Consider the following 72,089-nt stretch of genomic DNA (forward strand, 5'->3'; position numbering starts at 1 on the left):
TGTTCAGGTATATCTAAATGAGATAGTGTTGTTACTGCTAAAAAATTTGGGGGTTTTGATGCCTAAAATTATAATTTGTAAATGTTTTATATATTGTGTGTATGCAGGATGGCATAGATGCCATTGAGGATGTGATCTATCACATTGAAACATATGATGTGACAACAATTAGAGCAAGCATTCCCATGTTTCTTATGTCTCGTAAGATCAAGTCATTGGGAGTCAAATGGGTTATATCTGGAGAAGGATCTGATGAGATCTTTGGAGGGTATCTATATTTCCACAAGGCACCAAACAAAGAAGAGTTTCATCAAGAAACATGCCGCAAGGTCTTTAGAGTTATCATGCTTCTTGTCAAAACAAAATATAAATATGGTTGGATTATTCAAGTAAAAGTGTTATCAGATGATTTACTTTTTCTCTTTAATGCAGATTAAAGCACTCCACAAATATGATTGCTTGCGAGCCAATAAATCGACCTTTGCCTGGGGTCTAGAAGCCAGAGTGCCATTTTTGGACAAAGATTTTATCAGAGTTGCAATGAACATTGATCCTGAGTATAAAATGGTATGGATACAGAATAGTACAATGCACCATCACTTAAAAAATGTTATATTTTATTAAAGTGGTTTACTACATAATCTGTTCAGATTAAAAAGGAAGAAGGGCGAATTGAGAAATGGGTACTGAGGAGGGCCTTTGATGATGAAGAACATCCTTATCTGCCAAAGGTACTACTATGTGATTTGCAGCAATGTTGTATAACTTTGCAAAATTAATTTGTTAAACTAACATGTTAGAATTTAATTTTATGCAGCACATTTTATACAGGCAGAAAGAACAATTCAGTGATGGAGTTGGCTATGGTTGGATTGATGGCCTTAAAGCTCATGCTGAGAAACATGTAAAACATGATAGAAACCTTTTATTCTCTAATCCCATTTTTTCTCTTGTTGTCAATTATCATGGAAGACATCTCATATTTTTAATTATTGGCTTATGAAATTTTCCTATAGGTGACTGATAGAATGATGCTCAATGCTGCTAACATTTTCCCCTTCAACACACCAACCACCAAAGAAGCATACTACTATAGAATGATATTTGAGAGGTTCTTCCCTCAGGTAAATTTAATCAACCATGCCTAGATATGAAAAAATAATTCATGTTGATTTAACAAGAGCTAATCAAAATCTGTGTCCCTTAATTTGGTTTTGTAGAACTCAGCCAGGCTGAGTGTTCCTGGAGGACCAAGTGTTGCATGTAGCACAGCCAAAGCTGTTGAGTGGGATGCTGCTTGGTCTAACAACCTTGATCCATCTGGTAGAGCAGCACTTGGAGTGCATGCATCAGCTTATGGAAATCAGGTCAAAGCTGTAGAACCAGAGAAGATCATACCAAAGATGGAAGTTTCCCCACTAGGAGTTGCCATATAGAGCTAGTATGAGCCATAGCAAAAACTAGTAGTTGCCCTAGAACCAAAATATATTATTATACTAGTCATCAATCACTCATTAATCATCATAAATGAAAATTTGGCCTGCTGTGTAGTTTATTCAGGCAAGGCTATATATAAATAGATAAGGCTCTCTATCTAGCTGTCTTAAGTGTTGTTCCATCCACATCTTGTCTTCGTTTTCTATTTATGTCATCTGAGCACTATCATAATGTACTGGATTTCCAAGAAAATGTTCAGTTAAATTTGAATGCAAAGTTCACTATTTCAGACTTTCAATACCTGTGTATTACCAAAATTTTTAACTAGCTGAACTGAAAGCGTATTATTATTCATGTCATAACCAGACAAAAATAAAAAGGCAAGTGACATAGCAGTGTGTTTGGGTTGCCCGCAACCCAACTTACGTTTTCAAAAGCAAGGAAAGACATACTTTTGGATCCAACTTACATTCCGGGCCTTGGCACCGGTTTTCCAAACACATAGCAAGTATGAAGATTTGTATGCTAACTTCTACAAGGTATTTGAATTCTACACTCCCTTATTTGAACCTGCACCTTTCATTGTATTTGTATTCTGAAATGTCCATTTCATGATGTAAATTTGTATTCTGGAATAAATTTTTCAAAATACAATAAAAAAGAATACAAGATTCAATAGTAGAAGTGCATGAAACAAATGGCCTTCAACAAATGATTGTAAAACTTCTTATAAACTTATAGCCCAACACAAAGAACTTATGTTCAAAATAGGCCTTATGTATAAGCAGATATTAGGGAATGATTGGTTGATAAAGAGACTAACCAAGCCACTCAATAGTACGAAACACTTTTGATGTGTATCTCTCAAATTTATAATTCTGATTATACTGTTTATAGTGATTTTTTTTCGTCAAAAATATTAACCTTTTATTTGGTCGAGGGAAAAGAAAATGAAATGATAAACAATTTTAAAATTTGAATAAAAATCAAATGAAGAAAAAATTGAAACTTATTTTATGAAATGATTTTCTTTCTTTGTTTAAATTTTTTTTATTCCTTCTTATTTGCTTTCCTTTATGCAAATGTTGGATACAAGAGCAATGGTTACGGACATAATTTCAAATATTTAGGATAAATAATTATTTTTGTTTATGAAAGTGGATATTACTAACAAATTCGTCATTGAAAGGTGAAAAAGTAAAATTTAATCTCCGAAAATATAAAAAACGAGACAAATTTGTTCCACCGTTAACTTTCATCTGTTAATCTTAGGGAACTTGCCTACGTGGTACTCAAGAAAAAAAATGTCACAAAATTAATGCTCATGTGAACATAAAAACTAAAGATAACAAATATTTCCCTAGATTTAACAACTTCTTAATATTTTCGTCCTTCAAAAGCACAACTTATTGATAGGTATATCCACTAAATATATAAACCTAATTAGTTAAGATCAATAACAAGATACATTTAAGGGCTTGGAGAAGCTACAAAAGCATTGTAGTTCTGGTTACTTGACCTCTCATGTTTGTTTTATTTTGCATGTGGATGACTCATTTAAGATTTGGCAAATTGATTTTTTATTTGAGAATCTACCCATCTTGTCTCCTCTTGAGTCTTGATTTCTATGTAATAAGTTGACATTATAAATATAATTATGATTATAATATACTATAATAAATATATGCAATAAAAAAATCAAAAACTTCTAAGTCTAATGGGTTGTTGGTGTATGTATCTTATTCTAATATCTACTAATTAAGTTTATCTATTTTCTGGATATATTTGCCAATAAGTTGTATCTTTGAAGGATGAAAATATCATTGAGTTGTTAACTTAGGAACGTATTTGTCAGTGACTTTAGTTCTTATTTCCACGTTACCATTAATTTCGTGACATTATCATCCTTGCGTGTCATGTAGGCGAGTTCTCTAACATTAATGAACAAAAATTAATTGAGACAAATTTGTCTAACTTTTTACAATTTTGGGGATTAAATTTTGTTTTTTCTTCTTTAAGGGATAGATTTGTCAGCGCTACATTCTTTAAGGACAAAAATGACTATTTATCGAAGTACATATCAAAACATAGGATGCGTGTAAATGGCGTATTGGTGTTGCAACTAGGTTAGTGCTTTCTGCATGGTCTGTGACCTATTTGGATATTGCGACATTTTGTATCTATTATATATATACTAACCCTTGCCCAGTGACAAGAAATTTCTCAAGTAGGAAAGGATGTGAGACTAATGTCGGGAGATTTTTTCATTGGACCTTGGAGTCTTTGGATCTATATATTTGCTTTGCTTGTCTTATGTGGGGCAATTGTTTTATGCATCACAAGTTTTTGCTTGCACTCCATAAAAAATAATAGCGATTCCAAATGGACTAAGATGCCCTTTTAATAGTCTTACTCAAGCACTCATTGCCTGTCTTCATTCCTTTTGCGTTGCACCCCACTCTCTTCCTATTGTGATAGACCAAGTGGGTCACAAGCAGTCCATACCGAGAGGCCCAAAAGAAGGATCACAACAACTCGAAGGTTCTAGGACTTCGTGTGAATGATGTTGATAAGAGTAAAATAAAATAAAGGATTTTCACAAATCCTGTAGTGTGTGTCTGTGAGTGCACGTCCTTTAGTGCATACGTGTCCTTTAGTAGTGCGTTTTGTTGCATGTCCTTTAATATTGTTGGGAATATCCCAACATTTTGGTTAGGGAGGTATGACACCTTTTGTGTGTATTCTTATGCAGTTGTGCATGCGAGTGCCTATTTGTAGAGGTGCACAGTAGGAATGAGACAAGCAGAAATATAATATGATTCCCTTCTCTATTAGTGTTCTCTTCCCTTATTTGCATTTCATAACAATTGGTTCTCTTGTTCTTGAGCCATGGTGGAGTATACAAGAGCCAAGACCAACCTCGACCATTTGGAGGACGCCATTGCCAAGCTTACCACCAACCAATTATCCTTGTCAGCCAAAATCGATGACCTCGTGCAGCGGTTTGCGATAATGGAATCCAGTCAACACTCTCCTGCATCTTCATCGGCACATCCTCCTTCTTCTTCTCCACATACTCCTCCATATCGGCTGAAGCTTGAGGTCCCTCATTTTGAAGGTACAGATCTCGTGGGGTGGATCTTTAAGATAAATCAATTTTTCAATTATCATGCTACATCGGAGCCGGAACGATTGACGATAGCTTCGTTCTACATAGACGGCCCTACACTCATGTGGTTTCAATGGATGATGCGCAATGGTTAGATTCCTTCATGGCAAGGGTTCCTTCAAGCGCTGGAGGCACGTTTTTCTTCTTCACACTATGAAGATCCTACGAGGTCTTTATTCAAGTTAACACAACAAGGCACCGTCAACGACTATCTAACAAAATTCGAAGCCTTGGCAACCCCTCCTCCAGGCATTGCAATCCCTCTCCATATCCATGCCACCGCCCTTGCTCGATTACAAGAAGACAAGTTTTGTGAATTGCGGTGTTCCTTCCGTCCTCGACAAAACCAGCAAAATCTTTACCCACCATGCACCACCCCACCTCCACCCGTTCCACCACCTTCTTTGCTTCCTCCTCCATCCTTATTACCAATGCCGCCAACGACAGTTTCGTACAAACGCCTATCATCGGAGGAATCGTCCATGCGTCATGAGAAGGGCCTATGTTTTAACTGTGATGAGAGATTCACACGTGGCCATCATTGTGCTTCCAAGCTGTTTATCTTCATTGCTGGTGATGATGAGCTTGACCCCGAGATACCTCTTCTAGAGGACTCTCCTTCCTTGCCACATGATCAAGATGAGCTACCACATCCTCCAATTAGCCTTCATGCTATTTCGGGTCACCTCGCACCCGAAACTGCATATGGAGGGATATATCTCAACCAGGAAGGTCATTATTTTGATTGAAGGCGACAACACACACAATTTCATTCATGAGAGTTTGGTCTCAACTTTAGGCTTCCGGCATAGTCCACGCGAATCCTACGTGTTATCGTAGGTAATGTTAGCGAGATCAAATGTTCCCAGGTTTGTCACAATGTCATTATCCAGGTTCAAGGGCACCAGTTCTCGGTAGAGTTTCATGTCTTACCTCTTGGGGGTGTGGACTTGGTTCTGGGAGTGCAATGGCTCAAGTCTCTGGGCCCAGTTTTGAAGGATTATATGGACTTAACTATGAAGTTCATGAACCAAGGTCGTATTGTTGAACTCTGGGGAGATCGCGAGGATGTCATTCACGATGTAACACACCACCAGCTATGGCACGTAGTTCAATCTATTGAGTGGCCTCAGAATAATTAAGAAGGGGGGGGGGGTTGAATTAATTATTCCTAAACCTTTACCAATTAAAAAATTACTCTTTTAAGGCTTTTACTAAATTATTAAGAGAATGAGGAGTAGAAGAGAAACTTAACAGAAAGTAAAAGCGGAAATTAAATGCACAGCGGAAAGTAAAAGAGTAGGGAAGAAGGAAACAAACACACAAGATTTTTTATACTGGTTCGGCAACAACCCGTGCCTACATCCAGTCCCCAAGCGACCTGCGGTCCTTGAGACTTCTTTCAACCTTGTAAAAATCCATTTACAAGCAAAGATCCACAAGGGATGTACCCTCCCTTGTTCTCTTTGAACCTAGTGGATGTACCCTCCACTAGAACTGATCCACAAGAGATGTACCCTCTCTTGTTCTCAGTCAAATCCAAGTAGATGTACCCTCTACTTGTACCACAAAGGATGTACCCTCCAATGTGTTAAGACAAAGATCTCAGGCTGTTAAACCTTTGATACTTTGTGAATGGGGATACAAAAGAATTCTCAGGCGGTTAGTCCTTTGAACACTTTTGTATTAGGGAAAGGGAAAAATCAAAAGAATTTTCAGACTGTGTCGTTTTGAATTCTTTGACAAGAGAGAAGGGAGACACAAAAGAATTCAAGCGGTTAGTCCTTTGTTCTTTTGGAAAAGGGAGAAGAGAGACACAAAAAGAATTCAGGCGGTTAGTCCTTGGCGAATTCTTTTTGGCAAAGGGAGAAGAGAATGAAAAAGATGAATAGCACAAGTTTTCAAGGTTTAGAAAAACCAGAAAACTTTGGAAAGCTTTTGGCAAAAGGAAGAAGAAGAAGAAGTTCAAAGAGACTCAGAAATCAATGTGGAAAACTTGCTTGTGTAAAGAATGAATTGGAAAAGATTGATTGATAGAATGAATGAATTGAAAATGCAAAACAAAGCCTTGCTTTTATAGACTCTTCATGTCTGGTCAAGAAGACCATTTAGAAGAGTTATAACTTTTAGAAAAACTTAAAACCAATTTGAAAAAATCAAAAACCTTTTTGAAGAGTTACATCTTTTGATTTATTCAGAAACAACCACTGGTAATCGATTACCAAATAAGTGTAATCGATTACACAAAGCTTTTGAGTGAAAGGATGTGACTCTTCACATTTAAATTTGAATTTCAATGTTCAAGGGCACTGGTAATCAATTACCAAAACTTTGTAATCGATTACAGCCTTTTGAAAATAATTGGAACGTTGTAAATTCAGTTTGAAAACTTTTTCAAACTCATTTTGTTACTGGTAATTGATTACCAGAGAGTAAAAAACTCTTTGGTAAAGGTTTTGTCAAAAACTCATGTGCTATTCAAAGTTTTGAAAAAACTTTTTAATACTTATCTTGATTGGGTCTTTTCTTCATTCTTGAATCTTGAGTCTTGAATGTTGATCTTGATTCTTGATTCTAGGCTTTCTTCTTGAGTTTTGAATTGTTCTTGATTCTTGAACTCTTGACTTGTTCTTGATTCACTTGAGATGTTCTTTGATTCACTTGAGTTGTTCTTTGATCTTTGAGCTTTTTGTTCATCACCTTTGTCATTATCTTTTGTTGTCATCATTGTTATCATCAAAACAACTTTGAATCACATTCACCATGAAGCCTTGCTTCTACATCTGGGCCCAGTTTTGACTGATTATATGGACTTAACTATGAAGTTCATGAACCAAGGTCGTATTGTTGAACTCCGGGGAGATCGCGAGGATGTCATTCACGATGTAACACACCACCAGCTATGGCGCGTAGTTCAATCTAACGGTGTCAATGCCCTTCTTCACATTATACTCACAGAAACTAAGCTCCCTTCCAACCAAATCACCCGAACCTCTACCCAGTGCCCTGACATCAACATTCTTCTTCAACAATACGCTTGTTTGTTTCAAAACCCATCCACTCTACCTCCAACCAAACAGATTAATCATACCATTAACCTCCTACTGAACTCTGCGCTGCTATGGTTACGCCCCTACAGGTATCCACACTTTCATAAACAAGAAATTAAGTTGCAAGTTACCAACATGTTGTGTAATTGCATAATTCGGCCAAGCCAAAGCCCATTCTCATCCCAGTTCTTCTGGTAAAGAAACGAGATGGTTCATGGTGATTTTGCATCGACTATAGGGCATTGAATGCGATAACAGTAAAGGATCACTTTCCGATACCTACCATTGATGAGTTGCTTGATGAACTTGGCGAAGCTTGCTGGTTTACAAAGTTAGACTTACTTCAAGGGTACCATCAGATCTTAATGCAGGAGAAAGATGTGTATAAGATAGCTTTTCACACTCATGAAGGGCATTATGAGTTTCATGTTATGCCTTATGGCCTCTGCAATGCTCCCTCTTCATTTCAGACATTAATGAATACCACGTTCCGGCCACACTTGCGTAAATTCATTATCATTTTTTTTATGATATTTTGATTTTCAACAAAACATTCGAGGCTCATGTACATCATGTGGAGTACACATTTCAGTTGCTTAAGAAGGGCCAATTCTTTCTGAAATTATCCAAAGGTGCCTTTGCTCAATGCCAAATTAAGTATTTAGGACATATGGTTTCAGGTACAGGTGTGAAACCAGTGTAGGAGAAGATTCTCGCCATACAACAATAGCCGTCACCCACTTCTCTTCATACTCTTCGAGGATTTCTAAGCCTTACTGGGTTTTATAGACGTTTCATTAGAGGATACGCAGCGATAGCGGCACCCTTAGTTCATCTCCTCACTAAGGATACCTTCGAATGGTCCACCCACCATAGTGCAGGATGCCTTCTAGGCTTTAAAAACTTCCGTCGGCACTACTCCGGTACTTCCCTTACCTGATTTCTCCTTACCATTTACCTTAGAAACGGATGCTTCGGGACTGGGCATGGGTGTTGTGTTATCCCAACAACACCACCCTATAGCATTTTTCAGCAAACAATTTTGCCCAAGGTTACAACAAGCTTCGACATATGTTCGTGAGTTGTGCACAATAACTTCGTCCGTTAAGAAGTGGCGGTAGTATTTGTTGGGTCACCCATTTATGATACTCACTGATCACCGGAGCCTTAAAGAATTGATGAGTCAAAATGTGCAAATGCTTGAACAACACAAGTACCTTACCAAACTCATGGGGTATGACTTCCCCATACAATATCGTTCAAGCCTTTCGAATCGTATCGCTGATGCTCTCTCTCAGGTTTCTGAGGTGGACAAGGGCATGGTGTTTTGGTTATCAGTCCCTGATTTCACCATCATGGATGACCTTAAGCGAGAACTGGCAGCCAATCAGGAGTTCTTGAACCTTCGAAAAGAGTTGCAGGAACAACCATCTCAACATCCTGACTTTTTGTACTCAGATGGTTTAATATTGCAGAGTGGTCGAATATGGCTTCCCAATGACCTAAAGTTCATTCCAGTCTTGTTACATGAATTCCATTCCATACCTACGGGCACCAAGACTTTAGCTCAAATTCAGGCTAATTTTACGTGGCGTTCGATACGCGAAGATGTTTGCCATTTTGTGGGTAGATGTCCGGACTGTCAAGCCACTAAATACGAAACCCAAAAATCAGCTGGGCTTCTGGTGCCATTATCTCTTCCCCATAGACCGTTGGAAGACTTTCCACTCGACTTCATTGTGGGTTTACCACCATATCGAGGGCACACAATGATATTGGTGGTTGTGGATCGCCTTTCAAAGGGTATCCATTTGGGTCTCTTGCCTGCGCAATTCTCGGCTTATCAGGTGGCCAGTGTCTTCCTGGATATAGTAGCAAAACACCATGGCATGCCAAAGAGCTTGGTGTCTGATCGTGATCCTCTTTTCATTTGTAAATTTTGGCTGGAACTCTTTAAAATTTCAGGGACCAAGTTACGCTTCAGCTCTGCTTATCACCCCCAGTTCGATGGACAAACGGAGGTAATGAACCGCATCATCAATCAATATCTATGAGCATTTTTCCATAACAAACCAGCTACATGGGGAAAATTTCTACCATGGGTAGAGTGGTCCTACAATACCTCGAGGAATACGAGTACTGACAGTTCCCCATTTGAGGTAACCTTTGGCAAGGAACCACTTACGGTTCTTCAGTATATTCAAGGATCATTATCAGTGGATGCGGTTGACACACTGTTGACTTCTCGGGAAACCTTGTTTGCTAGCCTGAGAAAGAAGTTGCTTAAAGCGCAGGAATGCATGAAGCACTTTGCGGATAAGTATCGTCGAGAGGTGTGTTTTGAGGTGGGGGATAGTGTGATGGTCAAACTATGACCATATCGACAATCTCCAGTCACTGGAACAACTCACCACAAGCTTGCCCAGCGTTATTATGGACCTTTTAAGATTATCAAACACATAGGTCCGGTGGTCTATAGACTTCTGTTGCCAGCAGGGTCTCGCATTCACCCGGTCTTTCATTGCTCACTACTCAAGCCATTTCTTCAAGATGTTGACAATCAACTCACGCCACTTCCACTCCCACCAACGACCTTGGATAGCCAACTTGTGATCACACCGTTAGCTATTCTTAGCTCGCGTCGGGAAGGTCCAGATGAAGACATGCATCTCCAAGTTCTAGTGCAGTGGAAGGGTCTCCACGTAGACGACACCTCGTGGGAGGACTGGGTCACATTGAAGGGCACCTATCACCTTAAGGACAATGTGATTTTTGATGAGGTTGGGAGTGATAGACCAAGCGGGTCACAAGCAGTCTATACCGAGAGGCCCAAAAGAAGGATCACAACACCTCGAAGGTTCCAAGACTTCGTGTGAATGGTGCAGATAGGAGTAGAATAAAATAAAGGATTTTTGCAAATCCTGTATTGCGTGTTTGTGAGTGCGTATCCTTTAATGCGTATGTGTCCTTTAGTAGTGTGTTTTGTTAGTGTGTGCCCTTTAATATTGTCGAGAATATCCCAACATGTTGGTTAGGGAGGTATGGTACCTTTTTGCATGTATTCTTATCCAGTTGTGCCTGCGAGTGCCTATTTGTAGAGGTGCACCGTAGGAATAAGATAGGTAGAAATATAATTTCCTTTCTCTATTAGTGTTCTCTTCCTTTATCCGTATTTCATAACATATTGCATCGCTCCTTGTTCATAGTAGCAGTTGTCACACCTTTGCCATCCGCCATTCAACAAAAATAGTCACTCCAAAATCATCGATGAAGGCATCGCACCACCATCGTTGAAGCCACTTCGCAGGGCTATTTGTGGTGCTTTTTTTTTTCAACATCCATTTGTGTTAAGTGTTTCCCAAAATCATTGATCCATAATTTATAAGTATTTCAAAAATGTATTCTAAAATGTCTATTCTATAATATATGTATTATGAAACATGCAATTTAGAATACCAACATATTACAAATTCATTGATCTAAAATGATGCATGTATTCTTAAAATGTATTCTAAAATGTTTATTCTATAATAATCAACATATATTACAAAATATGCATTTTGGAATACCTGTTTATTATGAATTTATAGATCTAGAATGATACAAATATTCTAGAAATGTACTCCAAAATGCTTGGTTAGTAATATATCAACATATATTACATAATAATCATTTTGGAATACATTTCCAAAATACCTATATATTATGGATCAACGATTCCATTATGTCAAGAATTTTGTAATGCGCTAGTGAGAGCTAGGGATCTTTGGACCTTCACTTCGACGACCTTGGCACCGTCACTAGTGAAAGCAGAGAGGTGGAGGGAGCTATCACAAGCCCGGGAGATGGAGAGGTAATGAAACGAAGGGCCAAGGCTGTGGTTAAGGGTAATGTGCGGATATAAAAAGTGAGGTGCATCAAGCAAAAACTAAGTGCATATAAATTGCCCTTATTGGGCTGTCGGGGTCAAAGTAGACTTAATAGTGGTCCACAAGTCAAACGTATTTTAAAGTACATATCCATGAAATTAATTTCCAAAACAAATGCACAAGTGTACTTAAACTTTTTCTTTTACTTAGGAAATGTATACTAAAATTGTTTGCTTACATTAATAGGAAAAAGAAAACTCCTTTTCTAATCTCTAGGGATTGCCCAAGTGGAGCTTTCATAATTAATAGGTTGCATTTGATAAGGTAGATTTCTCATACCTTGAACCGGAAACTATCCTAATCCTCCTTTTCAAAATAAATAAAAAATTCTTCCATCTCATTAGTACATCTCTACATATGAATCACTTGCTGCTATATCATGCAACCCTCTCATTCTCTCAATAAATGCATTACCTACTAATACTCATAAAAAACAGTGAAGAGGAAATGTGTTAATTAGTTAGCAAACCACAAAATTTAATAGAACAAGGTAGTATAGAATAGTTCATTCCAAGTATCTGGCAATCCAGGAAGACACCAGTGGCTACAATCAGCTGAGTAGGTAGGGTTAACTCTTTGTTGAGGATTCAAATCACCACTATAAATGGAGGGACGTGCATCCTTCCTAAATGCTGACAGCATTGTGATGTCAAGAAGATAAGCAGGGTTACTCATTCCTCTAATTACCATGTCCACAACCCTCATTTGTTCTGGGTACACACCAGGGTATGATGTGCCAGTGCTAGTAATTGGAGTAGTTTCACCATAGCAGTTCTTTGTAGTCAGTCCTGCTGTCACTCCAGAATTCCATTCATTTGGGCTGCATAACAATGCCATCAAGTTTTATTACATTTCGTTTTATGTCCCAAGACTAGTCATGTTTTTCTTATACAGACTATGCTCATCACCTATCAATGCAATATTTTCATGACTGTCACCTCTAATTTCTTCATCCACATAATTCAGTAATCATTCTATCAATTTTTTACCCTCTAATGAAAAATAGTTATGAAAGAAATGTTTTTGTCGGATACTCTTACAACGTTAACCAAAACATATGCTAAATGATTTGAAAAACACATTTTTCATTGGTCATTCCATGTCTCTTATTTTTACTAACAAAATTATGTCTAAGGTTAAGGGATTTATCCAAACAGTTTTGTTATTATAACTAAAATAATTTTAAAAGATAATTTATAAATGTGTAACAAAAAAAAACACTTTAAGGATATTTTACTAATGTATATTATTCTTGTGTAATACTAAAAGAAAAAGAAAGTTTTGACACATAAGAAAGTTTGGCATGTGAAGCTTGTGGATTTAAGTCTCAAAAATAGTTTTAGATTGTGGGAATGTGAGTTGCATATATTCATCCTCCAAAAATTCCCCCATCATCACACTTAATTTTGCGACAATTCTTTGCAACCAATGCTTATTGATTTGCAGTTGATTTTTGTCTCATTCTATTGGAACACAACCATGTTTTGAGAGTTAAAATATAACATTAAACATGCCATTGAGTTCCAACACAAGTAGGTATAAGTGGATATTAATTTGGTACAAATGCCTACCTTTTCATGGTTGCAAGTTCCAAATTGTCCTAGTGCCAATTCCTTACTTTTTATGCTTGGTGAACAACTTTCTCATTCATAGGGAGATCTCTTAATGCATAGGAACTAGTTAATTAGTCACAACTAATTTACAAGCAATATGTTTAATTTCGGGGATGACAGATTCTTGGTTTTGGAAGCTAGAAGTCTCAAAGACATTTTCGTTAGCCTCGTCTTACTCTCTACTCACCAAACATTGTCCTACCAGTTTAGGCATACCACAATTTTGTAGGGGTGTGAAAAAACCAATTTGGGGAAAAAATCAAATTGACCTGATTTCAAACTGGTTTAAACGGCTTGATTTGCTAACTAAATTTGTGAACTAATTTGATAAATCAGTTCTAAACAGAAATTGATTTTAAAAATCTAGTTCGAAATTAAACCAACCTTATTTTTAAAACTAGTTTTGAACCAGTTATGAACAAGTTCGAAACTGAAAAACGGTATTTAAAAAAAATTAATTTTCAATTGCTTTCCAATAAAATAATCCAACTCACAATGTAACAAATATTATGATAGCAATTAACAAATCAAATAAAGTTAATAAGAACAAAATAGTCTTATCTCAATAATTTCCTTCCAATTTGATCCAATCAGATAAAGCATATCTAAGAATAGTGTATATTTTGTTCCACAATAGTGACAATACTTAAGCAAGAAACATATGTCTCAAATGTTATGTGACCAACGAAAGGATATGTACTAGCAAAGGCACATGGGTAACTTATTGTTGATAATATGAATAGGATATATTAGAGGTAAAATACACTTTAGACAAGAAACTTATAGTTTCATATTTGAATGAAAAGCAAGTGGAAAATTAACAAAAGTTAAAACATAATTCTACTAACTTATCTGGATGGAAATGCTCAACTCTTAGGTCCCCACCCCAAAGAAAAATATAATCATATTCTACAGCTACTTATGGTGTAATGTCTCTAATTAATCTAGAATATTATTTTTTGACAAAGTAATTAGACACAAATCCTTCAACTTCCGATAAAATCCAAATTGTATAATTTTATGCAAATTAAATTATTTGAAAATACAAATAGTCTCTAGGATATGATATCCAAACTTTTAGAGTTTGTAATACTACCTGTGAGGTATATTTGTCCTTAACAAACATATTTTATGCATCAAGGCCTGTAGGCCAACCTAACTTGCATGGTATATGGACTCTATTGCCCATTCAAAATGTGAGCTTTTTAGCCCAAACTTTTAACCCATGGGTTAAATATAGAGTCTATGGGTCCCTAGAGGCTTTTTAAGCCCATTGTAATTATTTTTTTGGTGTTTTAAAGTTTACCATATCAAAGCAGGCCTCAAGATTCAATGAGTATGTATAGAGGTATTTATAAATTATTTACTAGCAAGGTTCTCATATCTCTGCAACAAAAATCGAACTCATGTTCTTGTGAAATATATGTTCATCCCTTAACCACTAGATCAATCTTTGTTAGTAAACTACTCTAATCGAGTATTGATTAAGTATTATTGTTTGTATTAAAGTTTTATTGTTTAATTTGGTCTCGTTAGTATTGATTATTAAGAAAAAATATTTTAGTGCAATCATTGACTTATATTGAGAATTAAGAATATGATAAAATATATATTTACCAACAATATATGATGTGGTAAATGCATACATAAATTTTCTACACTAATAGAATCATTTATTAGTATGATATCTTATACTTAGTATTCATAACTTTTATGTTAATAATTTGATTTTTGTTAAACAAGTTCTATATCAAAATCAAATTAACAGAAAAAATTGTTAGTACGTAAATTAACTTTGTTTTTATAAAGATTAGTTAAAAAAAGGATAACAATTATGCAGCATTTTCTATTTTTTTTAGATTGTAGATTTTTAAGTTTAATTTTTTATTTTTTAAAATTTATTTTGTGGATGTGGACTAGCCCATTTATCTTGCATGCTAAAAATGTGATTGCGGGTTTGCTAAAACAAAGCCCATCAGAATTGAGCGCTTCATTGGACATGGTTTTTGGTTTGCGTTTTTGTGATTTGCAGGTTTCATAGATAGGCTTATCGGCGTTCCCATCTCTAGTCTTAGAATTCCATTAATGTCTTATTCGATAATATTGGGGTTTCTTCTTGTTCTACCATTTTTATAAATAAAAAACAAAAAACATGACATTGAATGACTTAGGCACAACAACATAACCTTGTGAGATCTTAACAACACAAAAGGGGCACAAGCCACACTTCTTGCTAGATATATTAATATTGAAGAGACAATGTTATTATTATTATTATTATTATTATTATTATTATTATTATTATTTTATTATTTTATTATTTTGTCGCCTTTGTTAGCTCGGAGGTTTGGCCAATGCTAAAATAGTATTTTTCATTATTAACGTAGGCTTGTGACAATCTGACACTACTATGCACTTTTCTTATAGTGCAGAAGATAGCTTCTCGTATTTCCTTAGAAACACAACATACTCACTCCTCACCATGAGAATCAAAATCAAGCAAAACAAGAGAATACTATTTTCATAATAATAATAATCTCACACTCCCAAGTCCACATTCAACAAAAAATAGAGTTCTTTAACCTTAAACTAAATAAGAACATTAAAAGTGCTTCATGAATATGACTTCAAAATAAATGTGCAGTTTATGAAATTGATTATTTATGAATAATTAATAAATGCTTTTGGTTATATTTTCTATTCCCTCCGTCTCATAATAAATTAATGATTGTCGGATAAGAAAAAAAATTATCCTAAAATAATTATTATTTTAATTTTTTAATTAAACATTAATTATTTTTTTACTTATATCCCTTGTAATATTAATGAAATGGGCTAAAAAAATAAATTAATAATGATAAAGATTACTTTTACAAAATTACTATTTTCTTTTCTTTTCACTAGTGTTTTTTGGTTTGTGTACAACAATCTAGCATAATTCCATAAATGTTTTTTTTTTCCAGAAATATGCTATCATAGTTCAGGAAATGTATTTCTGAAATGCATGTTTTCCATTATTGCATTTCCAAAATTATGTTAGCATAATTTCAAAAATGATTTTTCATAAGGAATTTTTTTTTTGTATCTTATGGATTCAACTACCCAAAAATATATGCAAATCAAAAGGAAAAAAATACCCACTTTGTCCAAAATATATGTGAACCACGCCTCCTGCACCTCAAGAGTGCGTCAATGAAGGAGAAAGGAAGAAGAAAGTCGAAAGGAAGTTATAATAAGGGAAGGGAAATTTGGGGTGTATAAAGAAAAAAACTCACCATATAGGCCATGGTGTTGTAGATTTTATATGACTGGCCATGGTGGATGTCATTCATATGTTGTCCAAGGCGAAACTTGTAATATGGCAAAAAAATTGTTAAATTCAAGACAACTGCTTGAGGCACCCAATAATTTTTGAAAATGATAAAAATATCCTTTTGGGTATTTTCGTTTATAAAGAGGAAGTTTTGTTTTTCATTTCTGCAGCATCTTGTTCCCCCGGCAAAATCTCACTCCCTTAGCAAATTTTGAAAATGCTAAAAATATCCTTTTGGGTATTTTCGTTTATAAATAGGAGGTTTTGTTTTTTTTTGTCTCCGGTAATGTACGTGCATTGTTGGCAAGGGTATGGTGAAGTTAGGTAGTTATTCGTTGTCGAAGAAGAAGAGGTATATATAATTTTTTTAAAAACATACGGATTGACAATCCGTATGGTCCACCATACAAATTATCAATTCGTAGGTTTTTTTTTAAAAAAATTGTAAATAAAATTTGTTTAATTTGTTTATTTATTTAATTTGATTTATCTATTTAATTTATTTTGTAGTGTTATTTTTTTGTAATAGTTTTAGCAATTTTAGAAATATTGATTTGGTGATATTATTTTATAGCGGTATAAAAATAATAAAAAAATGTATTTAGTAATTAGATTGGTAAAAAAATGATAATATATATAAAATTTTAAAATTTGTTAAAAATAATTTTAGATTGCTTAAAAATTAATTTAGTAATTAATTGAAAATAATTTAGTAATTAGATTGGTAAAAATAACATTAGATTGCTAAAACAATTTTGAGTATACATTTAACTGAATTATGTATTTACATGTTTATTATAGTGATTAATAATTAAAAAAAGTTGGTATTTTATTAAATGATGTATTTATTAGAATTTATATGATATTTATTGAATGATTTATTTATTAGAATTTATATGATATTTTAATGATGATATGTAGTAAAACTGTAGTCTGTGGTTATATGATGTACAATACTTTTTTATTTTATTTTTGTACAGAGCTATATTTGTGTCGATAACAAATGAGATGATTATATAATTTTTTTAAGTTGTATTTTTTTATTATTGAATTTGTTAAATATTTTATTAAGATGCATGAAGAATAGTGTATGCATGATAGTATCATGTCTGAAGAAGTTGATATGAATGTTGAAAATAAGGAAGATGCTGGCATGAAAGTAGAACGCGTTGATTACTCTGATGCCTTTAATACTTCTCAGGTATTTGTCTAATTTGTTGTTGGTACAGTAATTATATTACATAAATGCTTATTGATCTCATACCTTTTTTGAATTGTGTTATAGTTGTTTGTTAGTCATGATGAAGTTTTACATTGGACTCGATCGGTGGCTCATGACATTGGATTTGTTGTCGTGATAATGAGGTTAGACACCAATACTAGTGTTAGAGGAAGCACCTCATTTCTGTTAATAGCTTGCGAAAGGAGTGCTGAGTATAGGCCAGAGAAGAATGATCGATCCATTTAGAAAAATAAAAGCTAATTTGGAGTTGACAATGGTGTGACTGCTTGTTTCTCTCAAAAATGTCATAGTTTCTTGTAAAATTTGGTTTCTAAAGGTAGGTTGGGCAAGAATGTGTGATTTTTTAGAGTGTTGGTGTGGTATATATAGTTGTTGTTCACTGAAACTACTTGTGTTATTTTTTTTAAAATAAACGCGTGTCACTTACTATGTGTTGTCAAGTACAACAATGTTGTGTCATGCTTTAATTTTGCATTGTTATTATCAGAATTAAAACAACTGACTAGTCATTTTTATGTCAGTACGTACGTGTAGTATTCATTTTTTTAAACCGACGCATGCAATTGACAGTGTACTGCCAACTTTGAAAATGATTTATGATGCTTCAATGTTACAAAAAACATACATTCGTAATTTGTTAAGGACAAATTAATTAATTCCTCAAATCAATATTAACAACTAATTAACGATAAACGAATGACAAAAATTTGTATAGCATAATTAAAAATGTGTCCGTAAGTAAGGCACCGAAATTATAAATTAACCAAATGTTACTATCAATACATAAATGTACCAAATAAATAAATTATCCAAAAAATTAAAATTGACATATATAAGGAAAAACAACAACTTCAATGACCATCTATACATTCTTCAACGATCTGTGACCTACATTTGGTTGGCTAATGCAGCTTCTTGCGATGCTCAAACATTCTTCAACAATAGTATAGGTTTTTGTTCCTTCGATCAGGATCCTCGGTTCAGAAGCCTCTCCAACTTATCAACAATTGCTACATAACCATCCTTGTAAGTGAAAAAGAAAACATAACAATTGTTAGTAATAAAATAGAAAAGAAAACAACAACACAAAATACCAAAAAAATATATTACCACTACATGTCCAGGATGATGCACATCAATGTCTGCTTCATCAGGTGTCGTTGTCACCACCGGTTGTTGATGCACATCTGGTTCAACAAATGTGTCATATTGCTGAACTGACGGAACTCTAAGAGGATCCCCTGTTTGTGCCAGAGTCATGAATGGATGCGAAATCATGTAGAACCACTCCATGTAATATGACGAACACTGGCCAAACACTATAGAGATTTGCCCTACAGGTGCAATGCAGTCATGGAACTACATCCATCTATCATTCATTTCTTCAACAGAAACTAAAGGTGCAGTAGGATGTGGTGGAATAGTCTGGATGTATCCAAACTGTCGTACAACCCTCTTCGTCCGGTGAACGACGGTCAAGGGACCCCATCTAAGATGGCAAGAAAACAACGAAATGACCTCAAATTTTCTAATTGAGCGGTGGTCACCATATGGAATCCAGCACACTATGTCTGAGGTTAGTCTGTCCGGACGCCTACAATACGTCGACATGGGCAGTGCCTTGCCAGAGGTCCATCAACGTGCACGCGGTCTCCTCTCGTCATAATCCTCGACAGCTAGGGCGGAACCAACAGACAGGAAATACTCATAGATCCAACACTAGATAAATTTTTCAAACATATTCATTAAAATAATCGACAACATGTAATAACCAACACCAATAAAAAAAATGTTTTATTAACATTTTGAGCTAACCTGTAACAGAGTGATATACTCTTCAAGCTGCCTCGTCGTGCTCTTTGATGCCTCATTTAAATTATCATATATATGAACAAGTGCAACAGCGCCCCAAGCGTAAGTCCCACTCTATGTCAAGTCACGCAGTGCATCCAAGAATACCACGTGCACGTGTGTAACACTCTTGTTAGCAAAGAGTATGCATCCAAGCAGACGCAACAAATACGCTCACGCTGCTACAATCCAGTGACATGCCTTGATTTTCGTCTGATACACGTCTCGCAGCCATGATAATCAAACACAAGAGTCATGACATTGAATTGTCTTCGCTCTCGCCTCTGCAACGCTGACCTCGAGTAAGTCCACCAACATATCGGCAACGAAGTCGACATAAATTTGCTTGAAGCTGTGGAATGCCACTACGATAGGCAAATGTAAGAAGGATGCCACGTCATCCAAGGAGATAGTCTCCTCTCCGACAGGAAAATGGAAACTATTAGTTTTCCTATGCCAGTGTTCCACAAAAATAGACATTAGTCCTTGATCGCCCGTATCTAGGGAACATGCGATCAAAGGACTTAGTTTGCTAGCAGCCATAAGGCCTTCAATCTCTGGTGCAGGCCTCCCGAACTTAGTCATCTTCCTTCCATGGGAAGATAGCTTCAACTCAGGATGTTCCTGCAAATAATAATATTGATCATGTAACAAAAAAAAATATTAAGTTATAAACTATGTGCTTTATGTTTTTTAAGAATTACATACCTCTCAATTCCAGATTCTTAGAGCAATATGATTTTCAAAATTTCTCAGAACTGATGTGTCATGGGGTGTGCCTGGAAAACCCTCAAAACATCATTAACAACTTCTTCAACAAGTACGTGGTTCTTGTTGCTCTTCGTTTAAATCATATGCGGCCATAGGAACAACATGTTGTCACTGCCTACGCACAGATGCGTAGGCCTTCGCTGCTGGCATCATTATCATCGGCACTCACCTCTCTCCTCCTGAGGAATTTTCCTATTGCTCGGTCTAAAGTCCGACCAAGACCTTTAGTTCTCACCCCATAATCTTTTTTTAAACTAACAAGTTTAAAATCTTTTAAATTTTCGTTTAAATCATTTTTTGAAACAAACAATTTTAATATATTTTAAATTTTGGTTTCAACAATTCTTTTAAACTAACTAATAATTTAAAAATATTTTAAATTTTGGTTTCATGATTTCTTAAAACTAACAAATTTATTATGACTTTTAAATATTTGTTTCAATATTTTTTAAAACTAAAAAAATTAAATAATTTAATATATTTATTTCAATATTTTTTATGACTAACAAACTTAATATATTTTAAAATTTGGTTTCAATCATTTTTAAAAACTAACAGTCTTAATATATTTTAAATTTTGGTTTCAATATTTTTTATAACTACTAAATTTAATATATTTTTAAATTTAATTTCAATCATTATCTTAAACTAACAATCTTATCATATTTTAAATTTTAAATTTTAAATTTTGGTTTCATCAATTCAATTTTTAAAATTTTTAATCAGTTTTCATTTACAGTTTCGTTTCAATCAATTTTTTAAAAAACTAATTAACCATTTTAAATTTTAAAAATTTTGGTTTCAATAATTTTTTATAACTAATAGATTTATTATACAATTAAAATTTGTTTCAATATTTTTTTAATAAGGAATTTAAATTATTTAAATTTTTCATTTAAATATTTTTTGTAACTAACAAATATAAATTATTTTTCATTATGATTTTATTATTTTTTATAAGTAAAAAATTTAATATATTTTAACTATCTGGTTCAATTTTTTTAATAGTCAAACAATTATAATATTACAATATTTAAAATTAATTTTTGCACCAATCTAATCTTAGTTTGTGCAATCTAATCTAATATAGTGTTAGTATCAACAATCTAATCTAGTCTTAGTAATGACTAAAATATTTTTTAATAAATAAAATCAATACTTCACAAGTAAATCAGAAAAAATTATAAAATTATACTATCTATTACAAAACAACATTACTCTACAAAAAAAATTAAATAATAATTGACAAATATATATTTAGAATGTAAACAAAAAATTCAAAAAAGAAATAGAAAAAATTGAAAAATAAATAATTTCATTTTTTTATAAAAAAAAACACCATACGGATCATCAACTTGTATGACCCATAAAAATTGTCAATCCGTATGTGGGTTTTGTTTTTCTTCAGAAAAAATGTCATTTTCATCTTCGACATTGCTTCAAACAACAACATCAAATTAATATCAACAACATCCAAAACAATACAATCATTCAAAAAAGCAACAACGACGAATCAACAAAAAGAGGGAAAAAAGAATAAGTTACTCGAAGAAGATCACGCAACGAAGAAGAAGAAGAACCGTGACCCAAGAACAACCACGAACCACCAACAGCGGCAGCAAGCAGAAAAAAGAAGTAGATGAACAAGAAGTAGGGAAGCAGAGGACAAAGAAGAAGCAGATGCGGCGTTAGAGAAGAAGTGACTCCTACGGACAAGTCATTGTTCCTTCTTATATTAAATAGGTAAAGGGAATTTTAGCCCTTTCACCTAGGTTGCTGGGTGTCCAAAGCAACACCCTAAATCCAATTGACTTGGCCCTTTTCTTAACATAACCTATGCGCCATGACTCCACGAGTGTTTGAAACCCTAAAAATAGGAGAAGCATATAAAAAGGTGTGTATCTATATATGTTGTTTTTTTAATTACCAAAATGAGTTAAAAACAAAAATTAATCACCGAGTTAGGTCAAGAAAATATTTATCAGAATAGATGATTCTTGCCACCTAGAAAGTGAAGGGAAAAAAGTGTTCAAAACACACACCAGAATAAAAAAAGATTTATTATGTACATGTTGATGAGCTCTTGAAACATAATTTTCTTTTTCAATAATGTGAAGATTTCATGTATATCCATACCGAGACTAATCTCTATTCGTCAATAACTTTGACTGGTGGAAAAATAATTGGTGCATCCTAGGGCTGTATTTATAGCACGCAGAAGATAACATAAAATTGAAACAACTATATTATCTTTTAAGCCATTTTAAAATATAGTTTCTTGTTATTTTTTGTTGCCAACCATTTAGCAATTTGAAATTAGAAATAATAATTGATCAAGTCCAACTTGTATATAATAGCTTTTCAAACCAAAATCCAAACATGAAATCCTTTGGTTTGTTTCTTTTCTTTCACCCAATATTTATATTATTTATATTTTCATTGCTAGTAAACAATATAATAATATTTCACTTAGGAAATTAATTAATCATTTGATCATATTAAATTCTCTAATTTAATTGATCATTAAATATTAAAATAGTTTTCTTAATAGAGATTAGAACACTCGTTTGTATGTGATCCCATAAGTTCAATATTAAGTCAGCAATATATTAATTAAATTAATATATTAATCAAGGTAGACATTTAGCAATACTCCTTAATGTCCGAATAACATGAAGTAGCGGTTTACTTTCAAGAACCATTAAAAGAATAATATAATAATTTCTTTATCTTTGAAGCTCTAGGTTAACCCTAGAGTATGGTATTACTGTCAAACTCTTCTTTTAAGTTAACTTATAATAACCCCCAAAACTCATTTCTTCTTTCATTTAATTTTCTTGGCCAGGATATAATTTTATTCATTGAGCTCAAACTCATTACCAAGAGTTGATGGATTCCTTCTTGATTAATCATTAATTCTACAGGTATTTAATCATATCCAATATTCATTCAACAAGTGCTCTAAAGCATTAGGTGTCCAGAATCAAAACATAACAAATAATCTGTTAATTACTATGATAATCTCATGTCAAAGAAAACTATTAAACATCTTCTTGAGAATTTTCCATTGACAATTTATGGTAAATTTAACCATTAAAAAATCTCAATTGAGTCAGTTCAATGATGACATCCACATATACATAATTTATATATGCAATTTAATAAATGAGATCTATTAATTTTTATCCAATAAAGACCATTATATATATATACACACACACATATATATATACATATATATATATATATATTGATTTATTTCAGTTTTTAGTTAATCTATTTTCATTCTTTTATCCTTTGTTAATCTTTATTTAAATTTTTAGTTAAGATTATAAAATACAAGTAAAAAATGAAGAGTATATTATAATTACAAAGTTAACAATGGATTTAAAAATATATTTGCTTTATAAAATAATGTATTTTACCACAAGAATCTAACCTAGTTGGTTGAGTAGGATGTGAGTTATTGTAAATCTCCTTATTTGATTCCTACATATAAAAAATAATAATAATGATATTCTAGATAAAACAATATTATAACTAAATCAAATCTTCTTATTACTTCATTATTCGTTACCAAAAGAAAGAAGAAAACATACTCATATTATTTCATTCTTTCTTACTAATAGTACATAACTTTTTTTTTTCATAATTAATTATACATTTATACTTATTATAAGTAGTCTCATCAATATAACACAATTATGATTGGTTGAGGTAAAAATAAATTACTATAAAGTTAATAATTTAATTTGATAGGTATCTTGCATTAGCATCACCATGCTATCATGAATTTAGTCATTTTGATAAAAGGACATGTATGTGTTTGTCATATCTTTGTAACAAATCTTTAACTTCTTTCATGCCATGAATCGTCATCCGCCATTAACAATTGTATGTCTTATGCTGACGTGGTTTTATGTGTGTATGCAGGTAAATAACTACTTGTTCTCTAAAATTATGTTTGGATGGAGCAATTCAGTAGGGAAATTCATTTTTTCAAGGAATTTAAAATTATTCATGATAAAATAGCTTGTTTGGATATAATATTTGAAAGGAAATTTAATTTTTGGTATTTTTATGAATCATTTTGATTGACTAGAACAATGAAATTTCAAATTCTCTAAAAAAATATAAAATTTGAAATTCCTTTTTCAGAGATGCTCACTCTAACTCACGTTCTTGCTCGCGACTCTTTCTTGTAAAAATTCTTAAGGGGTTTCCTAGACTATCAATTATAGAAAACCAACAGGATCTTAAAACTTATGATTCTCACAAACAATAGATAAACAGATAATAATGCGTACCTTTCTCCATAGGAAGATTTCTCTCTGGTGTACTCACTACTACAAAAAGCAGTTTTAACATCGGTTTATTAACATCGGTTTTGGACAAAACCGATGTTAAGTTAAACGCGGTGGCATATTTGTAAATAAAGTATTATTCTTAACATCGATTTTCCAAAAAACCGATGTTAATGCATACACATTAACATCGGTTTTTGAAAAACCGATCTTAACATCATTAGTTAACATCGGTTTTTCAAAAACCGATGTTAACGTATGATATGTTAACATCGGTTTTTCAAAAAACCGATGTTAATGCATACACGTTAACATCGGTTTTTGAAAAACCGATGTTAACATCATTAGTTAACATTGGTTTTTCAAAAACCGATGTTAACTAATGATGTTAACATCGGTTTTTGAAAAAACCGATGTTAATATAAACTTTTTTTTAATTATTTATATATTTAAAAAAAACATATATTGCGTTATTAATTATATTTTAATTAAAAAAATAATAATTAATAAACAATAATAAATTCAAAAAGTAAACATTTAAAAATTAAACTAAATTTTTAAAATGAATTTCGTAATTTTAATTTTATTATTTCATGATTATCATTTAAATATAACACACATTTATATAAATTATTTGATATTAGTTAATTTGAAAAAAAAAACTGTTTTTAATAATAGAGTTTAACTTTTATAGAATTTTTATAGAATGTTGGTAAAATCAATTATATCCTAAAAAAATTAAAATTTATTACTAATATATTTTGATTTAATTATTATAAAAATAAAAAAAATCTTCATAAAAAGGTAAATGGAGAATATTGTTTAAAAATTCTATGAAATCCTACTATATTTATGTTATCGTATTATCTTTAAATTAAAAATAAATTAAAATATTTGTATATATTAATTTGATTTATTGAAAATATATGTTACAGTGGTTTAATTTAAATAATTATAGTTATCTCATATATTTGTAGGATTTAAAAAAAAATGATATTTTCATTATTTCTAAACAAAATTTTCAGAACAAAAATAAAAATATTTTCATGAGACACGAAAATTATGTTTTAAGTCTTTAAATTTAGAGTTAATTATAATCCACATGTAATTTATTTTTATTAAATTTGTCATTTTTTTATTATTTTTAACCACATTTGTTAATTATGTGAATTTTTTGTTAATAAATTTAATAAAAAAATCATTTAGGAAAGAAGAAACAAAGAAAAAGAATTATATTTAAATAGTGATGAATTTTTAAAAGAGTAATTAAATTAAAAAAAGTTAAAAGTAAATGTTTTAAAATATTTTTTTAGCTAATAAAAGAAAAATTTAAAAATTAACTAAAATAGTATGTCAAGACTTATTTCGAATACACTTGACAACGCATTGCCTTATGACTTATGTGATGCGTCGAGGAAGACAGTGTAGAGAAATAATATTACAACATAAATTTTTGCATCAATTTAATATAAAAAAATTCTCTATAATCAAACAATTTTCTATGCACGTATAGAAAAATTGTCACGCTAAGCTTACTATAAATAACAATTAATATTTATTATCAAATAATAGTGTAAAAATAATTTATACTATCTATATATGTATAAACTATTTGCTCTTAAAATTTAAAACAAAAGAAGGAAGATTAAACTCTTGTGAGAGCACGAGAAATAAAAGTATATAACTGAATCAAAGGATGTATGCTTAGAGACGAAAGTATATAATTGTTGATAATTAAATTATCAATACCAAAATAGTTTTTTAAATAAGTAAAAAAACCCGATGCTTTGCATCTTAAAAATTACTTATTAATAATAATCTTTTGGTATAAATAATTTTTTCTTATTCGAAAAGTCTGGACTTTGTTTAGTTTGGTTGCCTTTGGGCGTTGGTCCTTCAAATTTGGAAACAAAAACTGACTATATTGTGAGTCAATTTATGAATAGAAGTGCATTCCAATTTTTTTCTTTCCTTATTTTTTTGAATTTAAATTAAAAATAATAATTAAGATTGGAATTTGTCTCTTTCTTCAATGATAATCATAATAAAAAAATTCAAAAGATAAGATTGATTTAGGAATATAAGACATACGTTGTGGGAAGAGAACTCTTCAGCAGATTGTTGATACACCTCCGGGTTCCTTGGTGCTTTTGAATTGAGAATTTTAATCTTTGGTTTCGTTTTGTTGTTTCTTATCTCTTTCTACCAAAAAATAGAAATAAAAAATAAAGGAACCGTGTAGTGAGAGGGATTAAGAGAAAAAGGCACCTGTGAGAGTGACAGATATTAAGATTAATTAATATGATATTCGATCTAACAGATATTAAGATTAATTAATATGATATTTGATCTAGAATCTTCGGTTTATTATAAAATTAAATATGGATTGATTTGCACCGATTACATGTATATCAAGATAAAAGAGGAAGTGAATAATTTTATATAAATAAATTATTACTACAATATTTTAACAAATATATTGCAAAAAATAAATATTTATTTCATATAACTAAAATTTATAATTTATAATATATAAATTATATTCTAAATAAAATTTATAATAAATAAATATTTTTGAACATAAAAGTTATATTTTAAATTTATAATAAATAATTTATATGTGATATATTATTATTTTTAATTATTCGTAATTTCTTTTAAAAAATTGAAATTTAAATTAGAACTAGAGGTTGAAAGAGATGGAAAAAAAAAACTCTTAAAATACTCACGCTCAAGAATAACAACTAAAAGAGCTTTCATTCACGCTATAGAAGGATTTATAGTATTATTTTTTATCAAGGGAAAATAATAGAAAGGCAAGAAGCAGCCAAAAGAAAGGCAAGAAAGGAAGGGGCACCAAAAGGCAAGAAGCTTCCAGAAGAAAGGCAAGAAGCAGCCGATAACGCCACAACACAGTTTCTTTGTATTTCACAGTATAATCAAGTAAACTTGTTTTTCTTCTCTTTTATTCTGAACTTCATTGATGCCTTCATGTTGTGTTTTTCTGTTACTGATTTCTATTGTTCGCTGCGTTTCGTTGAAATGAATGCTTTGTTTCGGTGGAGCTTTTTCAATTGAAAAGAAGAAAACAAATTATGGATAAATAAAAAGATTGAAAAACTGATTCAAAGAGGTAGAGATATCTCTGCGAAGAGGATTCGTATTTCATATCATCGATATCGTTGCGAGGGAAATGGATCCTCTTCATATTTCTTTTTTCCTTGATTTCTTCTATTTTATAAGGCTTTGAAAAAATAAATAAAATGGAAATGATATACACTTTGGTGGAGTAAGATTTATTTTCTAAAGGAGAGGATCCGATCCCCGTTATGAGAACTCCTGTGTATGTTCATGAAAAAAGAAATCTATGGCTGATAATGCAAAGCAATGTTCAAATTTTAATTTATTTTTAATCATATATATATATATATATATATATATATATATATATATATGACCATTCATTAATTTTTCTTTTCTAAGCTTCTTTCCATTTTTTAACAAATTGTTGAAATTCAACTTAAAAATATATATGTGAAGTTGTGAACCATGTTTTACGGGAGTCAACCTAAAACAGTTTATAATTTTGAAATATGCTTCACAAGACTATGTGCACCCAAAGTGATGTTACGATTTCTTATGCAGGTAGGAGCTACTGCATCAATGCTGGTAAGATGCCCCTTTGCATCCAAATCTTAATTGTTGGATTTTATGTTTAAATTACAATATTGTGTTTACTTTTTTAGCTAACCATACAATTTATATAAATAAGTTTCCTTTTGATATTTTACCAATGCAAAAGAATATCTAATTTGTGCATGCTGATAAAAAATGAGTTTCTACTCATCAATATTGGTCTTACGTCCCTCATTTTTTGTCATCCTACTGGTATGTATCAATTTGAGACCTTTTTATCCGCACTTCTTTTTTTCTTATTAAACCATGGTGCTAACATCAACTAGGGGGAGAAATAAATTATGCAACACATAAATTGTTAGTTTATTTAATCATTTTTATGTTTTTTTTCTCTCACCAAGAATATGTTTTGACCAACCAATAATTAGAGACTAATTTTTTGTATTCACATTGTCAGGGATCAAACTCCTACTAATACGCTTAAAAAATTGCTATAAAAAAGGACGAGTCAATATGTGGGCGTGAACTTTACAATTACGTGGCCATACATGGCTAGTTGCCAATATGCCATTGATAGAAATTTGAACCGTTCAAAATCGTTGATGCAATCAGAATGCATTTTTAATACAAGTTTGTTAAAAAGATTTTGTGCTTGTTTTTCTTCCCATCCCATGAGAACCAAACTTCTAAGTTCTAACCTTATCGTATCTCATTATTACCATTTAGGCTGGATCTAAATTAAAAAATCATGGTAGTGGTAATATAGCAACTATGTTTCACTTTTTTTTTTAATCCGTAAGAATTAAAAAGAAATATCAAAATATTTACAATTATGACTCCGTTAATATACTTTCGCAGAATGATTGAATGTACATCTTTTCTAAAGTGTATTTTATTTCAAAATTTATTTTTCCAAGAGTCAAAAAATATACTTGCCTCCAGCTTGTCATACTTTATCCAGAAAGGAGAAGATCAGTTTGTGCCAGTGTCTGCGCCAGGTTAAAGTACCACAAGGATACTCTTCAAATATTAAGAGCCTTGTGCAGTTCAAGGAGCTTAAACTGGTGGGGTTAAAGTCTCATGATTGTCACGTGTTGATGCAACAATTGTTAGCCGTGGCCATACGAGACATTTTGCCTAACAAAGTCAGGTTAGCCATAACTCGCCTGTGCTTTTTCTTCAATGCCATATGTAGCAAAGTCCTTGATCCGGTCAAGTTTGATGACTTGGAAAACGAGGCTGTAATTATACTGTGCCAGTTGGAGATGTATTTTCCTCCTGCTTTCTTTGACATCATGGTCCACTTAATTGTTCACTTGGTCAGAGAAATCAAATGTTGTGGTCCTGTTTATCTGCGCTGGATGTACCCGGTTGAGCGCTACATGAAGATCTTAAAAGGGTATACCAAGAATCTACATTGTCCAGAAGCATCTATTGTTGAAAGGTACATCGCAGAAAAAGCCGTTGAATTTTGTTCAGAGTACATTGAAAAGGCTAAACCTGTTGGCCTTCCTGAGTCTCGCCATGACGACAGAGTGGGCGGTAAGGGTTCAAGAGGACTGCATGTTATCACTCCAAGTGTAGAAGATTTGTTACAAGCTCACTTGTATGTATTGAATAACAGCAATGAAGTTTTGCCATACATAGTTCAGCATGAACATTTAGTCAAACAAAGTAATCCAAAAATGTCAAAGAACTGGGTCTTGAAAAATCATAACAAGACTTTCTCTGATTGGTTTAAAGATACAATCTTTGCTGACGAAAATGCTTCTGAAACATTAAGAAAGCTAGCTCATGGGCCTAAAAGAAATGTTATAACTTGGCAAGGATACGACATAAACAAGTATTCCTTTTACACAAAAGCACAAGACGACAAAAGTACAATGCAAAACAGCGGGGTCACCCTAAGGGCTGAATCTCAACACTTTGCAACTGTACATGATGACAATCCCTTTGTAGCTTCAATCCCTTACTTTGGCTTCATTGATGAAATATGGGAGCTTAACTATGTCAAATTTACTGTTTGTGTTTTCAAATGTAAGTGGGTTGACAGCAACACCGGTGTGCGGACTGATGATGTAGGATTTACGTTGGTAGACTTAAAGAAACTAGCTTACCAGAATGACCCTTTCATCATGGCAGAACAAGCTAAGCAAGTATTTTATGTGCAAGACCCTTGTGATGAAAGGTGGTCTGTGGTTCTAAACGGGAAAACAATTGGTGTTAATGTAGAAGATGATGATTCATACATGGACACTTATGTTAGTCCTTTGTCTACAAAAATGACTTCTAACAACGTCGTAGAAGAAGAAGCTGACGACGTTCATGCTAATCGTAATGACCATGATGAAGGAGAATTAATTAACATCGTCTAACGTAATTTTCTAATATAATATTTCATTTCGGTACATTCATTTACATAACTCATACAGTGTTTTTTTGATAATATTAACTAACTCAACTTTTTCTCTTTAAAGGACCATGGCTACTCCACCTGCCTCGCCTCCTCCTCCTCTTCCTCCTCCTCCTACAGATGCTGATGCGTCTCCATCTACGTTGAAGCGGACACGCAAGGCGACACGACTACGATCATTGGCCACTAGACCACCTGGGGCAGAAAGACCTGTGGTCAACGTCGATCCTGCTACCGGCAAGGCCGACGGTCCCCATAAGAAGAAATTAAGAACATATTTGGGGATTGTCGCTCGTGATAAGGTCGACGTGACATATGACACTTGGAAGGAAGTCCCTACTGCTCAGAAGGATTTGATATGGGAGGATATTCAGGTATTTGAGTTTTCTTCGTTGATTTTCTTTAATAGTCTAAATTTGTTATTTACTTACAATAAAACCTAATTTATTGTTTGTCAGGCGGAATTTCAAATCCCTGAAGCTTCTGACAGTAGGACAAAGAAGAAAATTCTTCAGATTGTCGGCGAGCGCTGAAGGCAGTTTAAATCTGACTTGACTAGGAAATGGGCACTTGCAATCGACAAGGACGGTGCAGACGACATTGTCTGTGAAAAATATGGCATTAGTAAGGAGAAATGGACTCAGTTTTGTCAGACCTGCAGAGACCCCTCATGGGAGGTATGTACTTTGTCATTTTAGTTGTTTTCCACAACAAAATCACTGATTATAATTTATTGTAATAATCATTTTCATTAATGTTAAACTTTTGCAAGATGTACGGAAAAAGGCACAGGCCTCCCAGAAGCAAAACACTGCCCCCCACGTATTGTCTCGTGGGGGTTATGAATATTTAGAAGAAAAGCTCATGGCTGAGAAGACAAAGAAAAGACTGGAAGAAGCTGCCCAGTCTGGAAGCACTGAGGGCATCATTGACCCTCCATCTCCCATCAGACGCCACGTGAAATGGAAGATGGCCCGCACGAAGAAAACTGGACAGATGACGTCTGAGACAGCAAAGGAAATAACTGACAGGATTGTAAGTCATTTTTAATTAATAATTGTAATTATCTTTGTGTATTTTGTGAATTCCTTGGACAAATATGTGTTCGGTACAGGATTCTTTGGACGAGCAGGGGTCATAGGGATCGTTCGTCCCCCATGGACGTCAGGATATCCTGACTGCTGCCATTGGGCGACCAGAGCACCCTGGCCGTGTTCGTGCTGTTGGAGCCGGTGCCACCATAAAACAATACTTTGGATCAGCTTCACGAACATCTCGCAGTTCTTCCTCCATGCCTCTTGAAGACCTAGAACAACTGACCCAACAAATCAGAGACCAACTAGAGGAGTCAATTACAGAAAAAGTGACTCGAAAGATGATGGAATCCTTTAGCCAGATGTAGTCGCAGTTTCAGTCTCAGATGCAATCACAGGCAATTGCACTACCTCCAGAGCCAGAGGTTGGTCCCTCAGGTCCTCGTGTCAGCACAAAGGAGAGTTATGTTGCTCCCTCAGGGAACGATCCAGGGACGGGTGACTCAGACAAATGCGGCCTATATATTGAAGAAAATCCTTCCCGCTTGGTTGCCCTAGGAATACTTTACGAGGGATCCACAACAGTTCACAACATCCCATTATTGCATGGCCAAGTCAAGGTTGGTGTTGAGGAGGTTAAAGATACAGAGGCTCTCGTTCCTGTACCCACTGACGAGGTTACCTTAATGGGGCAGGCACTTAACACTTTCCTTGTTTGGCCAACACATCTTGTGAAGCGTTTATCAGAACAGGTATTTTACTCTGATTATATGTTTATTTTTTTCAATTAATTTGTTCACTGTAATCAAAACTTGCTAATTAACTATGTTTTATCAATAGGCAGCTGTGTCTCCAGCAAAACCTCCAGAAAGCCCGGATGAAGAGGTCGATGATCCCCTGTACCTGATGACATTGACCATCCCACAACTGTTTTTGAAGCCGCTCCAGGTTATGTGGGATGCTACCATATTCGGGGTGTTTAATCAAAACTTCCCGTTGTATATAAAGCACGAAGATCTCTCTGAAATTGCACATGGTGGTCAATGTCTCAGCATATCTGTTATACAGTTGTGGATTCTGTAAGTCATTTTACATTACTATTAATTACCAAAGTAATTGTTTTAAATTCATACATAATTTACTTTGACTTAACAACACAACCATCTGACTGAGACAAGTGTGCGAGCGGGGAATTCTGATGTGTATGGATTCCTCGAGCCACAGTCCATTCAGAGATCTGGGCAATCACAATTTGAATCCGAAAGTTACATCAAGAGTTGGATACAGAGTTCAAAACGAGATGTTTACCTTGGAGCCTATCTGAATAGGTAAGTCAAACACAATAATTGAATTTAAATAATCTATACTACTACAATAACCCATATTCGTCTCTACTGCAGTGGACACTGGCAAATGGTCGTCATTCTACCTAAGGAAAACCTAGTTGTCTGGTTTTATTCTTTGCATAACAGGCTAGACAACTACCTTAAGGGAATAATTAACAGGTCAGTATTGTTTTCAATACATTTTCGTTGGCATAACTCAACAACATCAATATTTTAATGTTCCTTATATTCAACACTAGTGCTTTGAAAGGACTTGATGATACTCCACAACCGAAATCCAAGGCTGTTGCTAGGTGGATTGTTGTTAAGGTACGTGATTTAAATAAAAGTTCTACTTATATATATTTTATGTGTGTGTACACTAATTGTAGTTAACGTTTAATTAATATCCAAATTTCATTATGTATTTAGTGTAATAGACAAAAAGGAATCACTGAATGTGGCTACTACGTGATGCACTGGATGTTCACGATAATCTTAGGATCTTTCAGGAATAATTGGGAGACGGTAATTGTTTATTACAAACAAATTTGGTTTTTTTTTATAATTGTTATTACATTATTAATTTATTTTTTTATTTGATCATGCAGTATTTTAATGAAGTTAGACCATTGGAAGCAGAGAGATTCAAGGCACTTCGCATACAGTGGGCACAGTATTATCTAAAAGTTAGAAATCAAACATAGGATGTTAGGCAACTATGTAACTTTAGGTTAATAAATTAGTTTACGTACTTTGCATTACATTTTTTACAATTGTTGTTTCATCTTAACATTGAACAACCTTTGTTGATAGCTAGTTTTTTGCTAAAATCTATTTGAAAACTGAATGCAAATGATATATGTTGTGTGTTGTGTGGTCTGATTTTAAATTTACAGGTTAAATTTTGGTTTTTTTGTAAAAACAAAGACATTATATAAAAAAAATTCCTGAAAACAACATCGGTTTTTTATAAAAACCGATGTTAACGTGGGTTAACATCGGTTTTTTATAAAAAAAACCGATGTTAACTGTCAATAGCAACACATTCGTTAACATCGGTTTTTTGTAAAAAACCGATGTTAAAATTCAATAGTAACACATCCGTTAACATCGGTTTTTTGAAAAAACCGATGTTAACCCACGTTAACATCGGTTTTTATAAAAATCGATGTTAACTGTCAATAGTAACACATTCGTTAACATCGGTTTTTTATAAAAACCGATGTTAACTGTAAATAATAACACATTCGTTAACATCGGTTTTTTTTAAAAACCGATGTTAACTGTCAATAATAACACATTCGTTAACATCGGTTTTTTGTAAAAACCGATGTTAACTTTCAACATTAATATACATTTTCTGGGTGTAATTCATATTAGCAACATCGGTTATTTATATAACCGATGTTGGTAATTTTACGTTAACATCGGTTTTTCAAAAACCGATGTTAACGATAATATTATCAACGTCGGTACTTTCAACATCGGTTGAAAAAACGATGTTGAAAGTCATAAATAACCGATGTAGAAAGCATATTTTCTAATAGTGACTTTAATTTTCTTGAAAGAGGAGAGAAATATGATTTCACTTCCTTAGACCTTTCTTTTCTGCCTCTCTCCGTTCGTGATGGCTATGAGTGAGAGAGAACACTTTTCTAGTCAGGAAGGGGACCTTCTTTCACGTTAGTGGGTATTAAGCCCCTTTTATAACCACTACTCCCATCAAGTAGCAGTTAACCCTAGAAACTTCTCCTATTAAGCCCAATTACAATTTAGCCCTTAATTGTTAATTATTTACTTATTAGTCCCTACATAAATCACATGCCTCTCACATGAGACATTAATTCTAACATTCTCCCACTTGGCTCATGTGACATTAATAAACATTATGGACTAAATAAATAAATAGATTAACTAACATAATGCGCATTAAAAATGACTAAATTGTTATGTACATTGGGTATATCATAATTTCATGATTAAGAATATGAACCAATTTGAGTCATGGCGGTTGTACATCATCTAATCGACATAGTCCCTTTCATGTACTACAAATTAGTCTTCTCCTTAATATGACTAATAGTTAGGAGTACATAATTGGTCCAACATAATGTCTTCATTCAAGACAAAACTTGTTAACATTACTCTAACACAAACATGCATGCAAATATAGAGAGAACATGTAATCAGAAACATATCATAAATGAGCTCGGAGTGTCAGTAAAATCTCATAAGGTAAATTACACTTAATGATCATCAATAACAATAATGCCCATATTTTCAACATGTTCTATAAATGTCTTGGGCGGTAATCCCTTTGTCAAAGGGTCAGCTATCATAAGCTTTGTGCTAATATGTTCTATTGACACTATTTGTTTCTGAACTTCTTCTTTCACGACAAAGTACTTCAATTCCATATGCTTAGCACCCGTAAAGTACTTGTCGTTCTTAGAAAAAAATACTGCTACGGAGTTATCACAACATTTTCAGTGGCCTAGCAATACTGTCAACAATTCTAAGCCCTGAAATAAAGTTCCGCAACCAATTAGCCTGAATTGTAGCCTCAAAACATGCTACAAATTCAGCTTCCTTGGTGGATGCAACAACAACTGATTGTTTTGCACTCTTCCACGATATTGCTCCTTCGGCTAAGAGAAATACAAAGCCAAGAGTGGATTTTCTTATATCCGCACATCCAGAAAAGTCTGAGTCTGAATATCCAATCACCTCTAGGTGATCAGACCTCTTATATGTAAGCATGTGGTCTTTTGTTCCCTGTAAGTATCTCAGAACTTTCTTTGCAGCTTTCCAATGTTCCATTCCTGGATTACTTTGATATCTTCCCAACATTCCAGTTGCAAAGCTTATATCTGGTCGAGTGCAGGTCTAAGCATACATAATACTCCCAACAACTGATGCATACGGAATTGCTTCCATTTGCTTTCGTTCCAGATCATTTCTAGGACATTGTGCGAGACTAAATTTGTCTCCTTTCTGAATTGGAACGGGAGATGCTGAACACTTTTTCATCCTAAATCTCTCTAGTACTTTATTGATATATGCTTTCTGAGACAAGCCTAGCAATCTTTGTGATCTATTTCAGAATATTTCTATCCCTATCACATAGCTTGCCTCACCCATATCCTTCATTTCAAAGTTACTAGAAAGAAACTTCTTAGTCTCATGAAGAAGACCAAGATCATTAGTTGCAAGCAATATATCATCAACATACAGGATTAGAAACATAACCTTACTCCCACTGACCTTCAGATATATACACCGATCAACAGTGTTTTCCTTAAATCCAAAGGAAATAATGGTATCATTAAATTTCAAATACCATTGGCGGGAAGCTTGCTTAAGACCGTATATTGATTTCTTTAATTTGCACACCATGTGTTCCTTTCCTTCAACTGAGAATCCCATTGGTTGGTCCATATAAACATCCTCCTCTAAATCTCCATTCAAAAAGGCAGTTTTCACATCCATCTGATGTAGCTCCAAGTCATAATGGGCTACTAATGCCATGATAATCCTGAAAGAATCCTTTCGTGAGACTGGTGAAAACGTCTCTTTATAATCAATGCCATCTTTCTGAGTAAATCCCTTAGCAACAAGTCTAGCCTTGTAACATTCAAGGTTGCCATGAGAGTCACGTTTAGTCTTGAAGATCCACTTACAACCAACTTTCTTACAACCCTTTGGTAATTCTACAAGGTCCCAAACACCATTATGTTCCATGGAATCTATCTCTTCTTTCATGGCATTTAACCACTTCTCAGAACTATCACAACTTACGGCTTGTGAGAACGAAACTGGATCATTATCATTAATGCTTAAGTTTGTTTCTGTTTCATGTAAGTATACCACATAGTCATTCGAAATAGCTGGTCTTCTTTCTCTTTGAGACCTCCTTAATGCTACTTCTTGTGGTTCTTCCACAATAGGTTCATTATGTATCATGGGCTCATCATTGTGTTGTACTTCTTCATTACTGTTTATAGCAATAACTGAAGTAGTAATCACCTTGCTGCTAGAGGAAAAAGCTAAAGGGACTTACACTCTAACTTCTTTAATTTCCACTTCTCGTGGAACTGTACTCCTATTGATTTCACCATTTTCAATGAATCTTGCATTTCTAGTTTCGACAATTCTCATGCTATAATTAGGACAATAAAACATATACCCCTTTGACTTTTCTGGATAACCAATGAAATATCCACTGATTGTTCTTGCATCCAATTTTCTTTCTTGCCGATTGTAAATTCTTATTTCTGCCTGGCAACCCCAAACATGCAGGTGCCTCATACTAGGTGTCCTATTTGTCCACAGTTCAAAAGGTGTCTTTGGAACTGCCTTACTAGGAACCCTATTTAACAAATACATGGCAGTTTTCAAAGGATACATCCATAAAGATACGGGCAAGGTTGAATTGATTAACATACTCCTAACCATATTCATTAAAGTTCTGTTACGCCTTTCTGATACACCATTTTGTTGTGGCGTACCAGGCATTGTGTATTGCGCACAAATACCTCGTTTCTGAAGGAGCTTAGCAAATGGACCTGGGTGTTGCCCAGTTTCATCATATCTTTTGTAATACTCACCACCTCTATCAAATCTAATAATTTTCACCTTTCTGTCTAATTATCTTTCTACTTTATTCAAAGTAAATTTCCAAAGCATTCATTTCCTGAGATTTCTCATGCAGTAAGTAGACATAACCATAACATGAATAATCATCAATAAAGGTGATAAAGTATCTTTCCCTTCCGAAAGAACTAACATCAAAAGGTCCACAAATATATGTATGCATAATTTCAAGAAGCTGAGTACTTCTTGTAGCTCATTTCTTTGTGTGTTTTGTTTGTTTTCCCTTGATACAATCCACACAAATATTTAGATCCATAAAATCTAGATCAGGAAGAATTTCATTCTTTATTAATCTTTCTATCCTTTCTCTAGAAATGTGACCTAAACGTTTATGCCACAAGAAAACAAATCGTTCATTCACTAAACTACGTTTAGTGCCAACATTATGATGCAGAGTTAAAACAGTTTCAACATACAAACCATCCAATTTCAATTTATATAAACCATCACAAAGAACATCAGTACCAATGAGATGATTATACTTAAATAAACTGAAACATCCATTACCAAAATTCAAAGAGTATCCAATAATATCAAGTTTAGATAATGAAACCAAATTCCTAGATAAACTAGGTACATAAAGAGTTTCTAGTAAATCTATATGATGTCCAGTGTCGAGTTTTAAACGATAAGTCCCGACCGCTTCCACTGGAGCTTTCACTCTATTCCCCGTGAAGACAAACTTCTCATTTGGGCTTATGGTCTGGATTGTAAGAAATCCCTGCATAGTATTAGAAACATGAGTTGTACATCCAGAATCAATCCACCATGTATTATGGGGAACTTCAGTTAAGTTTTATTCAAAACATACAAGAGCATTGAGCTCACCTTTCTTTTCGAACCAAGACTTACGCTTTGGGCAATCTTTCTGGAAATGTCTAGATTTTCCACAAAAATGACAATTATTGTTCTTTGATGCTTTCTTCTGGATTTGCACAGGACCGTCCTTGATCTTTAATGGTCTTTTGCCTTTATCATGTTTCTTTACAAATCTTTTCCAGCTCCTTGATTCCCTCGGTGGCTTACATAATGGATTGAGTGACTTCCTTGATTCTTAAGCCTCGTTTCTTCCTGAACTAACATACTGTGCAATTCATGCACATTCCATTTATCTTTCATGGTATTATAACTCATTTGAAATGGGTCATACTCAGACGGTAATGAGTTTAGAATAAACTGAACAAGGAAGTTCTCATTCACAACCATTCCCAAGGTCTTGAGTCTTGCTGCAATGTTTGTCATCTCAATGACATGTTCATGCATAGTACGCGAACCATCAAACTTCATGGTGGTTAGTGTACTCATTAATGTCCCAGCAAGAGACTTATAAGCTGTTTGAGAGCGCTCTCCCACTAATCCCATAAACTCTTTAGCACTATCGGTTTTAGGGAGAACTGTCTTAATACTGTCTGCAACAGTCATTCTCATGAACATTAGGCTAAGTCTGTTAGATCTTTCCCAAGCTTTATAATGAGCTTTCTGTTCATTGCTACTAGCATCAGTAATAGTAGCATGCTTCTCTTCCAATATAGCAAGATCAAGATCCAAAACACCGAGATGAAATTGAACTTGCTCATTCTAGTCAGAGAAGTTAAGCCCATTAAAAATTGGTACGAATGATACATGAGAATTCAATGAATTGGGAGCGGGTACTGCATAATAAAACTTCACATAAGCATTTTTTGGTACATAAAACACAAGTCATACATATAATTTACTCAGATAACAATCAATGTATATTGATGTTCTCCTTTGGGTGATACACCAACGCACAACATACAAACATAATGATGCTAATAAAATTTTAACATTATTTTACAATTAAATATGCACCAATTAATAATATCTATTTCCTTTGGGTATATAAATAAAACTAATGATACACACAAATCGCTTACAATAATATTCATTAATTATAAGAACAACTAATCAACTTTTGGGCGGTCCATAAATGCCTTATAACAATGAATTTCAATTACCCATAAGTCAATAATCATATAATTTAGCATCCATTATTCTATGAGTAATTGAAACAATCATTCATTTGGAATTAAATAACCTTACAAATTAGGCCACTTTGGTGACTAACAAATTCAACATACATTTAATTCCAACCAAATATATATGGCCTGCACATACTTATTGCTATTAACAATTCATAGCCATTCCATTAATTTCATTCTAGGCCATAAAATAATTTTCACATTTATTTATATTTTGCATTCAAACACATTCAAAGGAATATGTAACATATACATATTTACTGCCACCAATAATTTCAAAACATTCACATTAATTTAATTATAAGACATAAACTTTCAATCCTTCAATAATATTCAACAATAACATTCGGAAGAAAAAGGAGGCAGGTGGGATTGGAAATAACAAACAAAGATTGCAAATAGAAATTTCCAAAATATTCATTCATCCTGCAAGGTATTTGGTAGGCCTCTTCAAAGCATTATAATTAAAAGTAATCCTACATACCTACACCTACATACACTGCGCAGCTTCTAAAACATAAAATTGGAATTAAAGATAACTTACTGTTATAGCCACGCAACTTTTCAAAATAAAACAATTCACGATGGCGGAAAAAATTTTGCTTTTCATTCCCTTTCTCCAAAACGTAATTTCCAAAAATTCTGCAGCTTTCATGGCTTTCCTTCTCATGAAATTTTATATATACAGAATTTCATACTTTGCAGCGGAAAATATAATTAACACGAAAGGCACATTATCAAAACATGTAATTGAAAATACATGTAACACAAATTAAAAAATCCCTAAATTTTATAATTAGGGTTTATGCATAATTGGGAGAAATTAAATCATTCTTGGAGAATCATAAATTTCATAACACATGCTCTGATACTACATGTAAAAATTCTTAAGGGGTTTCCTAGACTATCAATTATAGAAAACCAACAGGATCTTAAAACCTATGATTCTCACAAACAATAGATAAACAGATAATAATGCGTACCTTTCTCCATAGGAAGACTTCTCTCTGGTGTACTTTAATTTCCTTGAAAGAGGAGAGAAATAAGATTTCACTTCCTTAGGCCTTTCTTTTCTGCCTATCTCCGTTCGTGATGGCTATGAGTGAGAGAGAACACTTTTCTGGTCAGGAATGAGACCTTATTTCACGTTAGTGGGTATTAAGCCCCTTTTATAACCACTACTCCCATCAAGTAACAGTTAACCCTAGAAACTTCTCCTATTAAGCTCAATTACAATTTAGCCCTTAATCGTTAATTATTTATTTATTAGTCCCTACATAAGTCACATGCCTCTCACATGAGACATTAATTCTAACATTTCTCGCTCAACTAGATTTTATTAGCTGACGTCGGTTAGGATTTTTTTGCTGACATTGACTACGGTTTTCTGGCTGACATCAGCCAGAGCTATTTCTTAACCACATTAGCTAGGTTTTTGGGCTGATGTTGGCTAGGATTTTTTCTGTTAACACCAGCTAGGTATTTTTGACCAACATTGGATATGACTATTTTTAGTCGACATTGACTAGGCTCTTACAGTCAACATCTGCTAGAGTTTTTTCGATCAACATCGGTCAGAGCTATTTTTTAGTCAACATCAGCCAAGACTATTTTATAGCTGATGTTGGGTAAGGTTTTTTGTCCGACATTGGTAAGGATTATTTTTTAGCCAACTTCGACTAGGGATTTTTTGGTCAACGATGACCAATGATGTTTTTCGGCTGACATCGGGTAGGTTCTATTGGTTGGCATCGACCAAGCTATTTTTTAGCTTATATTGGGTAGATTTTTTTATTAATGCCTGCTAGGATTTTTTAGGCTGACATTGGCTAAAAATAGTCTTGGTCAATGTCGTTCGAAAAGACCCTAGCCGATGTCGATCAAACAAATCCTAGCCGACGTTGGTAAAAAAAACCTAGTCAACATCGACTGTAAAATAGACTCAACCAACATTAGCCGAAAAATAGCTCCGGCTGACGTCAGCTGACAAATATTCTTGACATACTTTGATCAAAAAATCCTATTTGATGTCGACCGAAAAATAGTATTGATTGATGTCGATTTAAAAACATCATTGGTTGTGGTCAGACAAAACAACCCTAGTTAAAATTATCAATATTTTGTATTTTTAAATTATTAAAAAATTGAAAATTATTTTTTAATTAATATTTAAAAATTAGATTGGGTTTGTTTTCTATAAATTTTAGTATTAAAATTTCATTTATTTAAAATATAAAATTAAAATTTTGCATAGGAAGGAAATTGAATTGCCCTATCCAAACAAAGAATTTAAAATTGAAGAAATTTGAATTGATTTATCCAAACAAAACATTTGAAAAAATAAAGGAAATTAGAATCAAAACAATTCAAACTCTAAGTATTTAAAATTTTCTGAAATTCTTAATCTAAACACAAGGTTAAATTTCTGGGTAAAAGAGAACATACTTCTGATCTAATTCAACTTAAGAGGAAGGTGTTTGGGTATGTGAATTGAATTTTTCTTGAATTGTTGAACAACAGGACAAATGATAGATCTATATCCAATTCTGGAGTACACTTGCACCCTCTCACATTTAATTTAAAAGTTTATTTTTTTAATTGACTCAATGAGATAGGATAAGATAAAATAATTGTCATTTTCTTATTGTAATTTAATGTTTGTTAAGATATGATAATGTAATCATATCTCATCTAATTTTGAATGTGTGTTCCTTGGTTGAAAAAAATATCATTGAATTTCTTTGTGTGATTAAGTTTAATGTAAGGATATTATAATAATTTACAATTCATTTTTAAAATGATCATTTTTTCTCTTCTCTTTTATCTCTAGCAGCTTTAAATTTTTAGACATCCTTATTTTTCATCTCTCATAAAGATTAAATTATCAATCATCTTTTATCTCTCATAAACATTAAATTAAATTATATATTTATTTAAAAAATAATAACTATTATTGATTCAGATTTATTTAAAAATAATAATATTTGTTCTATTTAAATGAATTTCAAAAAATAACTATTTTTTAAAAATATTATATAGTAAAAAATAATGATAAATTACGTTATTTTTGTAATGTTAATGAAATAATTTATAATGCTCTTATCTCATATTAAAAAGATAGTGTGTGTGCATAAATAAATAAATATAAGATAATTTTTTTTTTAAAAAAAATTATCATCTACATAATTGTTAATATATATTTTTTAGTCATATTATAAAGAAAATTAAAGTTTTAAATTTCTTTAGTATTGTTTTTTTATAAAAAAAAAACATTTGCTTAGAAATTGGATTTAATGGTTATTCTTGGGAGGAAAATATCTAGAAGGAAAATTGTCCGTTTACTTCCAGACAATTATTTTCTAAGTTAAAAATAACATATTTTATTAGAAAGTGCAAAAATATTTATAGAACTTGGTTGTCTTAAAAAAATCAATATAATTAAGTCATTAATTTATTTTATATAAGTGTATATACATTTTCTCTTTTGAAGGAAATGTGTGGAAATTTTGTAAAACTAATATAATTTTGAGATATTATTAAAATAAATTAATGTTGGAATAAAACTATAGTTTAATATTACGATATTGTTGAATAATAATAATTGCAGGAGAAATTTTTGGTTGTTACACAAGTACATAAAATGCTTTCTATGTTGGTTAAGAAGACATGTTTGATGATGATTACCATCCTCATGGGCAAAATGTCTTTAGTTTCTACAACAATTTCGTAAGAATTATCTTAAAATGATACTTTTCAAAATCATTTTAAAAAGATACCTTTCAAAATCGTCTTAGAAGAATAAATTTTCTAAAACGATTCTTAGTTGAAAATCGTCCTAGAATGATAGATTTTCTAAGACGATTTTTTAACCGCCTTAGAATATATTTCTTTTAAAAAATATATTTTTTGAGGAATCTAAGATGATTTTTTAATTCTAAGACAATTTTCTAAAAATCGTCATAGAATGTATTTTTTTTAAAAAAATATTTTGGAAATTTTAAGATAATTTTTTCCAAAAAAATCACCTTAAAATGTAGATATTCTAAGACGGTCTTAGAATGTGTTTTTTATAAAAAAAATTAAAAAATTTTAAAGGCTTTATCATAGAACTATGTTGCAATATACATAACATAGAACTTTTCAAAGGCTTTATTAAAGCAATAATGGCAAACCAAGAGATCCTTGATACACATGACCTTGTATGCTAACCTATATATAATTCTTATTTTTCATATATAGTTTTATGAGTTTTGTCTATAAAAATCATGATATGATAGTCAAAACTTTAAGAAACTAATTTAGTCAAAAACTGCTAGCAACAAATTCAAAGTTATAAAGCAAACTTATTAATTAAAGATATTTGATAAAATTAATTGTTGAACTAACTAATAAATATTAAATAATACATATCCATATATTTTATATATGAACTCTATTAATTGTTTAGCAAAGATATTTAAAATACTCTTTAAATCTATAAAAGTTGAGACACAAGCTCTTAAGATGCCTCCTAAGCTTTTTGAATTTCTATCCTTTAGCCACATGGAAATTTTACACGTTCTCACTCCCTCATTGAGTGCCTTTCTAATTTTCTTTTTAACAACTCTCAATTAATCTTACCATGAATTTTAACTAATAACTTTAAAAACCAGAGATAGAAGCAAACATGGCAATCACTAGAATAAAAAAGAATTTGAACTAGGATCTATAGAATGGGTAGTATAAAGAAAAAACTGAACAACATCGTGTGTACTATCTATTATCACTAGTAAAAATTTTAAGGAAAAAAATAACAAACATGAAACAAAGAAGACATTTACCACAACATAGCCTCTTCAAATATTACACTGCTTGCATATTCAGTGGCTGGAGTCCATAGCCTTTGATTCATCTGTAGTTATGATGATATCAGTAAATATCTATACCATGACATGTGTTACTAGTAATAATCACTTTACTTGTATTCTAGTAATTACTTTTACTTTCATCCTATCATGTGTTACTTGCTGAGTTCAGCAATTAATGCCTTGGGTTTAAAGGCAACATGCCTATGCTTCTAATTAGTTTCACTTTAGAATCAAACACGTTGCATTCATACCCAAAAGGTAATTTTAGTGATGTCTTTCATATCATTATCCTTTGTATTAATTTCCTAGTTTCTAAGATACATCTTATACTTGTCTCATGCTTGTTTTTTTGGAAGAATCCAAATGATATCTTTTCCTTATTTCCTTCTTGTATGTCAAGCTAGCACTCAAGATTGATAAACAATTAACTTCAAAGGCTAGTGTTCAAGAAAAGAATAGAGCAACCTATTTTTAAATGCTATATCACTTTATATTCCAAATTACAAATTGTTTGTCTGATGGAAAAACAAAAATTCTATAAACCTTGAAGATTTCATGATAAGTAATTTGGCTAGACAAGTAATTTTCTTGACTAGAATTTGTACAAGTAGCATACCAGCCTTTTCTGCTGCATTTTTAATAAGTGACTCATCCAAGCCAAGGTTGTGATAGCGTGCACGCCATCTTGAAAGCCCTCTTAGTTCTCCTATTCTGATTCCAATAAATTCTACAACAGGCTGGCAAAAAGTTAAACTTTCTTATATGGGAGCTTGCAGTGAAGTTTGTTCAAATACTTTGAGTAGATACAAAAGCAAATGAAGTTCTAATACCATGTCTAGAATGGAAGAGTAAAACTTCAATTGATTACCTGAATGCACATGAATGTTTTATATCTCGTAAAAACTTATACAACACACCACCATGACATACACCTTGCCTTCAATGTCTACTTTGTTAACACATGGTAGGAGTGCAACAATGGCCTAGCTCAAGCCCACTAATGGGATTGGGATTCAACAAAAAGTTATAGCAAAAAGCAAAAAGACCTTTAACACAATCTTCATTGATCTTGGGAAAAAAACTATGACGGGGTGCAATAAGAAGCTATTTGACATGAACATTTTTAAAATACCTGCTTTCAAACAATAACACATTTCTCCTTATCTATAAATTAGTAAATATTGCTGCACCTGGAGGTGGTCCAAGACAATACATTCAAGTTTTTTCCTGCACCGAAGAGAACCTTTGAAATATGCTTAACACCCTGTAAAGCAACAAAATTGCTGAATGAAACTACATTCATATTGAAGGGGAATACACCTAGATAAGGCTGTATATATACAACTTCTCCAAGAGTGTTAACGAGAAATTGATGAACTGGTGGGCTAGTCCTTGCACCACCCAAAAGGCTTAGAAACTCCTCTTGAGGTAACGAATCAAGTCCTAGTAATGGAAGATGGAAACAAATGAATTAAAGGGTAATAACCAAAAAAATAAATAAACCCATAACTGTTATTGAGTTACCATGATTTATAACCAGAGTAGACAAAGAGCTGAACTTCTCCTGAAATGTGTTCATGGCATCAGACCACTGCCTACACATAACTGATAATGATGTTCGAACAACCTCAGTCAATTAGAAGCTTGTGGAGATACCTGGTGAAGCTCATTTTTCCTATATAAAGGTAAAAGAACTAAATCATAAAAATAAAAGGCAAACAAAATGTCCATTGTAAAGCATGACCACATCAATTTCATTTGCATTAGTCTTGAAGACATAAAGATTTTACATGTTGCAAGAATAAGAATGTAACAGTAGAACATCCCATTTCTCAAAGAATGTTTACCTATTCCAAAATATGGTTGTCTTCAATGCTAAGCAATGTAGACCATGCTCATTGAGCCCATCCATTTGAATTTCACTCAAGTCATCACCAACGTTAACAAGTTCTCTAGAGCACCTGACTATCAAACGACAAAGATCTTTTGATAAAGAAACCTCGTGACAAGTAACAACATCAACTTCCACAAGTTGAAGGTTCAATACTTTTCTTCAATGATTCATTCATGCATGATGCATAAACACATATTGAACATGGAATCTCACTTTCGCTGCCTACTTGTTTAAAGATTGAGTGAGAAGATTTAGATCTACTAATTCATTAATCATTAATCTTTTGGCAGAATTGCAAACGAAGATAAAGATAGCTTGTCATCCTTGATGTAATTCTTTTGTTGCTTTGATTGTATTTTAAGTTTCTCCTCTCATATTTCAAAATTTTAAAATACTCATTCACATGTTAATTAATTGACTAGATAATTTCAAGCATCAAACTATATTTTAGGGTTTTCCTAATTCTGTTTCAACTAAAGGGAAATGGATCTGCCAATAAAGTCCAGTGATCAAAATAAAAGGAGAACCTACCTTGTGTATAGAAGCCTTTGAAATTCTGTTACTCATTTCTGAACCATCACGAGAAGTAGGAAAAGTGAGGTTGTGCATGTTCTAAAACACCAGCCACCATAAGAGGTTATAATATTAAACACAAAAAGAAACTAAGAAGAAAATAAAAAATAAAGGTAACAAAGAAACAAACAAGGCTAACTTGATATTAATGTTTAGTATTAATTATTTGTTTGTGACAAACAATGACTTACAACTTTCCTTATAGGGAAGATGCCAAATATACCAAAAGAAATGTTTCCATCTTTATCCGCACCGCATAGGATGTTGAATAGTTGGTGAGAAGAATTTGATAGCTCCTGAAATGAATCTTCACTATCATCCATGAAGCCATTATCCCTCGATACCAATCCATGCATCCGAGGAACTCTTGGAGTGGGAGGAAAGAAACAAGAGGTTCTATCTTCATATTTGGAAGTGCGACCATAGTCATACTAGAAGAAAATTTAGGGAGAAGATATCAAAATAGAAGTAGAAAAGAAAAATAAAGTAGATTCATCCAGTCAAGATACACAGATTCATCATATATAAGAGCCTTCACTGTGTAGTCAAGCCATGCAAATTTATTCAGAGGTCCTCTCATTTTTTCTCCCTCTCAACACCATCAATTAAAGAATAATTGATATGGAATGGTACTTATGTATATTTTTTGTTCAAGATATAACATGAGAGTTCTAGTTTGGAACAAACTTTTAATAATCAAGTAGAAATATGAGAAACAATAAACCAAAAGAATGCAATCGGTGTTTAAAATTTTGGCATAATTTTCCTCTTTCTTTTTTAATTTAATTCCACCATAAGTTTTACACATTCTTTCAACCCAATCCTTAACTCTAATACCAACTTAAACATAACCACATACTATTTTCCATTTAGAGCATGTAAGAATTGAATCTATGAATTAGAAAACGATATTCATAGTTTAACAATGGCTAAGCATCATATCTCACTAAGATTTGCTAAATAAAGGTACATAGAGAAACGATATATTAGTAGATAATAAGTATCTTCAAAACATTCCATTGGATCAAAATCTATCAATCAATCTAAATATCAAGAGTAGCCATCAGATAGGAAGAAGCATACTGTAATTAGCTCACTCTCCTCCTCCCAGTTGAGACATATAATGGCAGTGCAATGTGATTTTAAGCTTCTTAGCTGTTTTCCATTATGCCATATAGAAAATATCAAGAATTAGTTATGTCAGAAAAAAAAATTAAAAAGAAAAATAAACTAGAAACTCTATCCACACACAAATAGAGACATATAAGCACCACTGAAAAACAAACAAATCCACTTAGGGCCCCTGTTTGTTTTATCTTAAAATCCTCTCATTGAAAACATACCCCAATTACATTCATCATATGTATAAAAAAAATAAGAGTTTAATTCAACATCGTGGAGAGAACGAGGAAGAGGCAGCCCATGACAGAGCCAATGGCGAAGCCCACCATGTCGAGCCTTAGGGCCCTGAGGTTGATGTGGGCCTGGAAGGCTTCGTCAGTGTCCTTGTTGTTGAGTAGATTCAATGCTAGCTTCAGCCCATGCGCCATCAGTGACGAGAAGAGGAAGAAACTAAGCAACACCACTTCAAAGACGAGGAGCTTCTTCGCTACATCGATGCCTGCGTCGCAAGAAGAGCGATTCTCGAGGGTGGCTGGCCCGGGGTGGTGAGGGAGAGGCCCACCAAGATGACGATCATGAAGAGGGAGTTCACATTCACTAGGCCACAATGACGCAACGAATCCTTGAGGGGGGAGTCGAAGAGAGAGAAGCACGAGAGAATGGGGGAGAAACAAAATATTTAAAAGAGCGAAAAATATTCTAAGACGATTTTGTAAAAACCCTCTTAGAATGATAGTCTTTTAAGACGGCTTTTACGAAATCGTCGTGGAAGGGTATTTTCTAAGACCCCATATTTACAAAATTGTCACCGTCTTACATACTAAGATGGTTCTTGAGGAACCGTCATCGTTTTGTTGTTGTAGAAAATGCTTTTTCTAGTAGTGTATAGAAATTTGATTTAAAAGTAAAAACAATTAACTTTGTTGTAATTTAAAAATATTTAAAAGTTCAAGTGGAAGGAATTTTAAATACTTACATAAAATTTTATAGCAAACTACACAAAAAATATTTAACCATGAGAAGAAAAATCGAGGTGATAAAAGGTTGTTGTTGGATCAATCAACTATGAGTAATGATTGTGGATAAGTTGTTGGATTAGTCCATAGTGAGTGATGACTATGGATAAGTCGTTTTAGTTTACAATAGGTGATGATTGTGAATATGTTATTGTTGAATTATACATGCATAAATCTGCAGTGGATGGTGACTCTGGAAACAAGTTGACATATAAGTTATGGTAGGTGTGTAATGTAACATCTCATTTTTTATAAAATAAATTAAAAACGGTTTTATTTAAAACCAAATAGAGTTTTAGAAAAATAATGAGGTTTTTGTAATGAAATAAATAAGGAGAAATAGTTTTATAAGTTAAAATAATAGTTTTAAGGTAAATAAAATAAATGTGTTTTTAGAAAATAAAAAGGATGTTTTGTTTATATATTTGATAGGGAGTAAAATAGAGTTTATTTTTATAAAATAATAAAATGAAGAAAAATAAAATAAATAATAGGCTCAGAGTACCCTAACTATAAATAGAAATATATTTGATCAGTTTTTACATTTTCGATTGATAACTGCGAAATATGAGTTAACTTGATAGTCAATTTTGGCGAATAAATAAGTGTAATTTCTTTACTTTATTATTGTCTTTAATGAAATAATGAAGAAATTAACATCTTTGCTATTTTTGATCAACAGAAGTCAAGAGAAGAAGAATTCAAGTGCTTTGAATTTAGGCAAAAAGTGGAAGAATATCTTGAAGAAAAATTGGAGAAATGGACAGCTCACTTAGCGCACCATGCAGGCTTAGTGCGTGGCCGTGCTTAGGGCACAACTCAGGCTTAGCGCGTAGAAAATCCCACAATGAAACCCAAAGGCGCACTTAGTGCGGAAGCCCATGCTAAGCGCGAAGTCAGCGTGAAAATTAAGCTACCTGGAGCATATATAAGGAGGAGGAAGTAGAAGGAAAAGACACATGAAGTCCTAAAGCTATTCAAAGCCTGAGTCTATCCCTTAAGGGAAACCTTTTCTCTTAGCCATTCCCCATTTTCTTGCTATTAGTCATCCATCCCCATCTTCTATCAGCCTTTGAAGTGTAAAGTCTCTCATGACTATGAGAGGTTAATTAAACTCCATCTGTTGGAGCCTAGCAGTCAATGCCCTTGTAATGTAACTGCTCTTCTTATCCATTAATACAATTTCAATTACTATTGTCTCTTTTTTGCTCTTCATCTATATTGTGTGGTTTGGTCATCCATGCATCTGTTTTTAGGGATTATACATTGGGCAATGGTAATGTCTAAAGAACTAGGAAATGACATCTCAACATTACATTACTAAGGATAGAGTGACTTCATTGTGCCTCTGCATACATCTTAATACTTAATGTTATTTATGACTCAATCTTTGCAAAGGGATTTGGGAGAGAGAATACATAAATTAGGCTCTTCATCATGAAGGATCAAGGTTGAGCATATTAGTAGACGTGGGTGGAAATTGGGAAAGCAATTAATAGAGAAAAACATTAATATTACATCAAGAGTAGTTAGGCATGCTGGGCCCCAATATAATTGCATTCTGAATTCATCTTTTGCACTTATCCTCTTTAGTTTCTTGTTTATTTTATTATTGCCTTTTTAAATTCAATTTCTTTCTTTCTTCTATTCTACTCCTTCTTCTCTTGCTTACAAATTGGGTAAATCTCAATGCAAGTACAAATAAAGTCCATGTGAACTTGACACTTGGTCTTCCGTTTTAATCTTTACTACTTGTGATAAAATTGGTACACTTGCCAATCTATTAAAAACGATGTGTTTCTATGCTCTCTCTTCCTTCCAAATCTCTTCTCCTTTCTTCCTCTCCCAAAACCCTCTCTTTTTCCCGCAGACACTCAAACATGTCGTAGTAAAATTACGATCTCGAACTCGTTAATCATGGGATAGTCTTGGTTTTACCACCTTTGGAACTCATTTTTGTACATTCCTTCCGTTGGAAGTTGTGAAATAATGTCTGTAGCGAGAGAAATGCCCCTCGCACAGAGAGTAAAATTGAAGCTTCAATCCTTTCTCCTTCTCTCTAACGCTCGAAAACTCTAGTAGAGCAACAAGAGGAAAAGCTTGAGGAATCTTAGGGATCTGCTAGAGATGTCACTATTGTTGTTAGACTACACACGTGAGCCTGCTTAGAGGTAAGGGATGAGTTACTCACACTTGAGGATTAGAATAAACATATGTAGGGATCCCTAGAGGATTAATTTTGGATATTTTGGGTTGTTTTATGAAATTCAATTTTGTTTTATGAAATTCAATTTAGGGTTATTTTGCGATAATGCTCCAATCATGTGTGATTGACACATGCTTAAAGTAGCACTCAAACCGGGTGTATTTACCCCCAAGACTTAGATTTTGAAGAGTCCGTTAAGGTCTCTCCCTCCAACTAAATTGTTTTCAAAATAATTTTAACTCATTGCGCCTCAAAGTAATTCAACTTGTTGAGTTCTCACAGTGAATCCCATCACAATACTCGTCACACATTAAATCATCGCTCTTAAAGGGTCTTACAATTGTGTGATTGCACCGTGCATAGCTCACAACTCAATGCGTATAAAATCTGAATACACATGTATCTTACAGTTCAACACATATTCAATTTATCATATACACTCAATCTCAATCATAATATTATAATCCTAACACCACATGTTTTCACACCTCATGAACCATATAAACATCACACAATATTAATATTTACATGGTACAAAACATGTATATATTAAATCGAACTATATTATTTTCAATTAAAATTAGTTAATAAATAATTAAAGTAAAAATACATTGATTGTATTTATTGTTGAATCTTAATATATTAATTTCCTTCAATTTAATTTTATTATTTGAACTATTAATTCTTAATTTATTTTAACAACTCATATACATATATTTGTGTCATAATCATCAATCGGTAATAAGCATATGAGGCCAAAACATGACAAAGAGTGTTTCCATTAATCTAATTCTCACGGTAATCTAGTAAATCTTGTCCAAAATACAAACAAATTATATATAAATGTTTCCCACAACATGGGGAGTAAAAACCCTTAAACAATTTCACATAATCATATCAAAATCAAAGGAATCAAAATCATAGATTCAAAAACATGAAAACACTAAGAGCACTTAAGTTTATGAACCAATTCGCATTAGGGCATCAATTGGTCTGTCAAACATAACATTTTTGTGATTATAGTCATAAAGATAGAATTACAATACAGTAAACATCCCAAAATAAACCCCAATTTGATCCTCTAAGGATCTCTACACATATTCATTCTAACCCTAATTGCGATAAAACCATTCCTTAACTCTAAGCGGGCTCACGTGTGTAGTCTGTCAGTGATAGTGGCATCTCTAGTGGTTTCTTAAGATTCCTCAAGTTTTTCCTCTGATTGCTTTGTTAGGGTTTCCAAGTATTAGAGAAAAGGATCAGAGATTGGAACCTCAATTTCACTATTTTTTGCAAGGGAAATTTCTCTTTCTCTCTCTCTCTCTCTCTCTCTCTCTATAGACATTATTTCAAAAATCTCAATGTTGAGAATGCGTGAAAATAAGTTCCAAAGGTGGTCTCCAAATTTCAGGACGATCCAACGGTTAATGAGTTTGAAATTGTAGTTTTACTAGGTCATGGTTGAGTGTATGCGGAAAAAATAGAGGATTTTAGGAGAGGAAAAAAGGAGCACGAATTTGAGAGGTAGAGAAAGAGTATATAAAAATATCATAAATATGAAAACTGACATAATATATCTCTATTTATAGTTAGGGTACTCTAAGTTTATTATTTATTCTATTTTTCTTTATTTTATTATTTTATAAAATGAACTTTATTTTACTCCCTATCAAATAAATAAATAAAATATCATTTTTATTTTCTAAAAATACATATTTATTTTATTTACCTTAAAACCATTGTTTTAATTAATAAAACTATTTTCCCTTATTTATTTAATCACAAAAACCTCATTATTTTTCTAAAACTATATTTATTTTCAAATAAAATCCTTTTTAATTTATTTTACAAAAAATGGAGTGTTACATGTAGCCAAAACCACTAATTTCTTTTCACAATCAGTATGGGTGTTTCCTCGAATGGTTGGCTAATAAACTATGTTAAGGGATTTGACTGTGCTAATCACTTGGCTGGTGAAAATCTTCATGAAGTCATGTTTGCATATAGTGCATGACTAGGGCATATTGATTGAGGATTTGTTGTGATTGTCATAATAGAATGGATTCATTGTGTTTTTATTTGCTTACCTTCTATGAATATGATAGTACATGTTTAATATTTTATTTAAATATATGTTTGTTTCTGTGAACTTACCCTTATATTATTGCACATATAATTTTGTGCCTTAATTATGATATTTCAAATTTGTGAATGAGTGCTCACTAATGACAGCTCAGAAACTGTTAATAATCCAAGAATCCTATTTGAGCATTAATCAAAAATAGGTGACACTGTTAAATGATTACATTATTATTTGTGTAAAGAATTAGATATCAATCAATAGCATGTGCGATCTATTCGCTTTGTTGTTCATAGATGAATAACTTTGGAAATAACTACAAATCTTTGGCCATATGGTATGAAGCATCTAGTGGGAAATTCACGAGTTAAATAAATGGAAAGGCAAGATACCTAAGTCTGGTTAATCGATATACCCTACTAGCTGTTGGAAAATGAAATAAGACGAGGGCATCAGGATAGGTTGTGATAAGTTTTGGAAAAGTGTTGTTTACTACATTTTTATAAAGATAGCCCTCCATATATATGCACCAGTTTATTTAAATTTATTTGTTAAAAAAATACTCGTTTTAATAAAATAAACAATTTTCTATTTTGCTAGTGTGTTTGTCAAAACTACTTTTATTTTTTAAAACATAATCTTATACTTATTTTGAGAAGCAAATTCTATTTGCTTATTAAATAAACACTTTTAAAAAGCACTTCTTTGAAAATTACTTATTTTAATTTTAAACAAACTGGCTCTATAAGAATTATACAAAGATTTTAGGTTCTAACTCGAGCCGGGGGACAACTACTTTTAACCAATAATTGTTTAATAGATGTACATCTTAGATAATGTTCAATGTGTAACTATTGTCTCTTTTAAAATAGGATAAATAGACATTTTTGTCATCCCTGAATGTATAATTCGCTGACAAATGTATCTCTGAAAAATGAAAATACAAAATTTAATCTCCGAAAGTGTAAAAAGTACGACAAATATATTTGACCGTTAACTTATGTCTGTGACTGTTAATAAAATAGTCTACGTGACACGGAGGAACGCGTTTGTTATTCACATGATGATCAACGTAATTATCTCTAATTGCTAGCATATGGACATATTTGTCATATAGTATTTTTATTACTTTTCGTCTTCCACTTCGCTGACAAATATGTCCCTGAAGGATAAAAATATTAAATTTAGTACCCGAAAGTGTAAAAAGTGTGACAAATATATCCGGATGTTAATATTAGATTGTGACTAATTATTATAATTTTTAAAATTTTATAATGATTGCGATAAAATATTATCAATGGAAGTGAACTTTTATTGTTTTGGCGAATTCTTCTTACTTTTATTCAACTACAAAAAAATTCAATCATTTGGTTATTAACTCTTGAATAAATGTTATTAACACAAATTTTTTTTAGTGTAAAACAATAAGAAAATCATTGTTTCTGTTTCATCAAACATTATTTATTTTATTATTTATTTAATAATTTTTTCATAATAAAATATGAATGTCTATTATTATATGCAATGACATCAAATTATAAATTATAATAAAAGTTTGTTGATTTTTAAATTTTTTTTATATCATATACAATTACTTTTTTATTGACTGATCATTTAAAAAATCATAACCTAAAAAAATTCATGTGAGTATTTTTTACAAATTAAAAGTATGATTATAATTGAAATTTTTCCTAAAAATTATTAGTGGATCTAATTTAACTATAATGCTTTACAATAAGCATTTTTTATTTAAACCTTTTATCAAGCATGGGAGTATAAAAAATTTATTTACAAGTTTATAAAACTATTATTCTTTTTTTTAGACTCAATTTAATTTACAAGTTTGTTAAAAAAAATTTGTCGCGATCAGTATAAATTTTTCCAAATTATAATAATTAGTCACATTCTACTATTAACGTTCGGATATATTTGTCACACTTTTTACACTTTTGGAGACTAAATTTTGTATTTTTATTTTTCAGAAACGCATTTATCAACGAGGTGAAAATATGAAAAGTCAAAAAAATATTATATGACAAATATGTCTCGATGCAGACAATTCGATATAGTCACATTGACAATCATTTCAGTGACAAATTCGTCGTCCCTCTATGTACCACATAAGACTATTTTATTAATGGTGACGGATGGAAGTTAACGGTCGGATATATTTGTTGCACTTTTTATACTTTTGATGACTAAATTTTATATTTTTATCTTTCAGGAACACATTCGTAAGTGAATTACACATTTAGGGACAAAAGTTGTTATTTAACCTATTTTAAAATAAGAAAAGTAATGTTAATACAAGTGACCTCTCACTCAAATTTACAATTTTTACTTTACAAAACTCAGATGAAGACAAAAGTGCAGTGGTGCAAGGTTGTAACACAATGTGGTATGCAAAAGTGCAGTGGTGCAAGATTGTAAGAAAAGAAGAGTTTTTGTACAAGGTAGCTCATACTAGTATGTGCAAAAACTCAACTTCTGGAGTTACTGTGGACAGATGGAGAATTGATCATCTTCCCTGTAATGCAAGCAAGCTCACGCTCATGATGGCATGCTAAATCCTTCACATGACTTTCTCACTTTCCTTCGCGTGTAGATGCACTTATACAGGCCATTATTCGTTTCAACTTGTTTATCAATAGAGCACTCTAAGCTAGTTGTTCCATTATGGCACTGTTGAGCCCCAGGACTCGGTTGCTCCACTGAAGCAAGAAACCACACTAAAAGAAAAAAGTTAGGAGAAGAAAATAGTACAATGGTGACTGGGTCAATAGCACCAATAACTTGATTATTTTTGCCAGCACAAGTACTGCAAAAAAATATATATCACGATCCAAAACATGAATGTCTTTAGTACATGCATAGAACTACGGCTGTCATGTTGTGCCACACCCAAAACATGAATGTCTTTAGTCATAAATGCATAACTTTTATAAATCCAAATACACTATGAAGACTACAGAGACTAAACATCAACCTTCTGAAGCCATGAAATTTCTCAATAATAAGTAATTCTAACTCTAAATTGTCGATACTAAAGTGAATAAAATGTCTTTATCACAAATAATAAGGTTACCGCTAATTTATACCCAATACGGAGCTGCTCATAAATGCATAATTCTATAGCATGAAATAGTGAATCTGGCAATAAAGGAAAATCCATGCTCAGGTCAATCTCATAAAAACAAAAGTAGAGGTCAAGGCTGGTAAAACAAAAAAAAATCCATGTTGGAGTTATTGCTCTTATTTAAAGGAAAATATGGCAATAAAGGAAAATCCATGCTCCTAGCTACTTGGGGGAATATCTGTTGGAGTTATTGTTGTTATTCTCTGTACGGTGGAAATCAACAATTTTTGGCATTGTATCCTGCGGAGAAACTAGTGTGCAACCCTTGGTTTGCAATAAAAAAAAATATGCTTCCTTCGATAAAGCATCAATCGAACACCATTCGAATACTTTAGACACTACATTCATTAATAAGTATTTTGTTTTATTTTCCTATAAAAATTAAAAGACTTCCTCAGCCACATTAGAAAAAAAAATAACGGAGTCACACTACTACAAAAGCAGAATTCAACGTCGGTTAAAACTACGTCAGTTGAAGACCGGCGTCGTCTGCGACGACGTAATAAATTCAATGGATTTCAACGACGGTTAAAGAAAACCATCGTAGACATTCTAGAATTCTAAGACGGGCTGTCGGATAGCCCCGTCTTAGAACTTACGACAGACTACGACGGCCATGGGGACAGCACCGTCGTAGACCTAATCGTGTTCTACGACGGTTGTCTGCTACGGACCGTCATAGAATGGTCAACAATTCAAAGACGGCTGTCGAACATCCCCGTCGTAGAACTAAGGAAAGACTACGACGGCCATGGGGACAACACCGTCATAGACATAATCGGGTTCTACGACGGTTGTCTCTTTAGGACCATCGTACCTAATACTACTACGGTCTTCTCTTACCGACGACCATCGTAAGAGAGGGTCTTAAGACTACTACGGTCTTGATACAGCACCGTCGTTGACATTATCGTGTTCTACGACGGTTGTCTCGTAAGGACCGTCGTAGAATGATCCTAATACTACTACGGTCTTCTGTTGCCGATGACCGTCATAAGAGAGGGTCTTAATACTACTACGGTCTGCTCACGATGACCGTCGTAGAAATCTATAGGTTCAACGACGGTCCTGTCCGTAGAACCGTCGTGGAATGTGATTTTTTTTAAACAACAAATTGTGCAGTAAAAAGGGCTATATATATTTTTTATCCAAGCCTTGTGGATGGTTGTTCAGGTTATCGTACGTGCACAGTTGTCCTATAATTTGAACCTGATCCTAATAATGGAGACAAATATACATTTAATTAGTCAAATTTAATCATAAGAGCACATAATTAAGGAATAAAAACATCATATAAGCACTTTGGAAATCCTAAGCAGATGAAAATGCTTCTTAGAAGGATGCAGGGATGATAATGTCTCTTTATTTTAAAGTCATTAAATTAAGACACACAGCTTAATTAAGGATCCCTAGTGACTCAACCATTTCTCCATTGAACTGATTACCTTGTAATAAGATCTGTTGAAGGTCACAGCTTGGTTGATGTGTCCCCCTGTAGCAACAACAACAAACAAACCCATGAGACTTAAGATGGTAATTTAGAGGAACAACAAAGTCACCACCACCCTGATGATTTCAGCTCACCTGCAAGTTCAAACAAAGGAGGTGGGGGTACCTCCTTGTTCACAACCACCTTGAACAAAAGTTACCTAGCTAGGTTTAAACTCGGCAATTCTAACTTTTAATGTTAATGACACGACAACATTATCATAGACAATTAAGTACAAGCAAAAAAGTTAGTTATCAAATATTAAGTGAAACAAAACGCAAAGACAAAATTAATTTCAATATACAACTCAAGTATTAATTGAAACAATGTATTGTTCAAGGCACACGCCCATAATGAAGGGCTGGATAGGAAATTGTTCAAGCAGAGAGAAAATTAATTTCAATATACAACTAAAGTATTAACTGAAACAATTCAACAGTTCAAAGCAGAGAAAAAAAATTATGGCTTCAACGAAAACTGTTCCTAAGTTATCTAATTTGTTCTTGGTTCGGATTTCTTCATTTGGATAAAATATGCCGCCCATTTATGCCGGAGTGTGGTGATGGTCTCTTCTATTACCGCTGATCGATCAGAAAACCACTGCACATGTATATATGAATTTAGTAAATCACATAGCATGAGGTCAAAACTAGTGACGTCTAATTACATTAACAAGTAAATCAATAATCAGAAACATACGTGAATCCAATCATCCTTCAATCCACCAGTTATGATGCACCATATCCAATGCATAACATAGTATACACACTCATAATTTCCTGTTTGAACATGACTCTACATGACATACGCACACACACAACATTGTGAATTCAGTCAACGCAAACAGAAATGACATCCATATGGCATTTGGAATTTAAATAAGCATGTACCTTAGCTTTAATCCACTGAGGCCCATGCTGAGGTGGCTTTCCCTCTGCAGTTTTGGTGACTGTTTTCATTGCACTATTTTTAAAATAGAAACAAAGCATTACGATCATTGGTGGTTTGCTGTAGGAGTGCATTATGTCATTGAGGCACGGTAGAGGCAACACTAACCTGTTTATTGCACCCTTGATGACAGCATCCGACTTCTTTCGCAAAGAACAAAACCAAACCACTAGATTATCACCTGGGCACAATACAAGGAGCTGCCAATGGGCCCTGAACAGATAAAGAAACTTCATTAAGTCAATATGTTCAACATTACCATACTTGACCAACATTATTTGCTCAACTTACTGCTTTAAATAAGATGCTATGTAAATTTGTTTTCCTGCTTCCTTCAACCACCTTCCAATGTAATTTTCACACTCTTGACGTCTACTGTTTGCATTGTGGATACATTGAGGTTCAAGGAACCCATACAATGCTCCATAACCAATGCTCGCACTCCAATCATGAATAAACCTATGTAAAACATTTTTTCATAAAAGTTGTTAATAGGTTATTTAAACTAGCTAAGTGAATTGTACAGTGTACAAATGTTTGAGCTAATATGGGTATACACTTACATAAGCCATAGCTGTAGAATAGAGATGTTTAAACACTTGTCTCCTAATATTATCTCGCTAACATCAGCGTGTGTGATGAAGAAGCCATCTTGGACATTATTGATCCCAAATTTAGCACCATCCCATAACACCTCAACAGGCCTTTGGTAAATGTCGAACAAGTTCTTCACCAACTCATCATGGATCTTATGGTACCAGTGTAAGAGTCAATCATGTCCTGAATGTTCCTCCTGCAAAGCTATTTGGTTTGGCTTCAATCTTCTCCAACAATAGAGACAAGAGCAAGAAGTAGTTTTAGTTTACTTGCGAACCAGTGGGGTCTATCTCCTTTTTTCCATGTACTTCTTAGGTTTACCAATTACCATGTGAAGTAGCAAAAATTGAGGTATAGGTAAAATTTTGAAAGGTAAATGGTTTGCTTCATGAAGAATATCGGATGAAAGTAACCAAAAGAACAAACAAGAAGTGAATCAAGTATGAAGGAGTGTTCATGGTTGGATATGTTGGGTAAACGATTACTCAGCTCCAGAAGTTATAGAAGATCAAGTTGAGGGGCTTGGGATGCACACTGATATGAGTTGTATTACTATCTTATATCAAGATGAGATAGGAGGGCTCCAAGTCAGATCAAATGAGGGAGAGTAGATAGATATAAACCCATCTGAAGGAACCCTAGTGGTGAACATAGGTGATATGTTGCAAGCTTGGAGCAATGACTTCCACGCTTTTGTTGTGCCCCAGGTTGCAAGCACTACATTGACCACCCAAGAGCAAGGCCTCTCAAGGATTTCAGAACTCTTCAAACACATTACAAGAGGAAGCATCGCATAAAGCCCTACATGAACAATTTTCAGCAACCTAGCTAGGCCTCATAGTGGTTGCGAGAAAGGAATCCTGATGAAACCTTGTTTATAGCAACCACTGTTATTCGCCTTGGTGACAAGGTGAACCTTTAGAGGGTACAGTATTAATATGTAACCCCCATAGTTAGTTGAATAATTAGAGAGTTAGTTAGGGGCTGAGTTGAAAAGGGGTTCAGAGGGAGATTTAACTCTTTCCATCAGTACTCATAACATTTCATACAAGCTACTGAAACTACCAAAATCTTTCATCTGAACACCAATTTTAAAATAAATCAATTTACTTATGTAATTCAAATAAAACTTTTACAAACAACATACTTATATATAATTTATTCTCCAGTTTATTCAATTACAGACACAACTAAACATGAAGACAGTAAATCTGAAGCTCAAATTAAACATCGGGGGTTTCATCAAGTTCAGTGTACTATCTTAGACCAAACGATGCTCAATGAAACTGATAATGTGGCACAGGATGCCACCACTGATGAAGGATGGCAGCAGGCTGTTCCCAAAGGTCGTTCACTCACTGCCCACAAGTCAGCTTCAGCCCCACATAAACCCCACTGAAACGCAAAAAAAAAAAAATTAATTACAACCCATAGCTGCAGATTACATAAGAAGCTAAACAAAAATCGTAGTTTCTCTCACAAAACACACAATGTATCTTACCTTATGGAACCCCCTTATCTTCCTTAAACACTACAATGTAGACCACGATGAAGACAACCAACAACAACCAAGGGCCTGAGACAACAACGAAGCAGAATCGTCAAATGAATGAAGGAATATAACACATGTAAATGAAGGGATACACAAAGAAGACCTAAATGCAGCCTTACCTTTGTCGGCGGCGGCTGCAATCGGAACAAGACGCAATGGACACGAGATGGTGGTTGTCGGAGACGATGGTCTTTGTCGGAGAAGATGCTCTGTGTAGCTAGGGCGCCAAACTAAGAGTAAGTAGTCGAAAAAATGGAGAAAAGAAGTGATACGACGCGCCAAAGTAAGAGAAAGTAACAAGTACGTGCCGTAAACGTGATACAATTTCGGATACAACGATGGGTCCTACCAAAGACCGTCTTTGAATGACAACAACAACAAAAATCAGGGGCCCGCCACGTGTCTGTACAAAACATACAACGACGGCTCTTCGAATAAACCCGTCTTTGTATGTTAACGCATTAAATCGCGTGCCATCCACGTGTAACCACCAACAATACGAAGACGGGTGTTGGGGCAAGACCATCTTTGTATCTAAATGACGAAATTGATGACGTGTTTATACTGTAACCATACAAAGACGGGTGTTAGCCAAAGACTGTCTTTGTATTTTAACGCCTCCAATCACGTGGCCTACACGTGAAACCACCAACAATCCAAAGACGAGTATCTGGATAAGACCTTCTTTGGATTTTAAATCCTCAAATCACGTGGCTGCCACGTGAAAGTACTTAAAAAACAAAGGCGGTCTCACCAGAGCACCGTCTTTGTATACTCGTCGGCCCACTCAGGTGCTTGCCACGTGCTACCATTAACGATACAAAGACGGTTTTTCCCAAAAAATTGTCTTTGTAACTTACCCACCTAAATACGAATTGCCACAACAGTTGCATGTCTACGATGGGTAGCGACAAACGTCGTCGTTCTGAAGCCCTTAATTACGAACATGCCACCGGTTCACCTTCTATGACGGTTCTTCGAAACCGTCGTAGAATTGATGACGTAGAAAGCTGCTTTTGTAGTAGTGTCAGGATGAGGAACTAATTCAACCTATTTGAAAAACTACAAAACCAATACCAAGGGAAAAGAAAATTAAGGCCTAAAGCCAATTTTGATCAATTTTGTTACGTCTAAAATCATATTTAACCCTAATGAAAAAAAAAGATAATTAGTCTTGGTATAGCATTTCAAGCTTTTCTACCATGTTTCGTTCTAACTAATGAATTAAATTTCTTTGTCCCTTGTGATACATTTTTTACTACATGATTCTGTTGTATCACGACTAATAGCAGAATTTGAGGTATAAATAAAATCTTAAGTTATTTTCACATGTTTTTATTTGATTTTCCACATTCATGTTTGTAATTTGTAGCTGGTTTGTTGTAGCTTTTACTTCTTATTTGTTATAGTTGGTTTGTAATTTGTAGCTGGTTTCATTTAGTTCTAGCACAAATAGATACGATAGCAACACATTTTTTCTTATTATTGGGTAAAAATATGTGCACAAATTTGGTCTCGTGAATTTTATAAAATAAAAAAGAATTAGAAAGATGTATCGGAGTGTGTTGTTAGCATTCCTTGGTGTTCAAAATGAAGGGGCTTTTTAATGAGAATCATGTCCACATAAAAAGTAAAAAATAAAAACACCCTTCCTGTATTACTCACTGTAGAATAAATTTAATTAGCATCCTTACCACAATTTTTATAGTAAGAAAATCGAATTCTCAGTATCTCTTTATGATTTTGCCACATTATGGTGATGAATCTCATTTACCATAATATACATACATTTTATGTCAATTTTACTGTAACTGAAGCACCTAATTAGTTTGTGGGTCCTAAGAGGAAAGCTTCAAGGCCACTCTTCAACCTTTTTCAGGACAAACAGAAACTTTCAATATAGTGTTCTTCATTCAACTATAGTTTCAAATTAGACAAATTACAAATTCTTTCAGCTTTTCAAATTGTGGGTTCCCTTCATTAGCTCTAGAGAATCGCCATGAACCACGAGAATCCATCTTGAATTGCAGAGACTTGGCTCTGTCTCTAACTACCAGGTCCCCATGAGGATCATATTTATGTTAGTGATTTGGAAAACCCCAGGTCCCTAACTACCAAAGAAAAAGACATGAAAGCTTACCTTGGCAAATACTTGTAGGGCACGACAACTAAAGGTCACCAGCCCAAGGTCACGGTGGTGAGAAACTCAGGCACACGTGACGCGGAGCTCAGGTGGTGCGACAACCTAGGGTTTGTTTGCCTACGTAGGTCATAGTGGTGCACTAGGGTTCCTTTGTGGAGGTCACGGTGGTGCACCTAGTGTTCCTTTGCGGGGCAGCTGAAGAAGAAGATAGAGAGAGGGTTTTTGAGTAATGAGCCGCTTTTCATTATTTATTCTTTAACCTTAATGACCGTGTATAAGTAGACGCAGTCTTTGTAGGGGAGGATATCTTAGTAGTAATTCCTGAGACCAATCAATTATAGAGATATTTTCATAAATTATAGAGATAAGATATAATTTGAATAAGATATGATCAAATATAATTTTTATATGAATAGTATATGATAAGAATTATACGGACAAGATATTTTTATAAATTATAGAGATAAGATATAATTTTAATAAGATATGATTAAATATAATTTTTATATGATTAGTATATGATAAGATGCCGTAAGATACATGCAAATTTTGCAATAATTTTGAAAAAAATGTGGTTAATTTTCTAAATTTGATAAAAAGTTTATAGATTTTTCCTTTGTATATTTTAATACAAATTTTGAATAAGATATGATCAAATATAATTTTTATATAAATAGTATATGATAAGAATTATACGGATAAGATATTTTTACAAATTATAGAGATAAGATATAATTTTAATAATATATGATTAAATATAATTTTTATATGATTAGTATATGATAAGATGCGGTGAGATACATGCAAATTTTGTAATAATTTTGAAAAAAATGTGGTTAATTTTCTAAATTTGATAAAAAAAAAAGTTTATAGATTTTTCCTTTGTATATTTTAATATAAATTTTCTCTTCTTTAAGAATGTTTAATGTTTCTTGCAATTGCTTTTAAAAAAATATAGATAAATTTTCTTTTTTTATTTAATAACAAAAAAAAATTATAAGTAAAAAAAATACAATATTATTAACAAAGTAGAAACCATATTGTAATATTATAAAATATAATTAATTTAAACTATTTAATATTTAGATAATTTCATTAAATATTTAAAATCATCTCTAAAAGATAATATTTAACTTATATTTTATAGAAATAAATTTGTCTTAAATTTATAATTTTTTCAAAACTATCCTTATAATTAATACTCCTCTATCTTTTAATTGTTTATCAATACATTATTTCTCTTTTTTAAATTATGGTTATTTCTAGTAATAAATAATTAATGTAATGAATATTATAGATTTGGTCATATTAAAAGAAATGAACATCATTTCTAACTTGAGTCTTATAAATATGAACATCCAGATATTGAAAAACTAAAGTGGTACTTATTATAGGTATTAGTGGAAAAAATAATTAATACTATTACATTGAAAAACTAACATGATAGTTATTTTGAAATATATATTTTTTTCAAATGCAACACTTATTTTGAGATGAAAAAGATAATTGAGAGTATAATTGAAAACACAAATATTATTTTGAATTTTGAAAACAAAAAATAAATAAATAAATTCAAATATTTGGCAATTAAAAAGCAACTGAAGTAATTTTTATGTATAATTAATTATTGCATTCTATATTGTTTTACACTTATAAAAAAACTAATAATAGTAATTTCACAAAACTAATCTCAGTATTAATATTATATTAAAAATTCACAAAACTAATCTTAGTATTAATATAGAAATATAATATTACTCATTTCCTCTTTTTCTTTTTAAAAAGTTTATTCAATTTTTATGTGTTTATTTTAAAAGAAAGTATTATTTACTCTATTTCATTATTTTTTTTCAATTCGGATATTTTACTGTATTTCAAAATATTTATTACATATAAAATGAACAAATTTAGTGTAGTTTTCATTTCTAGATTAAATTTCATAGAATGAACCATTCTTTTCATTTTTTTTTAAATGTAGCATGTAATGGAACAAGATTAGATGAATGTCATAATCCTTTAGTTACAGCCCATATTAATTTATTAAATAATTTTATTAATGATTAAGTAATAAGAAATTTTTACATAATTACAAATGGTCATAAAGATGCAAACTTAAAGATACAGTAACTACTGACCAACTGCTTATATATATTTTTTAATCCTCTTGTTTATTAGAAGAAAGAGTTTTTGGCTAATCCAAAGTTTAATTGAAATATAAATAACATTTGATTTTGTCAAGGTTCAAACTCGAATATTACCTAAACGATTCAACTCAACTTCATTGTATTAATCACTTGTGCCTAGTAACTTAGTTTATTTATATTTTGGGTAAATAATCAAATTCTTCCTCAAAAGTGTGAAACACTGACAAAATGATCCCTAAAAGATGAAAATTTCAAATTTAGTCTCTGAATGTGCAAAAGTGCAACAAATTAATCTTGTGGATAATTTAATGACAAATTGATTCCTAAAATTTGCAACTTAATATATCAAATTTATCTTTCAAAAATATAATTTTTTATCAAATTGGTCATTGAACATTACAACTTAGTGACAAAATGATCTCACACATGTAATGGCAAGACTAATTTGCCACATCTATGAGCTTAAGAGATGCATAATCAGTTAATCCTACAAGTACAACATTTCAAAGCAGACATGGTGAAAATATAGACTGCACATCTAAGAAATTGTAAGTTTGAGTCAAAAGAATAGGCAAATGTAGAGAAACAGGATCACATGCCTTTGGCTAGCTAGCTACTTTCACTAATGGAAATGTCTATAAATTGTGGCTTATCGAAGCCTGGGTTTTTCATAACATATCTAACAACTATAACACACAATTACAGCTTATAGGTTTAAGACTTTAAGTGTAGTGTCCATGGAAGGCGAAGCATCCAAAAAAGTTACTATCCAAAGTGCTCTTTGGCCTTCAATACCATCGCCACCAAGCAAGGGAATTGCTTCAACCTCCAACCCGCTGCTGCAAAACGCCCACTCAATATACAAGAATTTATTCCTCGTTCAAAAATATGCTTTTTTTAATTATTAATATATTAAATTTTTTAATAGTAAATATTTTTATTTATAAAAAATATACAAGTTAAATAATTCGTATGAATTATATCAAAATTAATTGTCATAAAATTTATTATTTAAATTTACATGCACATTAAATATACATTAGAAATTTTAGTGTTATGTATAACATTATTTATTTTATAATGTAATTGACTTATTAGCTCAGTTGGTTAGAGTGTTGTACTAATAATGTAAAAGTCAGATATATTTTCCCTACTGATGTATTTAAATCATGAGTCCGATATATGAATACCCTATCCTATCCATCTGGAATTCTTGGAATCATTCGATATTAGATAAAAGATGTATCTTTCTTTCGTTTATTAAGGTTGTTTTTTCTTATTATTATAATTGGAATAGTATTTTTACTTCCTTTTATGAAAAGGCAAAATGGAAAAAATATGAAATTGGTGCGTGTAACAGTGCCCAAAAAGTTTCATACATTGCAAGAAACATACTATTGGATTTAAAGTCCAAGTTTTATAATTAGAGTGTTGCTAGGTGCTCCCAGTATTTTTGTTGGTACACCCAACAATTTTTTTAAATGGCAAAAATGCCCCTAGCTTCTTTCTTCTTTATTAACGTTTATTTTTTCCTGGAAATGCATTGTACGCCATTTTTGTTGGTTGTGTTTCTCTCATTTTCTATTTTTCATGCGGCGTTGTCTCCGGTTCATGGGTTCGTTGTGAACAGTTAGGTGCGGTGAAGGTACAGGTGTTGAGCATTGCGGTGGTCGTCGACGACATACGAGGTACGCAAAAGGTGGTGCCTCTGTAAGGGACGTACGGATGACTTACGGATCAAGTTGATCCATAAGTCATTTACGGATCAACTTGATCCGTAAGTTGTTATGGGAAACTTACGGATCAAGTTGATCTGTAAGTCACTTATGGATCAAGTTGATCTGTAAGTGACTTTCAGATCACTTACAGAGACTATGTTGACATAAATGATGATTGAACATGTAATTTATAATGATTGATCGTTTTGAATTGGATTTTCACATTACATTTATGTGTCTTTGTATATTTGTTACATCCAAAACAAAATTATTATTTAATTCTAAAAAAGCATGTATGATATATTGTTGTCTAAGCTGACAACACATTGTGAAAAAGCATGTATGATAAATTGTTGTCTATGTTAACATAAAGCACGTGACAGGACCTTGCACAGCATGTCACGTCATTGGTATAGTTAACAACACATACAGAAAGCATTTGCACGCGTATTTTTAATTTTTAAAAAATGCAGCATTGATATTAAAACTTATCTATATATATGACACTGCCTAACACTGTAAGAAACCACAAGTTTCAGTCGTAACCCAACTCTTACAAAAAAACTATGGCATTTTTGGGAGAAACAAGCAGTCAGACAGTTGTGAACTCTAACATTAGGCTTTATTTTTCTAAATGGATCTATTGTTCACAATGATAGTGGTATTTGTTTTCAAGCTTCCACTCCAGTTCCCATTCGAGTACCTAACGGTTATGATTTTCAAGCGTTAAAAACCAGAATACACAATACCCTTAAGCTAACCGACAAACAATTTTTGGATGAAATTTACTACCGGCAGCCTTTCTCATATGCAGGTAATCAATTTCGGTTTCAATGTATGCAACTGAAAAATGATGTTGATGTTAACACAATGTTAATGTGTAATCATTAATTTTCGTTTGTTGATCCGAATGAGTTATTATGTCCCATTGCTAGAACACCAGATGGTATTTTAAACTTACTTCAAGCCATTATGACCCCTACTTATGATGCCCTGCTATATTACAATGGGAGGTGGAACATGTCACTTTCGGATGTACCATGGATGAACTGAAGGATTTGATCAAGTAAGTTGCGCCTCATGGGATTCTCCCTTATGGTATTCACGAAACACAAACGGTAAGGCGGTTGTTTTTTCGACAACCATGCCACCATGAGTATTCAGAAAAAGTTACCAAATTCGAAATAATTGAACTCGAAACCAACGATGACGTGATGAAGGTGTTAATTGAGTCTAACTACTGGAAAAAGATTGGGTCAATAGAAATTTTAGTTGTTTTCAATAAACCTGTAATGGAAATGGAAGACGAGTTGTCCTTGTCGCAAAATTAGCATGAGTTAGTCCTGGTATTTGATGCAAATTTAATTCTGTTCGACTATGTTGAAGTTAATGTACTGTTTGAATTAATGTATTGCATAATCGTTCTTTTTTGTTTTTCTGGAAATGGAAGACAACTTGTCGTTCTCTCTTAAATTTTATTTCTACTACTTTTATTTTTTTTGTTGGTGTTGCAAATTTATTTTAAATATAAAAAAAAACAACTATAACAAACGAAAAATAACAATTAATTGTAAAGATTACAATTAGACAAATTATTTAAACTCGAGTAGTTCATTTTTTTAAAAGAAACTACTATAAAATTAAAATTTAATTAAAAATATTTTGTCATAAATTAAAAATAATTTAATGTTGAACTAATTAAAAATATTTAACAAAGTATATTTAACTCTGATGCAAAATATGGAAATCAAGAAAATAAATAAATTATATGAGTCAATTATTAATTTAATATAATGTATAATGCTCCAAATTAGAAGGTTTTATTTTTTTAGTCTCTTAAAATAAAATATAAATGTTACGCCAAATTTAAGGAACTAAGAAATACAGATTTTTATCTGAGGAGACAAATTAAAAAGAACATTTTTTTTATTTGAAAGAATAAAAATATATAATTTTATTTGCATACTAAATAAATATATTTTTTTAATTTGAGGGACTAAAAATATAATTAAACCTTAATAGAATTACAGGTAATTTTTATGAGATGCAACTAATTGGTTGAGACTATATTTTGGGAAAGAAGTGCTTGTATTTTACCCTCTCTAATTTATTATATTTACATCCACCACTCCTCAATTTCTTATGTTTTTCTTTCAAGTATTTGATTTAAAAATAAAATTTTATGGTTTTTTCAATAATAATAGCTACTAACTAGGTTTGTTGCTCCCAATGAGTTAAGATCTTTAATTATTACTAATTATGTTTGGTTTCCTTAAGCAAAATCTTGGATCTAAATATTTTGAATGAAAAAATATGATTGAATGAAGAAATCCTACTTAAGATGATTAGTAAAGCTCTCCCGTAAAGATTAATCTTTAATGAACAAATTCACACAAATATTAATTAAGATGAAAAAACTAATTATAAACATGAAAATTATTACTGCTAGTTGAGCTTAATTTTTACTGTTTCAGTTGATGAGTCTATCATTAGTTTGATTTGTTATTAATTTATTTTGTCGAGCCCTTGGATTCAGTTTATGATTCATGATTGGATCAACCATCTAGACAACATCAACCATGTGCTTATGATTATACCTAGTATAGCGATAATTAAATTTTAAAACATATTTAAAAAAACACTTTTCAAAAAATTATTTAATAGGCAACGAGTTGATCACAATCCTAATATCATCCATTAAGCTAGATTAGGCAATCCTAACATATACATCGAATTTCAATATAAAATGTGTAAATAAACTACGACTGATTCGTGCACTGCCTGCGTCGAGACCTAACATATACTAGCTGGTCTTGTGTGACACTCCTGCCAATCCTAAGGCATTCTTCGATCAGCTCATGTGTCGATGTGCCTGGCGTGACCACCCCTAGGTTGAGATGGCTCTCTAACCTTTCCGCAATCGCATGGCAAGCTTCCTGTTAAATACAAAACAAACAAATTAGACAAATTATTATGAAAAAATTGACGTAAATGACGTAAATTATTAGTAACACTTACCACTGCATGTCTCGACTTGGCCACATCGGACCTTGCAGATGTCGACGGTGTTGCTAACTCCGTGACCGGATGGATTTCTGTGTCTGGATCCTGAGTGGCAACTCTGGGCTGCATAGCATGACCATCTGCCCAAGGATCTGATGGTTGGCCTGGTGTCATGAATGGATGCGAAATGCGGAAGAACCAGTCCATGTAGTCACTGGCACATTGCCTTGGCACAACGTAGTTGTCACCTGCTACAGCCATATGGTCCGAATAGTGCATCCACCCATCATGTATATCATCAAACGACACCCATGAATCGACAAGCGGAGCAGGAATGGTCTAGGTGTATCCAAACTGCCACATGACCCTCTCTGGTCGGTAATACATAGCAACTGGCCCCTAGCGCAGCAAACCGGAATAGCATGAAATCATATGAAATTCCCAGACCGGTCGGTGCTCCCCATATGGGATCCAATAGACATCCGAAATCCGGAGTCGGTCCAGGCGCTCCCTGTATGTCAATGTACGTATGCTCTTCACGGTCTTCTTCGTTGCAATCCACCTACAGGCACGCAGTGAATCCTCATCGTATTCTGGATCAGCAGTGGACTCTGCGACTGAGGGAAAATGCTCGTATATCCAGCACTACAAAGGTAACATGAAAATCATAAAAATTAATAAGGAAAGTCTAAAAAATTTCAAGTTAAACATTTTTGAACCTCAACGAATAAAAAACATGTTTGTTACTTGCAACAACGTGATCTAACCACCAAGATGTCGGCTGGTGCTGATAGAAGCGTCATTCAGGTGGTCGTACATATGCACCAGCGCAGCTACTCCCCATGCATACCTCCCAGTCTGACTGAGGTCATGAAGGGCCTCCAAAAACACAACATGAACATTGGTTGCACTCTTGTTAGCGAAAAGAGTGCAATCCAGAAGATGAAGAAGAAACGCGCGAGCCAGAGTTGTCCAATGTCCTGCCTGGCATCGCCGCTCATAGATATCACATACCCATTGCAGGCGTACATATGGTCCATGACACTACGTTGTCTCATCCCTGGCAGCCTATGTAGTGACCATCAATAACTCCAGCAGCATCTGTACAGCATCATCCACGTGCACGGGCTGAAAGGCATGCAAGTCGTCAACCACGGGCAGATGCAGAAGAGACGCGACGTCGTCCAGCGTGATCGTCACCTCTCCCACAGGGAGATGGAAACTAGAAGTCTCCCGGTGTCACCGCTCGACAAACGACGACAAAAGTCCCCGATCGCCAGTGTCTATCGAACACGCGATTAGAGAACTTAGTCCTGTCCCAGCAACTAGCCCCTCAATGGCAGGAACAGGCCTACCTAAACTATGCACCTTCCTCCCGTGAGAGGATAACTTCAACTTAGGATGCTCCTGAATTGAAGTAGAAAGGAACACATAATTCGTTAACATCATCTTTTAAAGGAAAACAAATTTCAATGATAAAGTATAATTAACAACTAACTAAAATTCAATATTATAAATACCTCTCTCGTCCATACGTTGCCTGCAACGTGATCCGCATACTTGGTCAGCACGGATGGGTCCCTCGAACCACCCGAAAATCCCTCAGGCTCATCCTCAACAGCATGTGCACCTGTGTCTGTAGGAGTGTTTGCCCTAGTGTCCTGTACATCACCTCATGCCATCGGCTCATCCGCATATACGTCAGCCTCAACCGAAGCTCCATCAGCCTCTGTCGCAGGGACCATGGCTCATCGCCCGCAGCAGTGATAGGGACTCGTTGTCTACGTGCGGATGTCGTAGGCCGTCAACGCTGCAGAGTATCATCGGAATCATCACGATCTCCTCTGCCCACACCTCTTCCAGTATCGTGCCCT

The 72,089-nt window shown here is 33.0% G+C and overlaps 3 protein-coding genes, 1 long non-coding RNA gene and 1 pseudogene across 4 annotated transcripts in view; 2 read left to right on the top strand and 3 right to left on the bottom strand.

Moving 5' to 3' along the window:
- Positions 1 to 1,735, top strand: part of LOC114376019 (asparagine synthetase [glutamine-hydrolyzing] 2) — a 4,871-nt gene extending 3,136 nt beyond the window's left edge. Inside the window, exons 7-13 of the mRNA XM_028333918.1 lie at positions 1 to 7; positions 108 to 329; positions 433 to 567; positions 651 to 731; positions 818 to 904; positions 1,017 to 1,124; positions 1,221 to 1,735. The exon at positions 1 to 7 is cut by the window's left edge and continues 74 nt beyond it. Coding sequence (XP_028189719.1) covers positions 1 to 7; positions 108 to 329; positions 433 to 567; positions 651 to 731; positions 818 to 904; positions 1,017 to 1,124; positions 1,221 to 1,436 — 856 coding nt within the window. The 3' untranslated portion in view covers positions 1,437 to 1,735. The remainder of the gene's footprint in view (positions 8 to 107; positions 330 to 432; positions 568 to 650; positions 732 to 817; positions 905 to 1,016; positions 1,125 to 1,220) is intronic.
- A 31,840-nt stretch (positions 1,736 to 33,575) lies between these two features.
- LOC114375050 lies at positions 33,576 to 33,960 on the top strand. Its single transcript, XR_003658689.1, has 2 exons — positions 33,576 to 33,616; positions 33,700 to 33,960. It is a non-coding gene; the product is annotated as an uncharacterized LOC114375050 (long non-coding RNA).
- Positions 33,961 to 44,563: 10,603 nt separating this feature from the next.
- On the bottom strand, positions 44,564 to 48,611 carry LOC114373087 (annotated as a pseudogene).
- Positions 48,612 to 69,886: 21,275 nt separating this feature from the next.
- LOC114377635 lies at positions 69,887 to 70,854 on the bottom strand. The gene is made up of 2 exons (XM_028336243.1): positions 70,231 to 70,854; positions 69,887 to 70,148 (listed from the first exon to the last, which is right to left on the bottom strand). Exons 1-2 carry the CDS (start codon positions 70,492 to 70,494, stop codon positions 69,972 to 69,974), a joined length of 441 nt encoding a protein of 146 aa, XP_028192044.1. The 5' UTR covers positions 70,495 to 70,854; the 3' UTR covers positions 69,887 to 69,971.
- Positions 70,615 to 71,960, bottom strand: LOC114373088. The gene is made up of 6 exons (XM_028330631.1): positions 71,916 to 71,960; positions 71,736 to 71,876; positions 71,467 to 71,622; positions 71,296 to 71,343; positions 71,041 to 71,199; positions 70,615 to 70,860 (listed from the first exon to the last, which is right to left on the bottom strand). The coding sequence occupies exons 1-6, from the start codon at positions 71,958 to 71,960 to the stop codon at positions 70,615 to 70,617; spliced, it is 795 nt and encodes a 264-aa protein (XP_028186432.1).
- Positions 71,961 to 72,089: the final 129 nt, after the last annotated feature.

Source organism: Glycine soja, chromosome 11 (genome assembly GCF_004193775.1).
Source record: "Glycine soja cultivar W05 chromosome 11, ASM419377v2, whole genome shotgun sequence".
In the NCBI taxonomy this organism is placed as follows: domain Eukaryota; kingdom Viridiplantae; phylum Streptophyta; class Magnoliopsida; order Fabales; family Fabaceae; genus Glycine; species Glycine soja.

Coding starts and splice junctions, on each gene's coding strand:
- LOC114373088 (XM_028330631.1), bottom strand. CDS start 71,960: ATGGTCCCTGCGACAGAGGCTGATGGAGCTTCGGTTGAGGCTGAC. Junction 71,200..71,295: donor TGCTGCTGGAGTTATTGATG/GTCACTACATAG, acceptor CGGCGATGCCAG/GCAGGACATTGGACAACTCT. Junction 70,861..71,040: donor CATGGGGAGTAGCTGCGCTG/GTGCATATGTAC, acceptor TTACCTTTGTAG/TGCTGGATATACGAGCATTT.
- LOC114377635 (XM_028336243.1), bottom strand. CDS start 70,494: ATGCACTATTCGGACCATATGGCTGTAGCAGGTGACAACTACGTTGTG. Junction 70,149..70,230: donor CCAAGTCGAGACATGCAGTG/GTAAGTGTTACT, acceptor TGTATTTAACAG/GAAGCTTGCCATGCGATTGC.